Source organism: Sesamum indicum, linkage group LG5 (genome assembly GCF_000512975.1).
Source record: "Sesamum indicum cultivar Zhongzhi No. 13 linkage group LG5, S_indicum_v1.0, whole genome shotgun sequence".
Classification (NCBI taxonomy): Eukaryota; Viridiplantae; Streptophyta; class Magnoliopsida; order Lamiales; family Pedaliaceae; genus Sesamum; species Sesamum indicum.
The window spans coordinates 10,589,345-10,661,433 of record NC_026149.1 but is presented as its reverse complement, the minus strand read 5'-3'; the positions used below and the strand labels follow the sequence as shown (position 1 = coordinate 10,661,433).

The window sequence follows — 72,089 nt, the reverse complement described above, 5'->3', positions numbered from 1 at the left end:
TAGTTGCATTTCCACCAGATTACCAGTAAGTTCCATAGGTATAGAAAACTCATCTGAACTTACTTTTGTAGATTATGTGATGCTTCCTTTGGTTCAATTCTATCTTTTTCAGGATTTTTTCAATTCCTCCAGTCCTAAATCCATCGTATTGGCTGAGGTTGGAATCTTGTCGCATGATTCTTTCTATGATTTTGTTTGACACCATTATTCTGGAAAAGAATCCTGATAGGCTTTCGAAAGTTTGAATCCTATCTCCCTCGTTGTAATTATTCTGACTCGGTTGAAGATCCATCCGAATTAGTCTCTATTTGGTCCTCATAGACGCTTTCGTCCGAAGGAAGATCTTCGAATTGGTAGATGGGTACCAAATCGCCATAGTAAACTGCATTTAGAATATCATCCGTGGCTTCAAATTTTCACAATTCACCACGTTTCTGTAGGCAATCGGGAGATATATGTCCTTTTGCTCCGCACGTCCAGCAATTGCAGTTTTTGAAACTTTCATTGGCTCGGGTATGGGCCCGTCTGAAAGTTCTTCTTGTAGGGGTTCTTCCAGTGGATCTTGCATCTGTTCATCTAGATCCTTGGGATGAAACCTTTGTTGGTCCTGTTCTCTGTCCAGATATATATCTTCCAGCTATGGACTTGGACCACCATGATCTTTGTCGGGAAAAGGTTCTCCTTGAACTCCTGGGGTAGGAGTCACTATTCTGTTTCCTCCTTTTTCTTGGTTCACTTGATTCTCTTATAATAGTTGGAAAATCATTGTTATCACAACAAAGATGAGTTTGTTTGATTTTACTCCTCAGTCTTTCATATTCTTCTAGATGGATGCTTGATAACACTAATCATTCAGTTTGTCCTTAAGGAAAGACATTCTTCGCGGCACTGAATCTAGCTAACCTTCAGGTACTTTGTATGACTGGATCAACATTTCCCTCCATGGGCTGCATATCTTTGCGATGAACATTGGAGCTGCTACTTCTGTTGCTACTCCACTCTGGAAGAAATATTTTCGGAACCAATAGATATATTCATCTACTGCGCAAACACTCCTTAATTCAAGGCTGAAGAGAGCTTGTGCACATTCTCTAGGCTTTTCTGCTCTACTTCTTTCAAAGTATCCATCTCCGATGAAGTGTATCTTAATAAACCTTCCTAGTCGGTCTACTATCGCGTCTTTCAAGTGTCTGGCCAGGATGCTGGCTTTGGTATCTTCTAGGGTATTATCTCATCCGATCTTTACAGATCCCTCCAAGCTTAACTCAACAAGTTTTATGAAATTTTCCTTGTCGAGCTCTAGGGTGGTTGCCATGATCTTGATGGCTGCACCCATTCGTCTATCAACTTCTCGGTATTTCAGAAATCCATAACATCCAGGTTTAGTATAGTGCCATATGGATGTAAGGGCTGGAGCATGGTCCTCGCCCAAGGTGTATTTTCAGGCACTCTTTTTGGATTTCTTCTTAAATGTTGGAGTCGCATTATTGTGGAAATTTGCACTTTCTCTCATCGGTTGATCCTGTGGAGGATCATTAGAACATGTACTTCCCTTCGGCGGTGGTAGTGCTGGAGTGATTTCATTTGTTTGGATATTGACCATATCCACAATCCTGAGTTGGGAAAAGGATTCCGTCAATTCTTGTAGATCTGATAGATCCACTGTTGTTACCTCCATTATTTTATAGATATGATGAATGCGATAATCAGATCTTCTCTGGACTTTGGCTTTGGAATCTCCGTGGCCTTCCCGTTCTGGTGGAGAAGAGGTACTGTTCCAAGGGGGTTCCTGATTCACTCTTGTCTAGATCTTGATGTCTCAGGGTTCTCCCTTTGGTTTATTTTCATATCTGTAATTTCTGCCCTTAGATCTGTAAGGCTATTGTGTAGATCGGGAAGGATCTTAAGGACCTCGTCCACCTTTTGGCTTAAAGATTCTTTTTTCATAGTATATGGACTAACCTATGTTCATAGTCTTGAACTGTCTTTTGTATCTTCCTCAGATCTTGGGAGATCTTTGATGTATCCGGCTCGAGTTCTTTCCAATCAGTCATATAGAACTGAAATTATGTAGGAATTTACCATTCCGTTTCTCCTGGCTAGGATTCTACCATGGACTTCAGTGGAGTGTAGACGTCTCACTGCATTTCCTGGTAGTACTTGTCGAACCTCAAAATTTCTGAGCCACTCTTGTTCTTCTTCCTGTGTGAGAAGTTTTCGATCAATCCTCTTGGGACCGTTGTCAAACTTGTCAAGAATTTTCAAGAGAAATTCTCTTCTTTGTATTTACAGAATATGGAAATATTCCCTGTTTTCAGAGTAACTCGAACTTTCATTTGGTTCCATTTTCTCTTGAAGAGTCTCCTCCATTAGCTGATAAATAATATCAAAATATAATATAATTATATATTTCTTCAACAAACCTAGGCTCTGATACCATTTTAGTCGAGCATTAACAAAAATCTACAAAAATCTGTGAAGTGAGTGCATATGGACTAAAACTGCCTTTCAAAAGTTACATAAGGGTAAAATTGTCCAGAAATCTGCCAGAGGACTGAAAGTAAGCAATTTCGTAAGTTACTGGGCCTAAACAAATATGGACATAGTTATCAAACTAAAATTAAAATTAGGCATACTTAGAGGATTAAAATGATACTTTTCGCAAATTAGACCAATATAGGATCCCAATAGTAAAGTTATTTAAATAATAATGTAAATAATTAAACATATTCGACCAATATTTTCCATAAAATAATTTTTACATCATAATGTAAACAATCACAAAAGTTAGACCAATAGTTAATCCCAATAATAACATTATTTAAATAATAATGTAAATAATAAAAAAAATTAGATCAATATTTCGAATAATAACATTTTTAAATAGTAATGTAAATAATCACAAAAATTACACCGATATTCCTAATAATAACAGATTTACGTAATAATGTCAATAATAACAAAATTAGACCAATTTTTCCAGTAATAACATTTTTGCGTAATAATGTCAATAATCATAAAAAATAGACTAATATTCCCAGTAATAACATTATTTACATAACAATGTCAATTATCGCAAAATCAGAAAATATTCTCAACAATAATATTTTTGCATAATAATGTCAATAATCATAAAATTAGACCAATAATCCCAATAATAATATTATTTACAAAATAATGTCAACAATAACAATATTAAGGTAATATTTCAAATTAAAATACAATTACATAATCATTAGAAATAGAAAATAAATTGAGGACAACATTTTCAATAATTAATAATTATTGAAAAACGTATTCTTCTTTGGTAACAGCATGCAAACACATCACGCACCATCAGCGCGCCCAATATATAAGCCTCGATGACGTGAGGTAAATTATTTTATCAAATGTTTTTAGGTCTGACCGTCGCTTTCATGAGCGCATCAATGCAGTCGTGACGGGGACACTTTCCCCACCCGTAGCCATGTCTGAGGCAGATGCTGCTAGAGTACCAGCAATTCTGGTTTGAGAGCATTAAGGTAGTCAATTTTAAATTAATTTGATTTTATCTAATAATCTAATTATTTAATGAATTTTACTAAGTATTTTATTTAATTTTATTATTGTAGATGACCTACTGGTTGGACTATGACGATGAGTCCATATTTTGTGTCTTCCACATGTTGGCCAATAAGTAAATCCGGAAGATACTTTTCGTCGCCCTGTCCAACCTGGTTAGGCCACTCTGGATGGCCCACAAGATCTGGGTCCAGCTCCAGACGTACTGGGCCAGCGTGGACTTCCAGCGGGAGTCCTCAAAGAATAAGGCAAACCGGGCGGCAAACTCTACGGCGTCCTCAATTGTGTATCGGGGGTGGGGGCACAAGAGAAAGTTGGTAAGTAAACAATAGTATTTTAAATACTTTACCGTTATTTTATAAATAAGATGCTAAATATTTTTTCTTCTACAGGAGACAAAGCTCGGTTGGCCCCTCAAGTAGATGGAGTGATTGGAGAGGTGCTACAAGAAAAAAGTGGATGGCCGCTGGAGTGGGCCGACGACGTTGGAGGTGGCGATAAGTAGGTACAATATTAATATTATATTTTTTAAAAAATTAATTCTTGCTTAAAAGTGTTAATAATTTTGTTTGTTTTGCAGGAGACGTTCCAGAAGCTGCTAGAGGATAGTCAACCTTAGAGGGTTGGATATTCCAGAAATTGCTTTATTTTTTGTAATATCCAACCCTCTAGTCTCTATTATTCTTTTTGCTTTTTTTAAGTGTCTATTATATATGTATATATATATATTTATTGGGAGTAATGAATTCAAAAGTATCAATTGATTTTTCTTTTCAAAATATTTCAAAGTGATATGTTCTGTGGTGGCAAAGAACCAAATAAATTGGTGCAAAAAATTCTTACACACATTAGTATATCTATATAACTTTAATATAATTGCAATTCAATTTCAAACTTAAATTACTACACACATTAGTTCATCAATGAAATCCAATCCTCAAAGTGTATTAATCACTAAAATTATGAATCAAGCAAGTGACATTAGTCTATACCTATCTTTATATACCAAACCATTAAATACATTTTTCAGATTAAAACACACCAACCACATTTACTTCTTTCAAAATATCCAGCCTTTGAAACCGAATTTCAATAAATACTTAGTTAAAAGTATTATCAAATTTCAATAAACGCAAAATGATTAATTTTTTATTTTTGAGTATCAAGTTTAACTTCATCACTACTTTAAGTTTTTCAATTTTACTCAAAAACTGGAGTTGTATGTAAAGAATTTTGTAAAGACAAATGGTTGATTACAATGCAACAATACAGATTAATGAACTCTTTAATCAATTTTCGCAAATATTATCTCTTTTTTTTTTTGCCTTTTCTAGAGGAATCTAATGTAGAAAATAATTTATTGTATTGTATTCATATATAGCATCAATATATATATTTCTTTCTAAAAATATTTTTTGTCTAATTATTACAATAATTTTAAGTAAAGACAAACCAAAAAAGAAGAAATTAACAGGCAAAAATTATGAGAAAAAGATAAAACATAACTTCCGAGGCTTCTGCTATCCCCTGTCGAGCACCGTTGTTTGAAACACTCACACATACACACACAACATTTACTCACACTCTCTCACTCAACGACTCACACTTCACATTTGCTCACGCCATTCCTCCCTCAACGCACTCACTGCAAACGCTGTTCAAGTCTGTAAAGTACTACGCTCAGAGAGCTTTAGGAACGTTAGATCTGATTCCTTCGATAGCTAATAGATGGCGGAAAACTCCAAAAATGTAAGATGAATTCTATGCAGGCAACTCCATTGTTCCTTTTATCAAACATTTGATTATTTCTTTTCTTTCTTTAATTCTTTTTTCTGAATCGATTTGTCAATTCGTCATCGTCGTATAATTTGCCAACAACATTTGATTTCTATATCCTCAAGAATGGGTTGCACAAAAATTTATTTTAAAACATTTATGAAATAAGTGAAGTTAAATTTTTTGTTGAACCCTAATTATGGAAAAAATGTTCTTAATATAGTAAAAAATTAAATATTTATTTTTTTAAACTTTGATAGGAAAGGAAACTAATTAAAAACAAATTGGAGAAACAAAAAGAAAAATAATTAAATATGTACCTGAGGCTCCATTAATCTTGCCGGCAGAGCACAAGAGATGCAATCCGGCGATAGCACATCACAGGAATCTTCACAAGATGAATTTGAATTTGGGTTGGATGAAATAATTTGGCCAAAATCTTTAGTGTATGTTCTTGAAGAAGTCTGTTGGCAAATTATACGACGATGATGAATTAACAAATCGATTCAGTAAAAAGAATTAAAGAAGGAAAAAGAAAGAATCAAATGCTTGAGAAAAGGAATAATGGAGTTGCCTGCATAGAATTGATCTTACATTTTTGGAGTTTTCCGCCATTTCTTGGCTACCGAAGGAATCAGATGTAACATTCCTAGGGCTCTCTAAGCGTAGTACTTTATGGACGTGAACAGTGTTTTGTAGTGAGTGTGTTAAGGGAGAAAAGGCGTGAGCAAATATGAAGTGTGAGTGGTTGAGTGAGAGAGTGTGAGTAAATGTTGTGTGTGCATGTGTGAGTAAATCAAGTTTCAAAGGATGGATATTTGAAAAAAATAATGTTGTAGGTGTGTTTTAATCTGAAAAATGTAATTGAATGTTTTCTAGCATATTTATATGCAGTAAAATTTAATTAGTGACAACCAATTGACATGAATACCATTTAATTGCTATTTGTAACATTTTAAGATTTAAGCCAAACTTAAATATATTTAAATCCATGTATGTATGTCATAGTAATTCAATTTAATTACATGGTAACGTATATGTTCCTTATTGCTAGTAATACTTTTATGTCATTTTTACTTTATATTCATGTGTAATACATTTGATTCTACTTAAAAATGTATATGTTGAATGTTGTGGTAAAAGTGCATATTAACTTGTTGTAGATTAATGACCAATCTCGCAAAATGGATTTCAGTACACTTGATGTTTCTGAAACAAACTATCTATTGTTAGTCCTTGATGCCGAACTGCATTTGACAAGTAGCAAACTGGGGGAAATAATAAAAGAAAATACTAATGCTTTTGAGCAAGACTGTGGTAAAGAGATAATTTTGCTTTGTTATCATCTCCACGAAGATTGAAGTCTCGATATTTAACCGTAAAAAGTCCTTTTTAACTCTAGAAGAGTTTAAAGGATCGATTTAACCATAAGAAAACTATAATATTACCATGTGCGAGATATGAGTGGATACAATTGCGTTTGAAAGATTTCAAGTCAATCGTTGAATATAATTCTGAGATGTTTCAAATTGTATCAAAACTAAGATTACGTGGAGATGATATGACAATGAACAAATGTTAGAAAAAATATTTCTACTTTTGACAATAAAGAAAACGTGGATTCAAAACCTATTTACAGTTGATTTCATACGTACATGTTGAGAAAAAAAATAATCAGCTTTTGTTGAATAATAATCACACTTGACCCATTGGTTCCAAACTACTTCCTGAAAATTCAGTAGCATTTCTTGAAATTGCTACTTCTTCACAAAAGGGGCATGGTCGATACCATGGCTCACCACGAGGCCATTCTTATAGATGTGGTCTTGGTCATGGAGGTCGTGGTCGTGATAGTGATAATAGTCGTGGACATCATCATAATATATGGATTAATTCCAACATTCAGAAGAACAATGGGAACAGGGCAAAGAATCAACAAGAGAAAACAATAAATGTAGAGCTTTGCCATAGATGTGGAATGTCTGGAGATTGGTCCTGTACCTGTAATATGGAAAATCATTAAATCAAATTGTACCAAGCTTATATGAAAGCAAAGGGTAAAGAAGTTGAGACTAATTTTGTTGAGGCTGGAATCTCAGATTTTTTCAATCCATTGAAAATGATGAAAAAGGTCTCCCTAAGATTCGCTTAACGTTTGGTAACATTCCTGAGGATTTCAAGCAAGGTTGTTGATTAGATATTATCTCATATATTATTAGAATGTTTTCATTATTAAGGTATGTTTACTTTAATCAGTAGGGTATTTTTTCTTTAATATTGTAATGTCTTTTATATTTTTATGAATGAAGTTTTCCCTTTCCTTATTATGTGTCTATTTCATTTATATAGAATGGATCAAGCCATGACAATTCTCAATGGCAAGGAGCATTTTCTTGTTGATGTGCCACTACACAAACCATTCTAAGAAACAAGAGTTTTTTCTCAAACTTGTTAACGAGCAGAAAAATTGTGAATACTATTTCAGAAGTTAGTAATCTTATTGAATGCTCTGTAACATAGTTACACATAATATTCTAGTAAATCACTGAGCGTGGTAGAACACTTGGCTAAAGAAGCAAATCCTGAAAGAGAAAGGAGCATGTCGTCTCAATTAATTTCAATGCTAATGTGACCACTAGTAATATCTCTAAGGATAAAATTCTTGAACTGATTTATCTAAAGACTCTAAATGTAATGATCAAGATCTCGAGGACAGTTAAGAGATGTCTGCTAATTATGCTCACAAATGTTTCGGTTGGTATGGAAAGAGGGTATATTGCATTTTTTATCTCATGAATGGACCTTTTCTTAATTTTGGTCCTATACTGTAGATGATTTGCACACTGCAGCCCTTATATGCATTTGTTTTTCCGATTTCACGACACAAGATGGGCAACCATTAAGTAGCTAACGGCTTTTGATTTTTCTATTAAGTGGGTGCAAATTTGGAGGAAAAATGTATCGATAAAGGAAAATTTGGTGGGAAAGGTTTATTTATTCTTCTTCCTCATATAAATAGCTATCTTGTTTTCTTCTCTCTTCTATTTAGTAGGAAATAAGTTTAAAACACGACTGCAAATGGAGAAGTTCTTTGTCACTTTGGAAGGATTGCAAGTTTAAGAACCTTATGGACAGACGACAACACAGGTAGGAGGTTTCTTTGGTGTTCGAAAAAAATAACTTGGTGTGCTTTTTTTGTCACACATCATCAGTCCATAAGATTCTCAAACTCAACCCGACTATAGTGACAAAAAACATCTCCATTTGTAGTAATGTTTTACACTTTTTTCTACTAGAAATGGAAGAGAGAAGAAAACAAATCAACTATTTATATGAGAAAGAAGAAGAAATAAACCTTTCCCGCCATATTTTCATTTATTGGTTCATTTTCCCTCCAAATTTGCACCCACCTAATGAAAAATTCAACTAACGTTAGCCACTTAACAATTGCCCCTTTTGTGTTTTGAAATTGGAAAAAAGACACATATAGGATGCAATGTATGAATCATCTACACTATGGGACCAAAATTGAAAACAAGTCCACTTATGGAGCTAAAAATGCAATTTATCCTCGAATTTCTATTGAAATGAATGAAATTTTTGTCTATTTTGTAGCCATCGAAATGATGGATGAAAATGATAATGATCCTCAAACTATTGAGGAATGTTAACACTTAAATGATTGAAAAAAATTTGAAAATAAGCGAGAAGTATTTGGACCTATAACTCCAGCACGAAAAGGTGTTCAAGCCAGTTGGCCATAAGTGGGTGTTTGTACGAAAGATAAATGAACGAAATGAAGTTGTAAGGTACAAAGATAGACTTGTGGCCGAAGGCTTTACTCGAAAGATAATAATTAATTATATTGAAACATATTCACCTGTAGTGGATGCAGCCACACTTAAATTTTAATCAATTTATTAGTAATTGAACAATTGCAAATGTAGCTCATGGATGTGCTGATTACATATTTGTGTGGGTCATTGGGTGTAGATATCTACATGAAAATCCTGGAAGGATTGAAAATGTCCGAAGCATTCAAGTCAAAGCCCTATCATATGTAGCAATTTGTGTAAAAAATATTAATTAAGTGTCAAAGTGATTTTAATGCTGAAACTCCGGTACCGATTCGCATTTAGGTATAAAAACCACATTAATAGCAAAACTCGGGTAAACGAATTTTACTCATTAAATATTAGACCCCTCCAAATATGAAAATGCATGCTAAACTTTTTTGACTCATAAAATGAATAAATCTGAATTAGGATTGAAGATGATACTGCTACATATCAATACGTTGAGATCATATAAGTATGATTATACAAAAGTTATGCTTTCCTCATAGTACAAGAGAAAGGACACATAATTTTACTCATTAAATATTAGACTTCTCCAATATGAAAATGCTGTTTGACTCCTGAAATGAATAAATCTGAATTAGCGGGATGAAGAGAAAGTGCAATAGCAGCGGTGATGACAAACCAAACCTGATTGTGCCTATTTTCTTTTTTTTTTCTTTTTTTAATGAAGATAGAGGTACTTTTTTGAACAAAGTTAAATAATTTATGTTTTTATTTTAAATAAATAAATCATAAATTAAATCAAACAAAAAATCAAAACTACAAAAAAAAGGTAGCTAAGACCACATAAAGAACTTAATAACAATTTAACCAACTAGCTACGAATAATAAACTTAAATAATGGCAAGGCCAAAAAAGATTTAAAATACATTTTTAAAAAAATAACATTGAGTTTTAGTGAATTGTTGTACTAATATAGAATTAAAAGAATAAAGGTAAAACTTTTTAGAATTTCAAAGGTATAAAAAATATAGAATAGTTAAGCTACAAGAATAAAATAAAACTTTTATGTCATGTATTACTAAAAAAAAAGAAGTGGACTTGACCCAGGGTTAGCAGGTTCTAGTCATTGGGCTGGGCCTATCCCAAGTACTGATACTTGAAATTAGACTAGGATTGGCCTAGATTGGACCAACCAACTTTTTTTTATTGGGTCAATTAGATCCTAGGTTGAGTCCCTCTTAAGCCCGACTCTTTAGGCATCTTGATTAGCGACTAGCAACCATGTGTTTCGTCCATGACCATTGAATTAACATTAGTTTGGTGGAAGTTTCTGAATTACAAGATATAATGTGAGATCCCTATGACCAATAAAACTAAAATAATAGTAATTCTTTATTTTTCGGGCGCAACAATATGAATTCTTTATTCACAATGAACAAAAATAGAGGAAAAAAATAGTTGAACATGTTTCAATACATCAATATCTATTATAATTTATTGTTGAATGATGATAATATGATTAAGAAACCAAATGATTATTGAATCTCTTTGACTGAAAACTTGAATATTTTATTAACTAAATAATTCCTATTTAAGACTTGGGGAGGACATCCCATATTTGGATATCTACTTGGCCAACTTGTCTTTTTGGGAAAATATAAACGTTTGAGGATATTTTGGAGAAAATAGAATATCACAACGTGGTAATATTTTGTGGTAATGATAAGAGTATGAAAGAAGGAAAAAGAATAGTAAATAAATTAATAAAATAAAATCTTTAAAAAAATCACAAGAAAAGATTGCGACCTCAACTTAGAGTACTAACTACCATGGCTCACCATATAATAACCTTAATTACATTAATGGAGAAGAGGCAACATTAATTAGGGTATCTTCCATAATTATATATAGTTTTTCTTATTTACTACGATTTGTTGATAAAAGAGTTTCTCATTCTTGCATGTTTGGAAGCCCATAAAATATTAATTGTTGCAACTATTATATATTCTCTCTTCATCAGCATACATATATTATTTTTTTTTGTAATAAGTCTTTTAGTTCACAACATTGGTTTGCCATGCAATGATTTTGAAGGCGCTAATTCCCTTACATTATCCTACTTGCAACAAAATTGGATCTCTTGGCATGTTGTTTTTCATACTTAGGACAATAAATGTTACTTTTAGTATTTCTGGTCTCGGCTCTTTGATCCATCTGTCTATTTAGTGTTCTATACATCTTTCTCAATTGCCAACTTTTTTCATATCCAAAGTACATTTTCTTCAAAAACTCCCAATCAGGATTATCTTACTTATGACTGCATTTTTCAACCTTTCAACCTATCCAATTTTTGTTGATATATAGGTCCAAATTACTCTATACAAATAATATAGTCCTACAACAGAAATTTGAACAATGTAACTTATTTTCCTTTCAAATTTGCTCACGCAGATAAGCTAGTAACACTTTACACTAAGCATGAGTTAAAGTAGCATCTCAATACGCTTGATTTTTAATCTCTTCGTAAGAAGTTGAAGAGAAATTCAAACTTTTACAAAGGTTTAGTTAGCACTGATGTCTGTCAACAAAGAAATCACCCATGACCAAGATTGGAGCTGGTGCAAGTTGAAAGAGCCATTTATAATACTAGCTAGACGACCGTTGTCATGAAGTATTTCATACCGATTTGGAATGAAAGATATCGGGTAAGAAAGGCGGCAATGCATCGATCACTACCTGCAGATACAAATGGTGGTGCAACATGTCATTATGCGTCATGAACAATGCTATATCCATGTAGCATGGTGATGATGCAATTTGTGATGAAGGTTTTAGTGACCAAAATCTAAAATGGCCAAATTAGAGAGTGACAATGTTCAAATAACTAAATTTGGGCATGCACATAGGGTGGCAAAGATACTACAAAAGTGGTTGTGGGGAAGCTAAGACGATTAAATGACCACCAAAAAAATTCATATTGATGGTGGTGGGTTCCATGATATACCACATACAGGAAGATTTTGCATAGGGCTATGCAATAATGTGGTTTTTGAATTAGGGTGATGTCATCTATGTCAATTTTAATAGTTATAACCATTGGTGAGATGATGGTACACATGCAAAAATGACATACTGGTAACCCATGTAAACTCTTTTCTAAAAAACAAACATTTTATGTCTCTATAATTAATGCTAAATGAGAAGTCTATAAACAAGTGGTTTAGTGGCCCTCATATGCTAAGAATCTTTTGATTAATGTCACTTGGCATTTAGTTTGTGAACCAATGGTTCTTCAACATTTATTATGGTTTCCAACAGCCTACTATTATACCTTCAATATCAACATTTTCATGGCAATTGTTGAATGACTGGTTGCAGGTCAATAAACGATTGCAGTGGCATTTAAATGCTAGTGTTGTTCCAATGTTAAGACTATTGCACATGTGTTCTTTCGGAGTTTTAAGGTGGGAAAGTGTTGGAATTCTTTGCTATTATTTTCCAATTGTAGCTTGCAATAGCGCATTTGGTGATAATAATAGTTCATCTTTAACGGAAGCTGACAACAACCTCCTTGACTGAGGGACATATACGTATCCTGGTATTGTAGCTTGTTCTGTGGTTTGCTGGGACGACATGAAACAGTCCAAACACCTCTGTCATTGTTCTTGAGCTTGAACGATCATCTTGAAGGTGCATCACCAGTTATAGTTGTTACCAAAGCAAGTGTATTTAAAAGACAACAAAGAATAGGTGTGATTTAAATGTTGATAACACATGGATTCACTTCCCATAATAACTTCATGCCATAGTGCATCTTAAGAGAACCCTCAGAGGTGGGAGCATGCAATGTTGTGCATAATAACCAAGGAGATGTAGTATTTGTGGTTTTAAGTATTTACATTATCAAATGATCATTTTATTAAGGTTTTAAATCGGTTGAAGAATATACGTTGCAAAGAATCTAGATAGAAATTGATTCTAAAAATATTTGTGCACTGACAAAGTCACAACATAGAGGCAACTAGTGGTTGCGGCATATTTTGGCGTAAATTCATGCTATTAAAAGAAGGTTGAAATGTAATTTTGTGTACACTTTCAGAGCAGGGGATAGTGTGGTGGACCTCCTAACAAATGAAGCGTGTGACAGAAAGATAAATTACATATTTCATGGGAGTGAGATATCCATGCCACTCAAAACGATCTATCCACTCAACAGTTTAGATATCTTTTTCCCGATCATCAATAAATGGGTAGGGATCTTGCCTAATCCCCTGCCTAGATAGAAGTGCTTAGGCACTAATAATTATTGTTGAGCGTTCAATCATTTCTCAGTAAATAAAGCTTGTCACTATTACCTTATAAATACAATAAAATATTAGAGTCTTTAGAATCTTTACTCACAAAAACCTTCACAGATCTTCCAACAGTATCACCAATTTGTATTGATTTTTTCCTCTGTAATGATTCTTCTCCTGGTGATTTATATTTCAATTACCATTGAGATTAAGGAAATGACTCTGACAATGAAAATAAGTTACATACAATATATTTGGCAAGCTTTAGAATTCTAAACTTCATGAGGCCAAAATAGTGTTTGCATCATTCCCAACAAAATCAATTTCTTATCTACTTGAATACATTTTTCCTTTATGCGATCTCTTATGGTAAAATGAATAATGAAAAGTTTCAACATCTTGTGTTCATGTATTTTTTGTATTATGACCTCTGCAAAACATCTTTCGTATTTTTGAAAACATCATTTCCAATTTGTTAAACACAATGTTCAAAGATTTCTATGGAACATGTCACGCCCTGGGCCCGTGAGCCCATTGGATGCAAGAATTGCCTCCAAGCTCACCATGTGCATTCTAAAATTCAGTTATGACAATATGCTGAAGAGGGATCGCAAATGGATACACCAAAATTATTTGCTCAATGCTTATATGTTGCTTATCTTATTAGTTTCTAATCTATATGGAATGCGATATCACAATCATTGTTCATAAAAATGCGACATCCTCAACGTGGAGGGACTTATCCCATGATTGGTCATTATGTCTCAAGATTCTAGAAGTGATTCCCATGTATGTAGCATTTTGTCCTGCATGTTCAAGAGGTGGCTCCCCACGCACATTCCACTTTGTCTCCCATATACTTAGCTTTGGACTCAGCTTGGTGATTGACTTTCATACTATTTGGTCATGCCTTGGCCCACAAGCCCGTCGGGCCCTAGAATTGCCTCAAACCCATAAAATGCATTTTGGAATTTGGTTATGACAGCAAACCGAAACGGGCTATCAAATGGATGCTTATATGTTGCTTATCGATTTAATTCATAGTCCATGTGGGACGGGTAGCATAAAACAGATGTGCTTTTTTCAACTTTACGCATTGTTGTCCTGTAAATTCTCAGTGTTAAGACAACATATTTTCTACATATTTTCATTCCTATTATTTATTATTATACTTATCTTATTTAATTTTCACATGCACAAATAATGTTGGATATGTAACTATCGTTGAACCAAATGATAAGTCTTCTTATTTTGCATATTTTTAGTGATCTTGTTTCCAAATTGGTTTTCCCTTGAATGTTTTGAATAATATATAAGTACATTCAATTATAGAGCAATGTTTTGGTAGTTACTTGATCTCATTTATTCTACATGACAAAAGGGAGTTGTTCACTAATTTTGGTATTCTAATGTTTCGAATAATATTTGAGATAATATCTAAGTTGAAAATATTGAACTTTTTTCAATAATAATTTTGTTCCAGGAGCGCATATTACTTCTTAGTTCATGCAGAAACTATGTTGTTTAATAATTTAATAACTATTACCAATATATATACATCTTTTATGTAAGGAAGTTTAAGATTTCCTTCTTAGATTAGTTAGTTAGCAAGGCAATACTGAAGAAGCTCTTTAATAAAATTGATAACTTTCTATTATGGATAGATTTTATTTCAAGTTTGAACTAAAGTATTACTTCAATACCAATAGATTGTGAACTTATCGATTGAACAAATAGCTTCCCTTTATTATATAGTAACAGGAAATTGAATTGTAATGGAAAATAAAAACGCTAAAATAAAATGAGAGTTGAAAATGTTGAAAAATCTTTTCTTATACTTGAAGCTATGACAAATAATTGTCCCATGTGGGTACTTAGAAATTTAATGATGTAAACATAAATTTTAAAAAAATATTAAACTGTAAATAACTTAACTAAGAAATGGACGTTCTTCCCTATTGTTTTTTATGGGTTTACAACATACCTTCTCGATCCTATCAAAAGGTGATCAGTTTGGTTCACCACTTCGAGTCTAATTCTTTGACCTCATCAAACGGAACTAGACTTGTGAGCCCCATACTGATTTTGTATGTTTTAGTGACTTACAAATATCACACTAGATCCAATCCAATGTGCAAATGATAAGCTCATTTTGACCTACAAAATAATTATGGTCTTTCTCCTTCTCACAAAAGGTTTTCAAAGCTAATGGATCCAAATCGCCTATTTCTAATGCTCTATGATTCCATCACTCTTTCTCATCATCAACTAGAAGAGATTGTCCAACCAGAATGGTAAGTTTCATTCTTGATTATCATTTTGTTCTTTATTTGAGTATTCATAATCCAATTATGAGATAATATAAATTTTATGTTTCACCCAATAGACATGGATCCCATTTAATGTCACATAAAAGATTTTATTGATCAAAATACGTAATCAAAATTGTCCAACAATAATTGAAATCACTATTTCGATCATGCTAGGTTACATAAACCCTATTACTAACATGATCACCACTAAGCCTAACTCAGTCCCTAGTGTTTACAACAACCGCCCCTCCATGAGTTTCACCTTTCGAGGCATTTAGTTGTGATATTGAAAACCCCATTCAATTTCAGTGGAAAACACAATAAAATACACTGCCAACTTGATGAACTCTTACCGTGTTCATCAATATAATGTTATTCGATAAATATTGGAGAATGCCTAACAACCAATCTAACTGGCTTTTTGTCATTCATTCCAACAATGTCATGGCTCGTTTGGATTGTACATGTGCAAACCCAAGGTGGTCTACCGGATCAAATCAAAAGTAGATGTCATCCCGATTCTCATGTCCGACCATGCTCCTTTAATATAAGTATGACTCTAAATCAAAAATTTTCACGACAACTGCTATAAGGTGCGGTACTCTGGGGCAATGTGGTTGAAGGCAGACGAGTGTGTGAAAATCATTTCTGATAGTGGGAAGGTTGTTTGTACCTCTTTTAACATTAAACATCGACTTAGTGAGTCTAAAATTGTAGGATGTAACTGGCTAGATAGAGCAAGTGGTCATTTGGACACTTGAAATGTATGATTAAAGAGCTTGAAGAAAGGATTAAATTTCTAGAGTCTTGACCGTTGACTGAAAATGCTGAAAAAATGTTGAGAGGAAATTGAGAGATGTCTTATGGAAGATGAGATCATCTAGAAATAAAGAGGCAAAGAAGATTGGTTGAAAGAGGATGATTGAGACACAAGGCTATTTCATTTGAAAGCATCTCATAGGCATCAACTGAACAAGATTGATTGACTGCAAAATGATGAGTCTACGTGGTGTAAAGAAAAAGAGCAGATTGAGAGCATCATTATCAATTTTTTCAATGAATTATTTACGTTGGCACACCCCTCTCGAACGATCATTGACGAGGTAGTAAACACTGGCGAACGTAAGGTATCAATGGAGATGAAATGACCGTTCAAAGAACCCTACAAAGAGAAGGAGATTATAGAAGCTATCTCACAAAAGTCTTCATTGAAATCACCCAGACCCAATGGTATGCCCCAGATCTTTTGTCACTTATAGTACACTGAACTATGTGTCTTAACGTACACATTTTTCAGGCAAATCTAGGCATTGTCACTTATAACTCATCGAATTATTTTAGCCCCTTATCTAAACTGTGCCAACTAGTACCAAGTTCCGCTATATCACTTCGGCATTTAGAAGCTGATTCATTTGTTACTATTTGTTGGAATAACTAAATCACCACAACAAGTGTTTGATGGAGTCATCAAGCTCTCATCCTATGGAGATAATACATCAGTCAACAATCCATCTTCCCTGATGTAGGTCGCGTGAAATCAAGATCGGATCGCAGGGTCGGATCGCTAAGTCGGGTTGCTGAATCCTTCTTTCAAACTACCTGTTAGTAGATCCTGAGAACAAAGCAAACATGAGGCTAGCCGAGTAGCCCTCGGCGATGGCCCTCCGATGCTTATGTTAGAAAAGAGGGGTCGAAAAGATAAAAATGAGATCGAACGAGATCACGAAATGGCGGTAAAATGATGAGATAAAAAACATATTTGAATAATCATAAATGAGGCTATTTATAGCTGTACGGTACCCACTGTGTATACGACACGTGGCTCCAATGGAATTGAGCCACGTCACCTCCTGAAAGGCCTGCTGCCGCTGCTGCTTTTCCTGACATGTTGTGCCCCACGTAATTAGCCATAGAAACATAAACAAAATGCTTGAAAGTATGAGGGTATTTTAGTAATTATGCAATTTCCCTCATCATTACTCCCCCACTTCTCTTAGTGTCATTAATGACACTAAGGAAAGTGAACAGGCGTCTGTCAGGTGCGAGAATCGGAGCCTTTCATCAGAGTACACGTGTCTCCTTCCCGTAAGGTGTGAAGAAGCGCGCTGCTTCAGATATTCCCCTATATATGGTCCTTCATTTGAACATCATTGACCGCACCTTACAGTTAATTGCTTTCGATCTCCCCCTACGAGCTCCCTTCCTTTCCTTCAGGTACTACTAAAACCCTTTTATTTCCGCTTTTATAGTAGCATGTCTTCTAGGACTAAGTCTAGGATCCTTTCTGATTCCTAGTCCGCATCTTCATCGGGCTCAGATTCGAGTTCCATGTCGGGGTCGTCCGCGACCTCCCCAAGGGAGTTCACTGGTACATCTCACGACCCTACTTCCTCCCTTCCTGCTTCCCCATCTGACACTCCTGAAGAAACTGCTGACTCAGACGATGTTCCAATACTTCAAAAATATTCTGAAATGATGCAACATAAGCCATGGTTAGCAATAGCTAGCACAATCAAAATGCCTGTTGTACAAATAAAAAGAAAGCATTTCATCCCTGATAGATATGAGATTATCCTTTCTCGATCCTTTAATCGGATGCATCAACCTCCCGAGGATTGTTATGCCATATCCCTTCCCCACTTAGACGCAGGGTTGCGTTTTCCTCTACCTCGTGAAGTAAACGATATTCTCACGAGGTTAGATGTTTGTCCAATGCAGCTGTCCCCAAATTCCATAAGCCATATCCTTCTATTCAATACCGTGATGAAATACCTTGATCTTCCTCCCACTTTTGACAACTTCTGGTCCCTTTATAATATTACTGCCTCCAAAAGGTCAGGCGAAACCGGATCGTTCTATCTGACCACCCACAAGGATTGCCGTTATTTAGATGATTTGACATCAAACGTGGGTCCTTGGCGAGATAGGTTTTTCTTCATATGTCCTCCTCTTGGCCATTCCTGGAATTTTCACCTTGATTGGCGTAAATAAAAAACCTAAACCAAAAACATATGGGGAGGGGCTCGACAGCGACCTCATCAACTATACCACCATATTCTGGTATCTTCCAAAGGTCTTGCTGCAAGAGAAAGTGTTAAAGCTCGAGGGCCTCTCCCCAGCCCCTATTCCTATCAAGGGCTCCTTAGGTGATTTTAACTTCCATTATTTTTTCCCCTGCCTCCCCCTCCCCCATTTTTTTTAAGAAAAAATATCCTGTTAACCTGTTCTTAAACAGAATCCACAATCATGCTTGCTAGGTTCGCAAACAAATCCCGGGCCAAAAAGGGAACATTGCCTCCCTTTGTTGATCGTGAATTAGCTCGCGCTGCTGCCATTCGGAAGGGCAAAGGCAAAGAGGACGAAACTACTGTGCCCTCGTCTGCTATTCCCGACACTTCTGAACAACCTTCCGCCCCTACCGAACAGCTTTCCCCGGATATGGAGATAGTAGAGGTCTCTGAGGAACAAGGTTTGAAGAGAAAAAGAAGCAACGGAAAAGGACGTGCAACAACCCCCGAGCCTACAGAGAGCCGGAGTAAAAGTGGTAGCGAGCTCTCTTCCAAATCCGACCGACAAAGCCGATTAGAGGCCAAACTTGCTGCCGACCGAGCTGCCGAGCCCGTCAGCCGTCAGAAGTTTTTAACCTCATAGGAGGTGTGGCAGCGCACAAGGGACGAGCGATCTCCTCCAATTCGGATCGCTGAAATGTCAGGTGAAAAGTGGGTGCCCGACTGGAAAATATCAAAAAATAGGAGCGTCTTGCGAACACTAGCTGGCCAGGACTCCTGGGAGATATACAAGGCGGCTTGCCTCGAACGCGACCAAATCATCGTAGCCCAGGCCTCCCATACTTCCATTGAAGAGCACTTGGCACACAACATTGCCCAGGTAAACAATGATTTCAATATTTCATAAACTCGGTAAGTTTCTTGTGAGATAATCCCCTCTTTCCTTGACAGGTGATGGCTTTTTCTCACAATCTCTCTCTCCAATGCTCTGTGTAGCGCCATGAAAAGATTGCTGCTAATTCTAGGACGCTAGACCATGACAAGAAAATCCTCGAGCAGCAAACTTTGATCGAGTCCCTACAATCGGAGGTAAGGAGTATGGCAGAACTCACTTTAGAGCTGGAAACCACCAAAAGAACTTTAGAAGAATTAAGATCTGCTGCCCACAACGATCGCAAAGCTGCGTTTGAATCTGGCAGAGAACAGGGACTACACGAAGGTCAGTCCTAGTACCTTCAAAGTTTTGAGCATCAAGCCCTCCTAGGGCAAACACGGTATGAAGGGGCTCGTGACTTACTCAAATCCAAGACCTTCAAAGAAGCCGTGGAGAACCAAGCCTCCGAGTTCATGATTGAGGGGTTTGAAAAATGTCAAGGCCAGATCCAAAAGCTTGGCGGACTCAATCCAGATTTCGACCTGGAGCAATTGGATGTGGGTTTGGATAGGAACATGGAGCCATATCCTAGCGAACCACCACCCAGTGATGAATTTCCAGAATTTGCTCCTCTAATGGACGAGCTGCCATCTCCCAAACTTGTCTGAATGTTATTTGTGGACATTGTTTTTGTAAACTGTTCAGTTGTGTATTTCTTTTTGAACTCTTTGGATGTAATAGTAAGAATCCTCCTTCTTGTATAGTAACAATTGAACTATTAATCAAAATGACCTTTTTTGCTTCATTTGCTATCTCCTAGTTCCTCTAATCGCGTATGTTCGACGCAACTTTCTGGGTCGTTTGGCAGACCCCCCTTTTTAACTATCAAATCCAGCAATATTCTCCAAATCACTACTTAACAAACCTTTTATAGGTTAGAAATACTGCAATCTTTCTCAGATCGCTTATGAACCTTTTTCAGGTTAGAAGTCCTGTAATCTTTCTCAGATCGCTTATGAACCTTTTTCAGGTTAGAAATCCTGCAATCTTTTTCAGATCGCTTATGAACCTTTTTCAGGTTAGAAATCCTGCAATCTTTCGCAGATCGCTTATGAACCTTTTTCAGGTTAGAAGTCCTGCAATCTTTCTCAGATCGCTTATGAAACTTTTTCAGGTTAGAAATCCTGCAATCTTTCGTAGATCACTTATGAACCTTTTTCAGGTTAGAAGTCCTGCAATCTTTTTCAGATCGCTTATAAACCTTTTTCAGGTTAGAAATCCTGCAATCTTTTTTAGATTGCTTGTGAACCTTTTCCTTTTAAGGTTAGCTTTGAAAGAACAAAACAGAACTTATAGATGCAAAATGACCTTTTTCAGGTCGTCTTCTTCAGACTTTATTGCGTTGTCTTTTTAAGACGTCTCTTTCAGACAATTACAAGCCTTTTTCAGGTAAGACCTTACTAGGTAGCTTACATACATCTAAGCATAAAATTTCTTCAGATTATGCACATTCCAAGGTCGCGGCAAATTCTTCCCTTCTAAATCTTGCAGAATGTAGGTTCCTTTCCGTCTGATCTCCACTACCTTGTATGGACCTTCCCATGTTGGATTGAGCTTTCCAACATGTTTTGACACTTCCGCTTTCTTCAATACCAAGTCGCCAACTTGAAAACTCCTGGGTCGCATTCTTCGATTATAATTCCTGGTCATCATACTCTTGTATCTCAAGATCTTTGGATACGCGCGATCTCTACTTTCTTCAATCACTGTAAGGTCAAATAATCGTTCTTGAGAATTTCTTTCTGCTTCATAATGGGCAACTCGAGCAGTCTCTTCCCCTATTTCCGTAGGTATAACAGCCTTATTGCCATAAACCAAACAAAAGGGTGTCTCACCAGTGGCTGTTCGTGGGGTCGTTCGATATGCCCAGAGCACTCCAGGCAATTCTTCGACCCATGCTCCTTTTGCTCCTTCTAGCCTGGTCTTCAAATACTGCAATAATGTTCGGTTCGTGACTGCCCATTCGCTTGAGGATTCCCAACCGCTGTGAAGTTCTGTTGAATTTTCAGCTCCCTACCACGATCTTCTTGCCTTGGAACTGAGTTCCGTTATCTGATACCAAAATTCGTGGGATCCCTAACCTGCAAATAATATTTTTCCAAATGAAATTGATTACCTCTTTTTCAGAGATTTTTGCGAAAGCTTCAGCTTCGACCCACTTGGAAAAGTATTCGGCCGCAACAATTAAGAATTTTTTTTGGGCCACTACCTGAGGAAACAGACCAACAATATCTATCCCCCATTGATCAAAAGGGCATGCGACCCTCAATGGATCTAATGGGGTCACAGGCTAATGCAATAATCCCACATACTTCTGGCAACTTTCACATTTTTTGGCAAACTCCTTCGCATCTTCCACCATAGTAGGCCAAAAGTAGCCTTGCCTGAGGATCTTCTAGGCCAACGATCTTCCCCCTGAATGGTTTCCGCAGCTGCCTTCATGTATTTCTTTCATAACATACTACGACCTCTCACCATCCAATCAATAAGATACCCTCCGGAGTTCTCTTGTATAGATCGTCTCCAAGCATCTGGAAACAATTAGCCTTGAATTGTAGCCTCTTTGCAGCGATCGCATCGCTAGGACGTTCCCCCTGTTTCAGGTATCGAACGAAAGGTGTTTTCCACGAATCTGTTACTTCGACTGCGTGGACCACCTTCTCATCTATTACTAGTTGTGATTTTACCATCACAGTGATCTTTCTCTCCTTAACTCCTTCTACCAAGGATCCGAATTTTGATAGCGCATCTTCTCGTGCGTTTTAATCCTTCTGGATCTGGTTGATCGTACATCTATCAAATGTTTTCATCATTTCCTTCACCTTCACCAAAATATTGAGTCATGGACCACTCTCGCGTCTCATAAGTACCCTTTACCTGCATCGCGACCAGTTGTGAGTCCGTATAAACATCTCCTTGTCTTATACCTTCGTCCCATGCTGTTTGCAATCCTTGAATTAAGGCTTCATATTCAGCTTCATTGTTGGTCGCCAGAAAATTAAGCCTGATAGCGATCTCGATCTCAACACCATCCGGGCCCTGCAAGTAAATTCTGGCTCCCCCATTCTTTGAATTCGACGACCCATCCACATGTAGCAGCCATCTCTCATCTTTTTCTTACTGCTCGCCCACGAGCTCGATCAGGAAATCAGCAAACACTTGCGCTTTGACTGCACTCCTTGTCTGGAATTCTATGTCAAATTCTCCCAGCTCAACTGCCCACTTGACCATCCTGCCGGACGTATCCGGTCTCGACATAACCTGCTTTAGTGGATGGTTAGTTAACACAACAATAGGATGAGACTGGAAGTAAGGTCGCAACTTCCTCGCCGTTGTAACCAAAGCTAACGCCAATTTCTCGATCTGGATATACTTCTTCTTTGCCCCTTGCAACATTTTGCTCACGTAGTAAACTGGGCTTTGCTTTCCATCTTCTTCACGAACCAGCACCGAGCTAAGCGCGTTATCTGAGACAGCTAAATATACATACAATTTTTCCCCAATCATGGGATTAGAGAGTAGTGGGGGGTAGTCAAATACAATTTTAGCTTTTGAAGAGCTTTTTTGCACTCGTCATTCCACTCGAAATTATTTACTTTTCGCAGAACCTTAAAGAAAGGTAAATTGCGTTCAGCTGACTTGGCTATAAAGCGATTTAGTGAGGCGACCTTCTCCGTCAACTGCTGCACCTCCTTTATCGATTTTGGCGATCCCAACTGCATGATCACCTTATCTTTTTAGGATTGGCCTCTATGCCCCGCTCGCTAACCATATAGCGCCAAAACTTACCCCCTCGCACCCCAAAGGTACATTTAGATGGATTCAACTTCATGCCATAGGATCGCATGATGCTAAAAGCTGTTCGCAGGTGCATCACATGATCACATTCTTGCTTGTTTTTTACCAACATTTCATCTACATACACCTCCATCAAGCTTCCAATGTGGTCCTTAAACATTCGATTCACCAGCCTCTGGTAGGTCGCACCCGTGTTCTTCAATCCGAAGGGCATCAGATTGTAGCAGTAGACTCCTTTTTCAGTCACGAATGCGGTTTTTTCTGCATCTTCCTTCGCCATAAAAATTTGGTGGTAACCCTGGTACGCGTCCATCATACTAAACAACATGCACCCTGCAGTTGAGTCAACTAGCAGATCGATCCTTGGAAGCGGGTACGGGTCCTTCGGGCACGCTTTGTTAAGATCGATAAAGTCCGTGCACATTCTCCATTTTCCAGCGGCTTTTGGAACAATGACCATGTTTGAGAGCTAGGTCGTGTATTGAATCTCCCTTACGAACCTGGCTTGCAACAACTTGTTCACTTCCTCTTCGATGATCTTGTTCCTCTCGACCCCGAACATCCTCTTATTCTGTTTCACTGGTTTGACCTGCGGATCAATATTCAGTCTGTGTACAATTACCTCAGGATCTATACCTTGAAAATTAGAGGGGCTCCATGCAAATAGGTCGTTATTGCTCCTCAAGAAGACGATCATCAACGTTTCCATCTCCGCCGTCATCTGCGACCCAATGCAGGTCGTCTTTTGGAAATCTCCTGAAATTAATTCCACTTTCTTGTACTCCTCTGATGGTTCAATTCTTTCCATTTTTCCCCGCTTTACCTTCTCACTCTGGCTCATCTCCTCCTTCCTCTTCTCTTTTTTTGCTGTCTCTCCCTGTTTAATGGCCAAGTTATAATACTGTCTGGCACCTCTCCTATTCCTTGTATTTTGGGGAACTTCATCTTCAAATGGTACGTAGATACCATAGCCATAAACTTATTCAATCCCAGTCGCCCTAATACCACGTTATATGAAAATGGGCTGTCGACCACCAAAAATTGAACCATGCACGTCTTCCTTCTGGGTTCTTCTCCCAATGAAACTGGTAGATTGATCACACCTTTAGGCATGACCTCACTCCCTCCAAACCCGACCAAAGGTGTTCGAACTGGTTTCAGCTTTACATTCCCCAAGTCCATTTTTCTGAGAACATCACTGAAAATAATGTCAATAGAACTGCCATTATTTATCAACACTTTATGTACCTGATAGTTGGCAATGTCCATCTTAATGACCATGGGGTCATTCTGATCGAGAACATCCGGACTCAAGTCTTCATCTCCAAAGACGATATGTTCCTGCTTCTCTACATGCATCATTTGTTCCCCATACTTGATCCTGCTCTCCCTTGCATACTTCTTTCTTGCTCTCATCGAGTCTCCCTTTGTCGGTCCACCCGAGATAGTATGAATAACACCCTTCGTGGGTGCATTATCCCGAGCTATACTCTTTCCTGCCTCGTCCTTTGGGTGCCGCTCACAGCTCCGCGACCTACTACCGTCACCTGCTTCAGTCCTCTTATCGATCAAATGCTTCAAATAGCCCTGTCTTATCAATCGTTCAATCTCGTCCCTCAACTGGTAGCAGTCCTCCGTGTTATAGCCTTTGTCTTTATGGAACCTGCAATACTTGTGAAATTTTTCTTCGCAGGTGTATCATGTATCTTACCTGGCCACTGCAGGAGGCCTTCCTTCTCCACCATCGTCATCACTCTTTCTCTGGTCGTAGTTAAGGTAGTGTACCTATGATATCGAGGTGGTATGGTCCTTTTCGCTCTCGATCTTTTTCAGATTGCTGCTTCCCATCTCTTGATCGCTCTCCCTTCGATCGCCCCAGATCCCTTGTCCATTCATTGTCCTTCATGGCATTCATCTCCTCCTCATCAATGTATTTTTGTGCCATTTCCATTAATTGCTCTATTCCCGTTGGTGGATCTTGAGCCAGCGCCGATGCGAACAGGCCTTTCTTCAAACCATGTATTAAAATGCTCACCATCATGTCAATTCATAAGTCCTGGACCTCCAACACTTCGTCATTAAATCTCCCCATCAAAGACTTCAGCGTCTCGTCCTCCCTTTGTCTGATCGTGAAGAGGTGAGTGGCTGACCTCTTCGCTTTTCTTTTGCTGGAAAAATGAAAAGAAAATTTATGAATTAATTGCTCATAAGAATCAATTATTCCACTACCCAGGCTCGTGAACCATTCCTGAGCCTTGCCCTTCAGAGGAGTCACGAATAGCTTCGCTTTGATCGGATCAGTCTGACCGTATAGGTTCATGACCAGATCAAATGCAGCCACATGTTCCCTAGGATCCTTGCTCCCATCGTACTTGGGAAGATCCGGGAACCGAAAGCTACTATCCACCACCTCCAGCAGGATCCGATTAGTAAAAGGTGAGTTCCTATTTTGCGACACGATCTCTCCCCTTTTTTTCAGCTCCTCTATCTGCTTTCCCATCTTCTCGATATGCTTGCTAACGTTGTCCACATCCGCTCGTGATATGCCCGGTTGTCTGGTGACCGTTCTTTTGCTAGTCACCTCATTTGATAAGGTTCTTTCAGGGCCTTTTTCAGGCACCCTCGAGACCTCTCTCCTTTGCTCCATTTCTATTTCCTGGAATAATTGTCTCCTGACCCCTTCTCTAGCTGGGGTTACCGTTCTACGCTCGTATTCCACAATGGCCTTTCTGCTTGCCTCTTCGATCATTCGCTGCAATTCTTCTTTCGTCATCTGTATCATCCGCCCCTCCTCTCTCCCTTGGGTTTCTTCCATCTATTGATCTCATCGAGATGACCCTTCCATTTCTAGTTCGTTCTCAGTTTCCCACAAACGGCGCCAAATGCTGTAGGTCGCGCGAAATCAGGATCGGATCGCTAAGTCGGGTCGCTGAATCCTTCTTTTGATGTACCTGTTAGTAGATCCTGAGAACAAAGCGAACGTGAGGCTAGTCGAGTAACCCTCGGCAATGGCCCTCCAATGTTAAGTTAGGAAAGAGGGGTCGAAAAGATAAAAATGAGATCGAACGAGATCACGAAATGGCGGTAAAATGATGAGATAAAAAACGTATTTGAATAATCATAAATGAGGCTATACGGTACCCACTGTGTATACGACACGTGGCTCCAATAGAATTGAGCCACGTCACCTCCTGAAAAGCCTGTTGCCGCCTGCTGCCGCCGCTGCTTTTCGTGACATGTTGGGCCCCACGTAATTAGGCATAGAAACATAAAAAAATGCTTGAAAGTATGAGGGTATTTTAGTAATTATGCAACTTCCCTCATCATTCCCAACTTCATGAATTGTTACCAGAGTCTTAGTACAATATGGGATCAACCTCAAACAAATCAGTGGTATCCTCCACCTACTGATTCAGTAAAAGTTCATTTTGATGGTGTAAATTCTCAAGAACTATCATTTATGGGTATAGGGGTTATTGTAAAAAACTCTGAAGACATCTGCTTAGTAGGGTGGATGAAAAATTTCTCTTTTCCTACTACACAAGACCATCTTGGAAGCAAAGGAAGCAGTGGAAACGCTGCAGGAGTGTTCTTATTGAAGGTGATTGCTTATCCATCATCGATAAGCTTAAGGTTGTTGAATTGGTCTCCTTATCACTAGGACCAATTTCTGAAGATATCAAGACATTAGCAGTGGTTTTTCATTCCACCAACAAGCAAACAGTCTTACACATCAATTGGCAAGAAATGATCGCTACAACACTGAGGGGGTTGAATTATTACTTACATGTATTATATGATTTTCATATCCAAGAATAAAAAAAGAAAAGAAAAAGAATGCATATTAATCAATTATCTTGTCCTAGCAATAGCTAATATCATGAAGTTAGATTTAACCAAATGGTGGATCCTAGGGGTTACCTATATTGTTTGTGATAATATCTAATAAGACTGAATGGGTCAAAGTTGAAATAGTGAGGCTTTTGGAATAATAATTTTGTTCCAAAAACTTGTTTATATAACTTATCAGTTTCTGGATAAACTTATATCCCAATAGTGTGATTCTGCCTAGTGTATTTAATAACTATAACTAATATTTATCTTTTATGGTAAACTAAAGGTCCTTTAAGATTGGTTTACAAGTAGTGTCTCTATTGTACTAAATTGGGCGGCACACAAAGTAACGTAACTCTACAGAAAAAATTGCACCTTTTGTCCCGTAAGGGCCCTTTTCAATTTAGTTCCATTTATTGCAATTTTCTCACATTGCATCTCGTGAGTTGATAAGTTTCTCAACTGTAGTCTCAAGTGCAGTTTTGGCTAATAATTGACAAAATATAAATGAAAATGCACGTGAGATTGCTAAAGGCTAAATTCATCATGGGATGGCAAATAGATGTGAGGACAAAAATTAAATAATATTTTCATCTAATGAGATACAATATGAGAAAACCGTATCAAATGGGAAAAAATAGCCGTATATAATCTGAATCTCGATGGACCGACATTGCGCTTCAGGAGGTTGAGACAATACTTACTCCACAAATTGCGACGGACAATCATAATTATGACTTGCATGACCCAAATGGTATACAATTACGTGTTGAGCTTTCTATGGCTAATTAACAAGGAGCAGGTACATCCCGATTGAGGATCTTTAAATTTGATGATGAGTCTAATGATAGCTTTGATGAGGATTACAATGTCCTATAAAAAAGAGGAAAAATTAAAATATAGGAACGATTAATTCATTTTGACCGTTCCAAAATAAGTTCCAACAAATTTAATTTTGCGTCAAAAGAAAACTGGAGGAAAAATCAAACATAGGAACAGTTATTTAATATTTGACCGTTGCAAAATATGAAATTTAAATAAAACTGTTCCTAAATGTATAAAATATCTTTTTATGAAATTATTAAATAAACTTTCTAAATGTGTTCCAAAAATCGTCCCTAAATATGCCCATAGATTGCTCGTTCACTTCCCGATTGCAATGTCTCAATATCGGGGACCCTGATTAATACCAAATTTGAACTCATAACAATACTTTTCATATGTGAACATATCTATTGGTCTGATCCAAAATCAAATTGTCTGATTGACAGTTCCATCATTTTTTTAACCTCATTGATTGTGTATCAAATACGATATCTTAGTATCCGTATAACAAAAATGTCACAAAAACTTCATAGAATGCAGTATTTTATCGATTTAATACTATCCAATGGTTTGATAAAAATTTTAACGGTCTGATTAGACGATCCAATACAACAGTATAAGATGTTACTTACATCTACTAAGACTAACAATGTTATATATATATTTGATCTTTTGAACATGTATCAATTTAATTCGTACCATTATCTATTCCCAATGACCTTAATTAATTTATAGTCTACTTTTTCTGATCATTAACATATTTGGGACGATTTTTCCTATATTTTTTATCTACTTAATTTATTGGTGTAAAATAAAACATTTTAAAAAACTTTCGGCAATTTAAAAAAAAAACATTTTAGTTTTCCTGTAATCTTTAAAAAATTTTATAGATTCTGAAATTTTAAAAAATTTCATAATTTTTGGTAATTTTAATAATTTTCTATAAATTTTTAACAATCTTAAAAAAAACTTATAAATTTTATGTAATTCTCCAAATTTTTGTATATTTTTGGTTATTTTAATAATTTTCTCTTAATTTTGGGTGATTTTTAAAAATTCTCTGTCAATTTTTTGTTATTTTTAAAAAAATTCTGTAAAAAAAATTATTTTATGTAAGTTTTGCAATTATAGAAATATTTAGCTGTATAAGAATTTCTGCAATTATAGAAATTTATTTTATGTAATCTGCGATTATAGAAATTTTGTATAACTTTTCAAAATTAATCGTACAGTTGTGTAATTTATGTAATTATTGTGTAATTTAGTAATTGTATAGTGTAATTATTTGTAAAATTTACTGTAATATTCTATATGAAGATATGCACTAACTAATTTCAATAAATAGAAATTTTCGTTCAATAAATACTTCAAATATTCAAATCAAGAAGTTACAATTGGTCAAATCATATGAAAGAAAGAGATTAATTATTAGTCTCCTTCGAATTTGAAAATTGAAGCCAAATGAGGCCTATTTTTCCCTTTATGCAATTCTTATGTGTATTACATTATATTGCTTAATTTTTTTGCGGAATTTATTGTATACATGTGCAATTTTTTTTATAAATAGGCTAATTTTTTACATCATAATGTAAATAACCAAAAAAATTTAGACCAATATATAATCCCAATAGTAAAGTTATTCAAATAATAATGTAAATAATAAAAAATATTGGACCAATACTTCCAATAAAATAATTTTTACATCATAATGTAAACAATCACAAAAATTAGACCAATAATTAATCCCAATAATAATATTATTTAAATAATAATGTAAAATATCATAAAAATTAGATCAATATTTCCAATAATAATATTTTTAAATAGTAATGTAAATAATCACAAATGTTACACCAATATTCCTAATAATAATAACATTTTTTTACATAGTTTACCGGAAAAAAAATAACATTTTTACATAATGATGTCAATAATAAAAAAATTAGACCAATTTTTCCAAGAATAATATTTTTACAGAATAATGTCAATAATCACAAAAGATAAGCTAATATTCCCAATAATAACATTATTTACATAACAATGTGAATTATCGCAACATTAGAAAATATCCCCAACAATAACATTTTTACATAAGAAAGTGAATAATCACAAAATTAGACCAATAATCCCAATAATAATATTATTTACAAAATAATGTCAAAAATAATAATATTAAGGTAATATTTCAAATTAAGATACAATTACATAATCATTAGAAATAGAATAAATTGAGAACAATATTTCAAATACTTAATAATTATTTAAAAATGTATATTTTTTAGTAACAGCTTACAAACAGATCACGCAATCCTTCAAACAGAACGTAACTTTCGAGGCTTCTGCTACCCCCTGTCGAGTTTGTTGTTTGAAACACTGACACTTAAGCACACAACATTTACTCACACTCTCTCACTCAACCACTCACATTTCACATTTGCTCATGCCTTTTCTCCCTTAACAAGCTCACTACAGAACATTGTTCAAGTCCATAAAGTACTACGCTGAGAGAGCACTAGGAACTTTACGTCTGATTCCTTCGGTAGCCAAAAAATGGCGGAAAACTCTATAAATGTAAGATGAATTTTATGCAGGCAACTCTATTATTCCTTTTCTCAAGCATTTGATTCTTTCTTTTTCCTTCTTTAATTTTTTTTACTGAATTGATTTGTTAATTCGTCATTGTCGTATAATTTGCCAATAGAATTCTTCAAGAACATACACTAAATATTTTGGCCAGATTATTTCATCTGACCCAAATTCATACACAAAATGGGGGATGAAGAGAAAGTGGAATAGCAGTGGTGATGACCTGGCCTAGGCTCAAACCAAACCTGATTGTGCCTATTTTCTTTTTTCTTTTTTTAAATGAAGATGAGATACTTGTTGAACAAACTTAAATAATTTATGCTTTTATTTTAAATAAATAAATTATAAATTAAACCAAACAATCAAAACTACAAAAAGAAGTAGCTAAGACCACATAAAGAACTTATTAACAATTTAACGAACTAGCTATGAATAATAAACTTAAATAATGCCAAGCCCAAGAAAGATTTAAAAAACTAAAAATGAATTTTAGTGAATTGTTGTACTAATATAGAAGTAGAGGAATAAAGGTAAAACTTTTTAGAGTTTCAAAAGTATAAAAAATATAGAATAGTTAAGCTACAAAAATAAAATAAAACTTATATGTCATGTATTATTAAAAAAAAAAAAAAAGAAGTGGCTCTATTAGATCGGCCCACTAACTCGACCCAGGGTTAGGAGGTCCTAGGTCATTGGACTGGGCCTATCCCAAGTATTGATACTTGAAATTAGCCGAGGATTGGCCTAGATTGAACCAACCAATTTTTCTTTATTGGGTCAATCAAATCCTAGGTTGAGTCCCTCTTGAGGCTGACTCTTTAGGCATCTTGATCAGCGACTAGCCACCATGTGTTTAGTCCATGACCATTGAATTAACATTAGTTTGGTGAAACTTTTTCAATTACAAGATATAATGTAAGATTCCTATGATCAATAAAACAAAAATAATAGTAATTCTTTATTTTTGGGCTGCAAGAATATGAATTCTCTATGCACAATGAACAAAAAAATAGAGGAAAAAAATCGTTGAACACATTTCATACCTCAATATCCATTATAATTGATTGTTGAATGATGATAATATGATTAAGAAACCAAATGCTTATAGCATCTCTTTGACTCCAAACTGAACATTTGATTAATTATAATTTTGTCAACTTTCTCCTTATAATTTGAAACTTGGGGAGAACATCCCAGATTTTGATATCTACTTGGCCAACTTTCTTTTCGAGAAAATATAAACGTTTGAGGGTATTGTGGAGAAAATAAAATATCGCAAATGTGAAAATATTTTGTGGTAATGAAAAGAGTACGACAGAAGGAAAAAGAATAGTAAATAAATAAATAAAATTAAAATTGAAAAAAAATAAAACCACAAGAAAAGATTGCGACCTCAACTTAGAGTACTAACTACCATGGCTCATGGTATAATATCTTTAATTATATTAATGGAGAAGAGAAGACATTAATTAGGGTATCTTTCATAATTATATACAATTTTTCTTATTTACTGTGATTTTTTGATAAAAAAGTTTCTAATTCTTTCATGTTTGGAAGCCCGATAAGGTATTAATTGTTGCAACTATTATATATTCTCTCTTCATCACCATACATATTATTTTTTTTGTAATAAGTCTTTTAGTTCACAACATTGGTTTTCCATGCAATGATTTAGAAGGCGTTAATCCCCTTACATTATCCTACTTGGCACAAAATTGGATCTCTTGGTATGTCGTTTTTCATACATAGGACAATAAATGTTACTTTTAGTATTTCTGGTCTCGGCTCTCTGATCCATCTGTCTATTTAGTGTTCTATACATCTTTTCTCAATTTGCCAACTTTTTTCATATCCAAACTATATTTTCTTTAAAAACTCCCAATCAGGATATCTTACTTATAATTACATTTTTTAAACTTTAAACGTAACCAATTTTTGTTGATATATAGATCCAAATTACACTATACAAATAATATAATCCAACAAAGGAAATTTGATCAATGTAACTTATTTTCCTTTCAAATTTGCTCATGTAGATAAGCTAGTAATACTTTACACTAAGCATGAGATAAAGTAGCATCTCAGTATGCTTGATTTTTAATCACTTCATAACAAGTTGAAGAGAAATTCAAACTTTTACAAAGGTTTAGTTAGCACTGAAGTCTGTCAATAAAGAAATAACCCATGACCAAGATTGGAGCTGTTGCAAGTTGAAAGAGCAATTTATAATACTAGGTAGAGGACCGCTATCATGAAGTATTTCAAGTGGATTTGGAATGAAAGATATCATGTAAGAAAGGCGGCAATGCATCGATCACTACCTGCAGATATAAATGGTGGTGCAACATGTCATTATGCGTCAAGAACAATACTATATCCATGTAGCATGGTGATGATGCAATTTGTGATGAAGGTGTTAGTGACCAAAATCTAAAGTGGCCAACTTAGAGAGTGACAATATTGAAACAACTCTATTTGGGCATGCACATAGGGTGGTAAAGATACTATAAAAGTGGTTGTCGGGAAGCTAAGACGATTCAATGACCACAAAAAAAATTCATATAGACGGTGGTGGGTTCCATGATATACCAAATACGGGCTGATTTTGGATAAGGCTATGCAGTACAGTGGTTTTTGAATCAGGGTGATGTCATATATGTCAATTCTAATAGTTATAACCATTGGTGAGATGATGGTATAAATGCAAAAATGACATACTAGTAAACCCATGTAAACTCTTTTCTAAAACAAACATTTTATGTCGCGGTAATGCTAAATGGGAATTCTACAGACAAGTGGTTTAGCGGCCCTCATATGATAGGGATCTTTTAATTTATGTCCCTTTGCATTTAGTTTGTGATGCAACGGTTCTTCAACATTTATTATAGTTTCCAACAACCTACTATTATACATTCAATATCAACATTTTCATGGCAATTGCTGAATGACTGATTGCAGGTCAACAAACGATAGCAGTGGCATTTAATTGCTAGTGTTGTTCCCATATTAAGACCATTGCACATATGTTCTTTTGAAGTTTTAAAGTGCGAAGGTGTTGGAATTCCTTGTTAGTTTTTTCCAGTTGTAGCTTCTAATAGTGGATTTGGCGATAATGATAGTTCATCATTAACGGAAGCCGACAACAACATCCTTGACTGAGGGACATATAGATATCCTTGTATCGTAGCTTGTTCTATAATTTGCTGGGACGACATGAAACAATCCAAACACCTCGGTCATTGTTTTTGAGCTTAAACGATCATCTTGAGGGTGCATCACCAGTTATAGTTGTTGCCAAAGCAAGTGTATTTAAAAGACAACAAAGGATAAGTGATTCAAATGTTGATGACACATGGATTCACTTACCACACGAACTTCCTGCCATAGGGCGGCTTAAGAGAATCCTAAGAGGTGGGAGCATGCAAAGTTGTGCATAATAACCAAGGAGATGTAGTATTTGTAGTTTTGAGTATTTACATTATCAAATGACCATTTTATTAATGTTTTAAATAGGTTGAAGAATATGCTTTCAAAAGAATCTAGATAGAAATCGATGCTAAAAATATTTCTTTACTGACAAAGTCACAACATAGAGGCAACTAGTGGTTGCGGCATATTTTAGCTTAAATTCATGCTATATAAAGAAGTTTGAAATGTAATTTTTTGTACACTTACAGAGAAAGGGATAATGTGGTGGACCTCCTAACAAATGAAGCGTGTGACAGAAAGATAAATTACATATTTCATGGGAGTGAGATATCCATGCCACTCAAATGATCTATCCACTCAAAAGTTTTGATATCTTTTTCCCTATCATCAATAAATGGGAACTGATCTTGCCTAATCCCCTGCCTAGATAGAAGTGGCCTAGGCACTAATAATTAATGATGAGTGTTCAATCACGTCTCAGTAAATAAAGCTTATTACTATTACCTTATAAATACAATAAAATATTAGAGTCTTTAGAATCTTTACTCACAAAAATCTTCACAGATCTTCCAACAGTATCACCAATTTGCATGCACAATCTAAGAGATATCAAGAAAATTAAGATTTTTTCCTCTATAATGATTCTTCTCCTGGTGATTTATATTTCAATTACCATTGAGATTACGGAAATGACTCACAATGAAAATAAGCTACATACAATATATTTGGTTGGCTTTAGAATTATAAACTAAGTGTTTGCATCATTCACAAAAAAATCAATTTATTTTCCACTTGAATACATTTTTCTTTTATGCAACGTCTTATGGTCAAATGAATAATGAAAAGTTTCAATATCTTCTGTTCATGTATTTGTTGTATTATTTCCTCTACAAAACATCTTTCGTATTTTTTAAAGCATCATTTCCAATTTGTTAAACACAATGATCAAATATTTCTATGGAACATGTCACGCCCTGGGCCCGTGAGCCCGTTGGATATAATAATTGCCTCCATAGTCACCATGTGCATTCTAAAATTCAGTTATGGCATTATGCCGAAAAGGGATTGCAAATGAATACATTATAGTTTTTCTTTGCCCAATGCTTATATGTTGCTTATCTTATTAGTTTCTAATGTATATGGAATGTGATATTACAATCACCATTCATAAAAATGTGACATCCTCAATGTGGAGTGACTTATCCCATGATTGGTCGTTATGTATCAAGATTCTAGAGGTGATTCCCATGCATGTAGCATTTTGTCCTGCATGTTCAAGAGGTGGCTCCCCACATGCATTCCAGTTTGTCTCCCATATACTTAGCTTTCGACTCAACTTGGTAATTTGTTTTCATACTATTTGGTCATGCCCTGGGCCCTGGGCCCACAAGCCCGTTGGGCCCTAGAATTGCCTCGAACCCACCGAGTGTATTTTGGAATTTGATTATGAAAGCAAACCGAAAAGGGATATCGAATGGATTCAATCAAGTTCTTTCGCCAATGTTTATATGTTGCTTATCTTTTTAATTCATAGTCCATGTGTGACGGGCTAGCATAAAACACATCTACTCTTTTCAACTATACGCATTGTTGTCCTGTAAATTCTAAGTATTAAGACAACATATTTTCTACATATTTTCATGCCTTTTATTTTGCATATTATACTTATCTTAATTTTCACATGCACATATAAAAGTGGACATGTAAGTATCGTTGAACTAAATGATAAGGCTTCTTACTTTGCATATTTTTAGTGATCTTGTTTCCAAATTGGTTTTTCCTTGAATGTTTTGAAAAATATACAAGTACATTCAATTACAAAACAACGTTTTGGTAGTTACTTGATCTCATTAATTCTACTTGAGAAAAGGGAGTTGTTCATTAATTTTTGTATTCTAATATATATCCACATAAATTTTGGTCAAAGATAAAATGAATTTATGGACTTTGAATTAACCTGTTCCTGCACTAGATCATTCCTCCGACAACTATAGAGTATAAAAGTTGCAACCTCCTTAAAGAGCGAAAGTTTTGAGAGACTCTATCATAAATATAGTATTATTACATGAAAATTTGGTTGAAGAATGTTAGTTATATTACATTAGTTTTGCATAACTCATAAATTTAGAGATTATTTCGGTAAAGTATTGAACAATTATTACTTTATCACTTGCATTTGAGGCCTTGCGCTTTCTCTTTTGTAATATCCAACCCTCTAGTCCTTCCTGTAGGGATAACTTGTATCTTGGTTGGATTTTTATTGTCTCAATAATTTTCGGTAGAGGGTCCACGTCTTGTTGGAGAGGAACTTTCTTCACCCTTACGGCCAACTTGTCTTCATTTTCTTGTACAATTGTGTGATACATGTCCCTTTCCCCTACTTCAACCTACCATACATATGTATGTTAGTACAATAGATGAGTTTATTTTATAAAGAAAAAGATCATTTTTGGTCCCACTAGATAGGGTCATTCTCACTGGCAGTCCCACGCTTTACGCGTTCAACACCTTTAGTCCCAAAACTCTATTTTATAACAGAAATGGTCCTATTCCGTTAGCAACTGACAAGTCACGTGCCGTTAGTCAACTGGGCAAAATATCACTTTTGTTCCCACTAGATAGGGCCCTTCTCTCGCAGTCCCACGCTTTACATGTTCAACACCTTTAGTCCCAAAATCCTATTTTTTTAGTAGAAATAGTCCTGTTTCATTAACAACTAACGAAAACGGCATGTCAGTTGTCACGTGCTGTTAGTCAACTGACAGCTGGCGAAAAAAATAAAGACCAGGCTTGTGTTCACTTTTTGGAGGGAAAAAAAGGCGCCAAAAAAATATTTTTTTGCTTTTATATATGTAAATAATCCACAAACACCACACAACATTTTCATCTTTTTTTCATGACTTAATCTTGAGAGCAATAGGCCAAAATTGATGTTCTCAAAATACTCCAAATAATTAATGCTATTGTAATGGTGAATTATTTGTAAAAGGATGTTCTTATATATTACTAGATCACCTTTTAGTAATGGTGAATTATGTGTAAAAGGACTAATGGAGATGCCCTTTCAAGTAATTATAGTTTATGTTGTGTTTAAATGTGTAAGCATAAATTCTGAAAGCAATAATAACGGAAACTAAAATTGCACAAAAGCACTAAATTGCAAAAAAATAGAAAATATAATGAAATCCACTGATTTTGATCATTAATGAAATGTGCTATAAAGTGCAACTTTGCATGTTTAAAATCTGTCAAATACTACCACTTTAAAAATCCAAAATGTGCCAAAACATTCCCCCCAAAAGTCTTACAGTACAATGCAACATTTTGTTCCTTAAAACATCACATAATATTTGAGGTATTTTGAGATGTTTGTGATATCTTTTAGCCTATTGCTCTCAAGATTAAGTGATGAAAAAAAAGATAAAAATATTGTGTGGTATTTGTGGGTTATTCACATATATAAATAGGAAAAAAATATTTTTTTTGCGTCTTTTTTTCCCTCCAAAAACTAAATACAAGCATGGTCTTCTGTTTTTTTCGCTAGTTGTTAACAGAACATGACCATTTCTATTAAAAGAATAAAGTTTTGGGACTAAAGGTGTTGAACACTTAAAGCGTGGGACTGCAAGTGAGAAGGGCCCTATCTTGTGGGACCAAAAGTGATATTTTGCCCAGTTGACTAATGTCACGTGCCATTTATGTTAGTTGTTAACGGAATGGGACCATTTCTGTTAAAAAAATAGGATTTTGGGACTAAAGGTGTTTAACACGTAAAGCGTGGGACTACAAGTGAGAACGTCCCTATCTAGTAGGACCAAAAGTGATATTTTGCCTTTTATAAATTTTAATATCATAATTTTTAGATAAAGAAACGTAAAAGTGCATAATAGCAAAAATGCACGTGATTGCACACTAATATCTAATCTTGTTTCCTTTTTTTAGTGCGTGGGGCTAGAGATAAATAAAATGACTCCATAAGCTTTCTACAAACAAAGTGTTATACATAGATTAAAGAACAAATCAAAAATTACCAAGAAAATAATTAAATTTTAGAATAAAAATTAATAAGATGGGATAAAGATTGCTTCAGTACTTGAAATCTTTAAATCATAATAGCAAACGGATTTCTAATCTTCAAATGATTTGGATATGTAAACCTAGCTTGCGTCCCAAAAATAAAGAATTATTATTATTTTAGTTTTATTGGTCATAGGAATTTCACATTATATCTTGTAATTGAGAAACTTCCAACAAACTAATGCTGATTCAATGGTCAAGGACTAAACACATGGTTTCAAGTCGCTGATCAGGATGCCTAAAGAGTCGAGCTCAAAAGGGACTCAACCTAGGATGTGATTGACCCAATCAGAAAAGTTGGTTGGTCCAATGCAGGCCAATCTTGCGCTGATTTGAAGTATCAATATTTGGGATAGGCTCAGCCCAATGACCTAGGACCTCCTAACCCTGGGTCGAGTTAGCGGGCGGACCTAATCGAGCCACTTCTTTTTTTTTTAAATAATATATGACATAGAAGTTTTATTTTATTTTTGTAGCTTAACTATTCAATATTTTTTATACTTTTGAAACTCTAAAAAGTTTACAACAATTCACTAAAACTCATTGTTAATTTTTAATACTGTATTTTAAATATTTTTTGGGCTTGCCATTATTTAAGTTTATTATTTGTAGCTGGTTGGTTAAATTGTTATTAAATTCTTAATGCGGTCTTAGCTACTTTTTTTTTTTTTTTGAAGTTTTGATTTTTTGTTTGGTTTAATTTATGATTTATTTATTTAAAATAAAAGCATAAATTATTTAAGTTTGTTCAAAAGAGTATCTCATCTTCATTAAAAAAGAAAGAAAAGAAAACAGGTACAATCAAGTTTGGTTGGAGCATAGGCCAGGTCATCACCACTGCTATTGCACTTTCTCTTCATCCCATTTTGTGCTTAATTTAAGGTATCATAATTAGTGTTTTCAAATATGAGTTTAGTCACTACAGCTACTGGTCATGGTAAGAAAATATATCAAAAAATAAGGTAAAAGAAAAAGATAAGCTTTCTTGAGCATGATTTCTATAGCCTCAAGAATGGGTTCCACATGAATTTAGTTTAAAACATTTATCAAATAACAAAGTTGAATTTCTTTTTGAATCCTAATTATGGAAAAAAATTTCCTACTATATTCAAAAATTAAATATTTATTTTTTTAACCTTTGACAGGAAAAGAAATTAATTAAAAATAAATTAGAGAAACAAAAAGAAAAATAATCAAATCTGTACATGAGGCTCCATTAATCTTGCCGGCAGAGCACAAGAGGTGGGATCTGGCGATAGCACATCACTGGAATCTTCACAAGTCGGATGAAATAATCTGGCCAAAATCTTTAGTGTATGTTCTTGAAGAATTTTGTTGGCAAATTGTACAATGATGACGAATTAACAAATCATTAAAAGAAAAAAGAATTAAAGAAGGAAAAAGAAAGAATCAAATGCTTGAGAAAAGGAATAATGGAGTTGCCTGGATAGAATTCATTTTACATTTATGGAGTTTTCCGCCATTTCTTGGCTAACGAAGGAATCAGATGTAACGTTCCTAGGGCTCTCTGAGCAGAGTACTTTAGGGACTTGAACAGTGTTTTGCAGTCAGTGTGTTGAGGGAGAAAAGGCGTGAGCAAATCTGAAGTGTGAGCGATTGAGTGACAGAGTATGAGTAAATGTTGTGTGTGGATGTATGAGTGTTTCAAACAACAAAGCTCGACAGGGTGTAGCAGAAGCCTCGAATGTTACGTTCTGTCTTTTTCTCATAATATTTTCTTGTTAATTTCTTATTTGTTGGTCTGTCTTTACTTCATATTATTGTAATAATTAGACAGAAAACATTTTTAGAAAGAAATGTATATATTGATGCTAGCTATGAATACAACAAAACAATAAATTATTTTCTAAAAAAAAAAAGAGACCGTATTTATGAAAATTAATTAAAGAGTTTATCAATCTGTACATATTTTTGTATTGTAATCAATCATCTTTACAAAATTCTTTATATACAACTCCAGTTTTTGATTGAAATTGAAAAACTTAAAGTAGTGATGAAATTAAAATTGATACTCAAAACTGAAAAATTAATCATGTATACCTTTCTTGCAAGTTCAATCATTTTGCGTTTATTGAAATTTGACAATACTTTTTACTAAGGATGTTAAAATACATCAAGAAGAACACAACATTGCTGCAGAGTATGAACTTCTTCTTCTTCTGTCAAACGAGCAACAAACTTGCAAATTAGATGAAGAAACGCAAAAAGGGGTTCGCGCCTGTATTAGTAGTATATGCGACTTTATTAAGTTGTAGCAGTAAAATACAAGTCGCGAGTGTTATTTCATTGCTGTAATGTTTTTATTAGTGGCAAGTATGACAGTTATGGAAGTTACATCTTGAAATTATATATAAACGTTTATATAACAGCTACCTACAGAAGAAGCAAGAAACAAAGCTGAAATATCTTCTGCATGTTATACAGTTTTCTTCAAGAATTCAATCTCCAACTTTCAATAATGATTTCTACACCTTTCTTTATCCTTTTCATTCAAGTTTTTACATGGTACTAGAGCCAATTTTAATGGTCTCTGATTAGTTCAAACAAAGAAAATCTACTGCGCTTCCATCTTGACCACAAGATTCGTAAAGAAAATCAAGAATGGTAGAAGATCTTGATACCCTCAAACTGCATCCCAGTGACAATCCTGGATTGAGTTTAGTCACTACCCTCTTGGACGGCTCAAATTTCTTATCATGGAGGAGATCAATAAAATTGGCTTTGACAGCCAAAATGAAGATGAGTTTCATAAGTAAAGATGACGAAATACCAGAAAGAAATACAAAGGAATTCGAGCAGTGGATTAAGGTAGACAGCATGGTTACCTCATGGATCTTGAATTCAATTTCAAGAGATATAGTGGAGAGCTTCATATACACAAAAACATCAAAAGAACTATGGACTGAACTTGAAAACAGATATGGACAAAGCAATGGTCCAATGGAGTATAGGCTAAAGAGGGAACTTGCATCATTGTCACAAGGTTCTTCGAATCTCTCTACATATTTTTCAAAATTAAAAAGGTTATGGGACAAATTAGCCTGCGTTACACCTACTCCAAATTGCACATGTACTTGCACATGTACTGCAGCAAGGGAAAATACGGATATCAAGATCTCAGATCAACTTATGCAGTTCCTAATGGGGCTGAATGACTCCTACGGAGTCAAATTCTTATGATGGAGCCCTATCCTAATGTGAGCAAAGCCTTTTCCATGGTACTTAGAATTGAAAAACAGAAAGAAGCAAATATAGACCTCAGTATGCATCTCAAAATATGGAAATGCAAGCTTTCAAGAAACAAGAATTTCCAAGAACCTTTCAAAAGAAAAGAAACTTTTTTGACAAGAGGTCTCAAGTATGCAAGGAGTGTGGTAAGACAGGGCACCTCAAGGAAGTATGTTTCGAGATCCATAGGTATCTGACTGGTACAAGAACTTAATGGAACAAAGAAAGAAGAATGCTACTGGAATCAACAAAGTTGTTGCTGTTATAGAGATAAAGGAAGAAACCAACAAGATGATTGATGAGAAAGCAATAGCTCAAGTCTTGAAGTCTGAATTGCATAAGATTCTAGGAGGATTCAAACCTCAAACACTAGCACTCACTAATGGAAACTATGTTGTTTACTCAGGTAAAATTACTGAACACTTTACCATCAGTTCTAAAATTTCTTGGATAATAGATAGTGGCACCACCACTCACATGTGCATAATGATCTGCTACTAACCAATAAAAGGACTAAAATAGGTAATAAATATATCCATCTTGCTGATGGAACAGAACATAAAGTGATATGTATGGGGGACATGAAGCTTAGTGATAAACTGATCTTGAAAACCATCTTATATGTCCCAAGTTTACATTTCAATCTGTTGTCTGTTAGTAGTTTATGTGCATCACCAAACATCAAATTTGAACTTCTTGACTCTTATTGTCTGATGCAGGACCAAAGACTAAGGATACTATTGCAGTGGCCCTTCTTATAGGGAAACTTTATATTTTGAATAAACAATCCTTTGACAGCAAAATTATAAAGGATATTATGTGTAACTTTAGTACTTTTGGACTTAATGCCTCACATATTTCTGTAGAAACATGGCATAAGAGGCTAGGCCACTTATCTCACAATGTATTGATCCACACTGGTCTAGTAAAAAATGTCAAAGAACATGCTACATCTTGTGAAATTTGACTACAGGCAAAACTGCAGAGGCTGCCTTTTTCTTCAAGCACTTCTTTTTCAAATGAATATTTTGATCTTTTACATATTGATTTATGGGGCCCCTATGATGAATATTCAATATCTAGATGCACTCATGTGTTAACTATTGTGGATGACTGTAGTAGATCTACATGGACATACCTTATGCATTATAAGACACAAGCTCTAGAATTGCTAAAGAACTTCCATAAGATGATTCTTACCCAATTTAATAAAAGAATCAAAACAATTAGAAGTGATAATGGACCTGAATTCTTAAGTGAACAATGTCAAAATTTTATCAAGGAAGAAGGAATAATCCACCAAACTACTTGCACTTACACTCCACAACAAAATGGTGTAGTTGAAAGAAAACATAAACACCTGTTACAAGTAGCAACATGTCTAATGTTTCAAGCTAATTTACCTAAGATGTTCTAGACAGAAGAATCTAACATCTACCTTCTTAATAAACAGAACACCTACCCCTATATTAAAATGGAAAACCCCTTATGAAGTCTTGTTCAACAAACCTGTAGATTATTCATTGTTCAGAACCTTTGGATGTATGTGTTTTGCTGCTAATAATCAACCACACAAGTCTATGTTCAGAACCTTTGGATGTATGTGTTTTGCTGCTAATAATCAACCACACAAGTCTAAGTTTGATTTGAGAAGTATAAAATGTGTTTCCTTGGATATGCTCCTAATCAAAAGGGTTATAAAGTCTATGATCTTAATAAGAAGATTATGATAGTATCTAGAGATGTTATTTTTAATGAGAATGTTTTTTCTTTTTCTAATCAACCTACTGATCCCATCAGCTACTCTTTGCGTAACATACTGTCTAATAATAACTTAGACTATCAACAAGAAACAGACATTGATATTAATACTAATGAAATACAAAAAAATGCCTGACCATTTACGTGTTCCTAGAAGATCAAATAGACACACTAACAGACCTATTAGGTTCAATGATTATGTATGCACTCATGCACAAACAGAAACTGATATACCTGTTGTTTTGCATTCTCCTTACCTGCATAATGACTTCTTACTGCCGCTAAGAACCCTGCAGAGCCTAAGAATTTCAATGAAGCCATTAAAACAAAAGAATGGGTTGATGTAATGAATAATGAGATTAAGGCCTTAGAAGATAATCAAACATGGGAAATTAATGTACTTCCAAAAGAAAAAAGAGCTATAGGATGTAAACGGGTATACAAGTTAAAACTTAAACAAGATGGAACTATAGATAAATATAAGGCTAGGCTTGTAGCCAAGGGATACAACCAAATAGAAGGGGTAGATTATCTAGATAGTTTTTCTGCTGTGGCTAAGGCAGTCACAATTAGAACCCTGCTTGCCGTAGTTGCAAAACATCATTGGCATCTACAGCAACTAGATATCAATAACGCATTCTTACATGGATTTTTCGATGAAGAAATTTACATGTTACCCCCTAAGGGTTATTCTATTCCTAAAGATCATGTTTGTAAGTTAAAGAAATCTTTGTATGGTCTTAAGCAAGCCTCTAGGAAATGGAATCAAGAATTCACTTTACAATTAGAAAAATATGGCTTCAATCAATCTAAGCTTGACATTGTCTATTTACTAAACAAACTGAAAAAGGTTTCTTTTGTCTACTAGTATATGTAGATGATGTTTTATTAGCAGGACCATGTAAAGATACTATCTCTGAAATAAAAAATTACTTGCATAATCTATTCATTATAAAAGATCTGGGAGAAGCCAAATTTTTCCTTGGTGTCGAAATCTGCAGGTCAAAAACGGGCATTGTCATATCTCAAACAAAGTATATCAAGGATATAATTGATGATGTTGGGCTATCAGAAGCAAAGGCAACAAGTACACCTTTACCTATGGGAATAAAACTCAACAGCTCACAAGAAGAACAACTGGAAAATCCTGAAAGTTTCAGGAGATTACTAGGAAGATTGCTATACTTTAGGATTTACCAGCCGGATATTTGTCATGGGACACAACAACTAAGTCAATACATGCAATTCCCATGTAAGGCACACTGGAACCAGCACTTCACCTGGTTAGATATCTCGAAGGAACCATGAACAGAGGACTGCAACTAAACACAGATGACAGCTTTAAACTTAAGTCATTCTGCGATGCAGATTGAGCAAGTTGCAAGGACTCAAGGAAATCACTCACTGGGTATTGTGTATTTCTGGGAGGATCATTCATTTCTTTGAAAAAACTAAAAAGCAAACAACCATGTCAAGATCATCAGCTGAAGCAGAATATAGGAGTATGGGGACAACCACATGTGAACTCATATGGATTTTCAACTTGCTGCAGGATTTCAAAATCATCCATCCTACACCTATCAAGTTTTATTGTGACAACCAGGCTGCATTATACATCACGGCTATTCCGGTTTTCCATGAAAGAACCAAACACATTGAGATTGATTGCCACTTGGTAAGAGAAAAATACAAACAGGGATTTACTACTCCTATGCATATTTCCTCCAAAGTTTAGCCGGCAGATGTGTTTACTAAAACCTTACCAGGGCCAAGGTTCATGTTTCTTATCTCCAAGTTGAATCTTGTTAATATCTCAACAAGCTTCACTTGAGGAGGGCATGTTAAAATACATCAAGAAGAACACAACATTGCTGCAGAGCATGAACTTCTTCTTCTTCTGTCAAACGAGCAACAAACCTGCAAATGAGATGAAGAAACGTAAAAAGGGGTTTGCGCCTTTATTAGTAGTATATGCGACTTTATTAAGTTGTAGCAGTAAAATAGAAGTCGCAAGTGTTATTTCACTGCTGTAACGTTTTTATTAGTGGCAAGTATGACAGTTATCGAAGTTACAACTTTAAATTCTATATAAACGTTTGTATAACAGCTACCTACAGAAGAAGCAAGAAACAAAGCTGAAATATCTTCTGCAAGTTATACAGTTTTCTTCAAGAATTCGATCTCCAACTTTCGATAATGATTTCTACACCTTTCTTTATCCTTTCCATTCAAGTTTTTACAAAGGATCTATTGAAATTCGGTTTCAAAGGCTGGATATTTGAAAGAAATATATAAAGATAGGTATAAACTAATGTCACTTACTTATCATAATTTTAGTGATTATTACACTTTGAGGATTTGATTTCATTTAGGAACTGTAGTCTAGTAATTTAAGTTTGGAATTGAATTGCAATTATATTAAAGTTATACGGATAAACTAATGTGTGTAAGAATTTTTTGCTCCAATTTATTTGGTTGTTTGCCACCACAGAACATATCACTTTCAAATATTTTGAAAAGAAAAATCAATTGACACTTTTGAATCCATTAATCCCTATATATATATATACATACATATGTATAATAGACCCTTAAAAAAGCTAAAAGAATAACAAAGACTAGAGGGTTGGATATTACAAAAATAAAGCAGCTTCTCGAATATCCAACCCTCTAAGCCTGACTATCCTCTAGCAGCTTCTACAACGTCTCCTGCAAAACAAACAAAATTATAAACACTTTTAAGCAAGAATTAAGTTTTTTAAGAAAATAATATTAATACTGTGCCTACTTATCGCCACCTCCAACGCCCTCTTCCCGCCCCAGTCGCCGTCCACTCTTTTTTTGTAGCACACCTCCAATAATTCCATCTGCTTGGGGGGCAACTGACTTTTGCCTCCTGTAGAAGAAAAACCATTTTGCATCTTATTTATAAAATAATGGTAAAGCATTTAAAATACTATTATTTACTTACCAACTTCCTCTTGTGCATGTCGATAGAGGAAGACCCCCACCCCCTGATACACAATTGAAGGCACCGTAGAGTTCGCCGCACGATTCGCCTTATTGGCCATGGTGGCCCAGTACGTCTAAAGCTGGAGCCAGACCTTGTTGGCCAGCCAGAGTGGCCTGACCAGGCTGGACAGGGCGACAAATAGTATTTTTCGGATATACTTAACGGCCAACATGTGGAAGACCAAGAACATTGACTCATTGTCACAGTGCCACCAGTAGGTCATCTATAATAATAAAATTAAATCAAATATTAGTAAAATTCATTAAATAATTAGATTATTAGATAAAACCAAATTAATTTGAAATTGATTACCTTCATGCCCTCAAACCAGAAATGTTGGTACTGTGGCGGCACCTACCTCAGACATGGCAACAGGTGGGGAAAATGTCCCCGTCATGACTGCATTGATGCGCTCGTGAAAGCGGCGGTCAAATTAAAATTACATATTAGACATTTTCAATATAAAATAATACTAAAAAAAATTGATAAACAAATTTACCTCGCATCATCAAGGCTGATGTACTGAGCGCGCTGATGGTGGGGGGACTGATGGTAGTGGTGGAGCAGCCGCCGGGGTGGCAGACTGATATATCGTGTCATCAGCTGCCGGTATAGCTCCAGATGCTCCAGCATCATCTGAGTCTGCGGGGCGGGGGACAGTGCGGTCGTGTCAGGTGGTGTGGGTGGTCGAAGAACTGCTTCCCGTGTGGTGCGAGCCACAACCACGACCACGTCTTCAATCACGTGGTACAGGAGGCGTCCCACTAAACATGATCTAAACAAATTATTGAGAAGTATTAGTCTAAATTTTACGACTATTAACATTAATATGTATAAATAAAAAAGAATATACTAATTCTTATATATCGAATATATTATCATGAAATTATGATTATTGTACTCATTAATTATTTAAAAATGTATATTCTCTTGTGCACATATACCAACAAGCCAAGTATTTCTTTATGCTTGCTTAGCCTATCACATAAACTTTTTATTGTAGTATTCGTTACATTTATCCATTTTAATCTATCAACATTATCTTTTATTGACAGATGATAATCTATCAACATTATCTTTTATTGACAGATGAAGATGGATAAACATAACAAGTTCTACTGGCAAAATTCGATTAATGGGCTAAACAAGAAAGGCATGCGTGATCTGTTTGTACGCAGTTACCAAAGAACTATACATTTTTAAATAATTATTAATTATTGGAAATATCGTCCTCAATTTGTTTTGTATTTCTATTGATTATGTAATTGTATTTCAATTTGAAATATTACCTTGATATTGTTATTGTTGACATTATTTTGTTAATAACATTATTATTGGTATTATTAGTCTAATTTTTGGATTATCGACATTATTATGTAAAAATGTTATTGTTGGGAATATTTTCTATTTTACGATAATTGACATGTTTATGTAAATAATGTTATTACTAGGAATATTAGCCTATTTTTCGTGATTATTGACATTATTATGTAAAAATGTTAATATTGAAAAAATTGGTCTAATTTTTTTATTATTGAAATTATTATGCAAAAATGTTATTATTAGGAATATTGGTGTAATTTTTGTGATTATTTACATTACTATTTAAAATTGTTATTATTGGAAATATTGATCTAATTTTTTTATTATTTACATTATTATTTAAATAATGTTATTATTGGGATTAACTATTGGTCTAATTTTTGTGATTGTTTACATTATGATGTAAAACTTATTTTATTTGAAAATATTGGTCCAATACTTTTTATAATTTACATTATTATTTAAATAATGTTACTATTGAGATTATATATTCGTCTAATTGTTTTTGGTTATTTTACATTATCATGTAAAAATTAGCCTATTTATAACATAAGTTGCACATGTATACAATAAATTTCACGAAATAATTAAGCAATATGGTATAATACGCATAAGATTTGCATTAATTATAGAATGTTACATGAGTAAATTGCATAAATATACACTATACAATTACTAAATTTCACAATAATTGCATTAATTACACAACTATACAATTAATTCTGAAAACTTACACAAACTTTCTACAATTGCATAAATTACATAAAATAAATTTCTATAATTGCAGAAATTCTTATACAACACAATTGGCCTTTACCTCCAGGTCGATTAATATCTGTTAATAGTTTTCTTACTTATGACGCTAATCACTTGTTGAAATCTGAGACAGGAGGAAGAAAGGCTATTTAAAAATGAAGCTTGACATAAGCAGCATCTACAACTGGATTGAGTGGCTCTTCTTGGAGTCTATCTTATTAGACGAGGGTTTGAGTACTGTTTTGTCCATCTCCTTTTGATGTTTGTTTTGTACTGTTAGTTATTCTTTTGTTCTTAATGGTGACAATTTTGGACTAGTAAAGCTGTCTAGGGGAATCGAACAAGGGGACCCCCTATCGCCTTACCTATTCTTATTTTGAGGAGAAGCTCTCAGTGTCATTTTAAAAGCGGCTAAATCATTGGGTTTGAGTGGCAACCATGGCACCCCGAATATCTCACCTATTCTTGGTTGAAGATACCGTTGTGTTTTTTGCAAAGCCACATCGTCATCTTTCCATGGAACCATACTATACCGATACACATAAGCATCGGGGCAAATTATTAATCTCCAAAACTCAAGCACGAGGTTTAGTAGAAACATATGCAATGAACACCAAAGCATCTGATAGATATCTTGGTCGTAGCGAAAATCAACACTTGGGGTAACCGGCGGTGGGTGGATGTTTGAATTAAGGATAAGATTTGAGAATGTGTACAAGGGTGGAAGAAGAAGATGCTCTCCCAAGCAGGTAAGGAGATTCTCCTAAAGGCAATTATTCAGTCTATCCCAATGTATGCTATGTCATGCTAAAATTTTCGCTCATCACTTATTCATGAGATTGAGGGCATGATGTCTATCTTCTGGTGGGACAAGAAAGGCGACAGGAGAGAGCATTGGATATCGTAGATCACTTTGTGCAAGAAAGAGAAGGACTGTGGTATGAGTTTTAAACACCTTGAGGCCTTCAATGATGCCCTTTTTACGACATCTTTGGTTGGACGCATGTTTAAAGCATAATAATTTCCGAAATATGAATTTGTTTAGTGATAAACTAGGTGGCCAATCATGACACTGCCGAGTGGAAGGAGCTTAACCTCCAAGTCATATTTTCTCTTTCCAAAATAGTTGCAAATAGGCCATTTTGTTGGGTAAACACTCCATAGATCGTATAATCTGACTTTTCAACATGAAATGCTAATTTTTTATTAGAAGTGCAAATCACTCAATAAAAATTCGTGATATGCAATCCCGTCATCATCCTGCAATCTAATTAAAGGAATTCTGAATACTGAGGATTGGAAGTATGTTTGGAATGTAATAGTACCTCAGAACACTATGGTTTTTAGCTGGTAAATTTTGCAATAATGCATTACCCACATTGAGCAATTGGGTAAAGCATAAGGTTGAATTCTGTAACATTTGACCTTTGTAAAGCAGAGGACGAAACACTCAACTATGTTCTTTTAAAGTACACATTTTTCAAGAAAATCTGGGCCTTATCTAAACTGTGCCGATAGTACCAAATTCTTGTATGTCACTTCGGCGCTTAGAAGTTGATTTATTTGCTACTATCTGTTGGAATATCTAAATCACCGCAACAAGTGTTTGATGGAGTCATCAAGTTCTCACCCTATGGAGATAATAGATCAGTCAACAATCCATCTTCCCTACTTCTTGAATTGTTATCAGAGTCTTAGTACAATACAGAATCAAGCTCAAACAAATCAGTGGCATTCTCCACTACTAATTCAGTAAAAGTTCATTTTGATGGTGCAAATTATCAAGAATAGTCATATGGGTATAGGGGTTATTGCAAGAAACTCAAAAGACATATGCTTAGCAGGGTGGATGGAACATTTCTCTTTTCCTACTACATAAGACCATCTTGGAAGCAGGGGAAGCGCTGCAGGAGTGTTTTTATTGAAGGTGATTGCTTATCCATCATCAATAAGCTTAAGGTTGTTGAATTGGTCCCCTTACCAATCTTGCACATCAATTGGCAAGAAACGCTCACTACAGCGCTGAGGGGGTTGAATTATTACTTAAATGTATTATATAGCTTTTGGTGGCAAATTTATGAAATGATTTTTGTATCCAAGAAAAAAAAAAGAAAAGAAAAAAAATGTATATTAATCAAATATTGTGTCCTAACAATTGCTAATATCATGAAGTTAGTTCCATTTATTACAATTTTCTCACATTGCATCTCGTCAGTTGATAAGTTTCTCAACTATAGTCCTCAAGTGCATTTTTTGTCTAATAAATGACAAAAAATAAATAAAAATACACGTGAGATTGCTAAAGGCTAAATTCATTATTGGATGGCAAATAGATGTGAGGATAAAAATTAAATAATATTTTCGTCTAATGGGATATAATATGAGAAAACCGTAACAAATGGGAAGAAATTGGAAAAGACTCTATATACACTACAAAAAAAGGCGGGATTTGGCACGGGTAAGGGAACCGTTCCAAAACCCATTCTATATTAGAATGGGGCTTTGGAACACATGACGAACGGATATTGATAAATGACGTCATTATCCACTTTTTTTTTGTTATAATTTTGGAATAGCAAAACCGTTCGAATATGTGTTCCAAACTAACCGTTACAAAATCATTTCAAAGACCGCTCAAAAATAGTAATGGTTAATATTTGGAACTCTGTTTGAAATAGATTATTAAAATTAGGAACGGTCTTGCATTGACCGTTCCTATACGTGTGATAATGGATATCCAAAAGATGATAGTTAACAAACATATACCCAAATATGGTACAATTTGGAACGATTTTAGTACACACTTAAAGAAATATGCCAAAAACCATTTCAAATTATGATTTTTACCTAAAAAGTAATGTGTTTTAAAAGCTGTTCCAAAACCCACTACAAATTGGAACGGTTTTTGGAGCGGATTTTGTGGACAATTTGGAAAACAATGTTCCCACACAAATACAATTATTTTTGAAAATAAAAAACAAATTTTCCTGTTTAGGTACGGTCCAGATTCCAACAAACCGTTCCAATTTTGAATGGACTTTAAGAAAATTATTTCTAAATACATTACAATATCCTAAATAAAATAGGAGAAAAAATCAAAATTTAGGAACGGTCAATTTATTTCAATTTCACGCCAAATGAGTTCAAAAATTTTAATTTCGTGCCAAATGAAAAGTGGTGGGAAAATCAAACTTAGGAACAGTTTTTAAATATTTAACCGTTCCTAAAATGAATTTAAATAAAACCGTGCCTAAATTGATAAACTATCCGTTCCTAAATATGTCCACAGATTCCTGGTTCACTTCCCGGTTACAATATTTCAATCCGGGACCCTGATTAATTCTAAATTTAAATGCATACCAATACTTTCCATACGTGAACCTATCTAGCAGTCTTATCTAAAAATTACATGGTCTGATGGATAGTTGCGCCGTTTTTAACATCATTCATTGTGTATCAGATACGATATCTCAGTATCCGTATAACAAAAATGTCCAAAACTTCATCGAATGTAATATTTTGTCGATTTAATAATATCAAACGGTCTGATTAATATTTTAACAGTCTGATTAGGCGATTCAAAACAACAGTATAAGATTCTACTTACATTTATGTAAGAGTAACAATCCTATCTATACAAATACACTTGATCTTCCAACATATATCAATTTAGTTCAATGCATTATATATTTCCAATGGCCTTAATTAATTTATGGTCTATTTTTTTCTAATCATTAACATGTTTGGGACGGTTATTTTGAGAAAATAATTTTGAGATACAATTAGGAACTATTTGTAATCATTAGGAATGATCGTATTAATATTATACTAAAATGACGTCATTTCGAAACAAAACGACATTGTTTTGTTTTTCTTGGAACGGTTATTTGGAACTGTTAAACAATAGGAAATTTTTTAAATAATGCTCGACAATAGAAACAACATCTTGTTTTTGCTAGGAATAGTCTTAGGATTGGTTTTTTAAAAATTGCCCACTCCAAAAATTAGTATATATACAACACTTAGAAGATTTTTTCATTTTTCCTTCTCTCTTCCTCCTTCACTCTCCCTCCCTCACTCTCCTCGACCGACTGCCTCCCTCACCTGGTACTCAGCTCCACCGCCGCCATATAGAGCCCCCCTTTTTTTTTGCCCCCCCCCCCCCCCCCAACCATTTTTCTTCTTCTTTTTTTTTTACCACACTTTTCTTCCATTTTCCCCCCACTTTGGTATAAAATAAACACCAATTTCTTTAAAAACATTTTGGCCAGTTTTTGAAAAAACAATTCGCCCATTTTTTGATATAAAATTTCGGTTTTTTTGAAAAAAAATTCTGAAATTATTTTCAAAAAACTAATTTCGGTTTTCTGAAAATTTTCTGATTTTTTTGTAATTTTCTTTAAGTTTCCTAATTTTCAGCAATGTTTTTGTAATTTTTCTAATTTTTTTGTAAATTTTAGGTAATTTTAAAAATTTTCTGTAAATTTTTGGTATTTTTTTAATTTTTTTAATTTTTAAAAATTGACAGAAAAGTTTTGTTAGTTTTAAAATTTTTTTGTGATTTTTTTCTTGTTATTGGTCATTTCTACAATTTATGTGTAATTTATGCAATTTATTTGTAATTTATTGTGCAACTTATGCAATTTATGTATAATTTATTGAGTAATTTATGCAACTTATGTTCATTTCATTGTGTAATTTATGCAATTTATGTTTATTCAAAAAACTTGACCAATTTCACCAATATTAAAAGAATTGGAAATTTATTCCAATAAATAAATTTTTACATAATAATCACATTAATAAAAAAAATTTGACCAATTTCTTCAATATTAATATTTTTACATAATAAAATGTAAATAATCACAAAAATTGGAACAATATTCCCATTAATAAATTTTTTTACATAATAATCACATTAAGAAAAATTAGGCTAATATTCCCAATAATAACATTATTTACATAACAATTTCAATAATCACAAAATTAGAAAATATTCTTAATAATAATATTTTTACATAATAATGTCAATAATAAAAAAATTAGATCAACAATCCCAATAATATTATTATTTAGAAAATAATATCAACAATAACAATATTGATGTAATATTTTAAATTAAAATACAATTAACAATTAATAATTATTTAAAAATATACAGTTCCTTTATAACCACGTACAAATAGATCACACATGTCTTTAAGCTTGTTTAGTCCATCAAGTAAGTTTTGTCAGTAGAACTAGTTAAGTTTATCCATCTTCATCTGTCAACAAAAGACAATGTTGATAAATAAATTGCTAACTGTTTTTTTCTTGTACAAGAGGCAGAGCACGGTCAACCGCCCAACCGGATGGAGTTATTTGAAAGGTGCTAGAAGAGAATGGAGACGGCGGCTGCAGTGAGTTAAGGGCGGCTGAGGTGGTGGTAAGTAGATTATTATATTATTTTTTTTAGAAAAAATAATTATTGGTTAAAAGTACTAATAATTTTTGTTTGTTTTGCAGGAGATGTTCCAGAACTGACTTCGACAGACCCTCGGGCCTCAAACCAGGACGATATTGATGTCGCTGAAGAGGAGGGATTAGATTAGGTTTTACTTTTTTTTTATTTTTGTAATGAGATAATTTTTCATATTAATATAATATTTTTTTCTTAATTATTCATGTTCCATAATGTTTATTACATTCCATTATTTCATATTTAGTTAATTAATTAAATTTATAAATAGAATTAATTAAATAATTATTAAATTAATTTAATTATATATTAAAATACATAAATTAATTTATTTATTACAATTTATTAAATATATGAATAAATTATAAAATATAAATAAATTATAAAACTAGAAAATTAGGAACGGTTTTAGTAATGGTAAAGTAATGTTATAAATGTAAATTAATGACCGTTCCAAATACCATTACTAAAATAGTTCTGAACGCGTGTTCCTAAACTGAATTGACTGTTTGAAGTACCATTGTTAAAATCATTTCAAATAAGTGCTCCTAAATAGTGGCTGACCATTCCTAATACCATTACTATTTCAGTTTTAAGTACGTGTTCCAAATTTTGAAAAACCGTTGCTAATACCATTACTAAAACAGTTTTATGTATGTGTTCCTAAATAAGACTAACTGTTTCATTTAAAAAAATAAATTTTTCTTGACAAATTTAATATTAGGAACGGTTTTCATAGTGTGTTACAGTTCCCATCCCAAATAGGAATGGTCTTGCCTGAACCATTTCTAAAATTTTGTAACGCCATTTGTAAGGATGAATTTCCAACTGTTCCAAAAATAGTCCCAAATAAGTTCAGTATCTTGCAAACCATTCCAAACCCAAAAAAAATCGTTCCTAAACCCGCTCCAAATCACCCCTTTTTTTATAGTGATTGTACCTTAAGCTAGCTTGTAAAACTAAAAATCTAGCGGATCCCATCTCCTGTGCTATGATCGGATCCTAGATCTTGTGCTTCGTCAACCACCTTTATGGATGGAATTTGGCTAGAGCACGTCACCACACTAATAAAAAAGGCGGGATTTGCTACGGTCAGGGCAATTGTCCCTATACCTGTTCTATCTTGGGACGGTCCTTGGAACACATAACGAACGGATATTGAAAGATGATGTCGTGATCTACATTTTTTTTTGGGTTATAATTTTGAAACGGGCAAACCGTTGCAACATGAGTTCCAAACAAACAATTACAAAATCCGATCCAAATACCATTACAAAATAGTAGCGGTAAATGGTTGGAACTCTTTATGTAACCTAATATTAGAATTAGGGACGGTCTTGAGTTGACCATTCCTATATGTGTGGCAAAGGATGTCCAAAAGATGACAGTTAGAAAATGTATTAAAAAATAAGGTGCAATTTGGAATGATTTGGAACACCCTTAATCAATTATGCGAAAAACCGTTCCAAATTATTAGTTTTATTTAACAAGTAATGTGTTTCAAAAATCATTCCAAAATTCAAAGCAAATTGGAACCTGTTTTTTTGTATTATTTATTTAGTATTACTGAAACTGTTCCAAATGAAATACAACGACTATATTTCAATGGTAAAAAAAAACGTTCCTAAACTCGTCGAAAGGACCGTTTTAAAATCTAAATCAACGGCTATTTTTTTACAGCTAAATATGTGTGCTCTTTCTATTTAATGTCACTATCTTCTTCCATTCTTATTTTCTCTCTATTTCCTGAATCTCCCTCGAATTTTTTTGATCTTTCACTATCCCACAAACATTTTTCTACTCTTGTTTCTCAACCTGTCTCGATTTTTTGTTGATATTTGAAGTTATTCTGATCAGGTAACAACTTTAACACTTTATTTGTGAATTGATTATATTTGTTGTAATTTTGTCGATTGTATTTACTGTTATAATAATATACATATATATATGTGTGTGTGTTTGTGTAGGAGTCATCGTCATGTTAAGACAGTTGAGGAGATGGATGTATGAGAAGAACCTTGCAAGTATGGCGGGTCTTACTCCGTTGAGGATGGTTTTGCTACATGTATAGAATGACCCAAGTCTCAACATGCATATATAGAGGGTAAGAAAATTAAGTGTCCTTATCGGAAGTGCAAAAATGAAGTTTTCAAAACAATACACGAGGTAAATTTTGACTTATTTATGAAAGGTTTTATGCCGCAGTATTATAATTGGACGTCTCATGGTGAGGAGAAGGTGTAGGAGTAATCAAACCTAGGAACGATTATTTAATATTGATCGTTGCAAAATACAAAATTAAATAAAATCGTCCCTAAATGTATAAAATATTTGCTTCTAAAATGATTAAAGAAAACAATTTCCAAATGAGTTCCAAAAACCGTCCCTAAATATTCCCATAGATTGCTCGTTCACTACCCAATTACAATGTCCCAGCATCCGGGCCCCTGATTAATTCCAAACTTAAACTCATAACAATAATTTCCATATGTGAATATATCTAGTGGTCTAATCTAAAATTAAATTGTCTGATGGACAGTTCATCGTTTTTAACCTCGTTGATTGTGTATCAGATATGATATCTTATTATCCGTACAACAAAAATTTCAAAAACTTCATCGAATGTAGTATTTTTTTGATTTAATACTATTCAATGGTCTGATAAAAATTTTAACGGTCTGATTAGACGATCTCAACAGTATAAGATGCCACTTACATCTACATAAGACTAACAATCTTATATATCCAAATTATAAGATGCCACTTACTTGATCTTCTGAACATGTATCAATTTAACTCGTAGCATTATATGTTTCCAATGACCTTAATTAATTTATGATCTACTTTTTTCTGATCATTAACATGTTTGGGACGGTTTTTGCTACATTTTTTATTTTCTTGACTTTTTAGTGTAAAATAAAACATTTTAAAAAACTTTCGCAAATTTAAAAAAAAAATTCTTAATTATAGTTTTTAAAAAAATTTATTCATTTCTGAAGTTTTAAAAAATTTCATAATTTTTGGTTATTTCAATAATTTTCTGTTAATTTTTTAAAATTTTAAATTTTTTTTTTGTAAATTTTATGTAATTCTCAAAATTTTTGTAAATTTTTTAAAAATTTTCTGTCAATTTTTAGTTATTTTTAAAATTCTGTTAAAAAAGTTATTATGCACTTTTTTCAATTATAGAAATATATAGTTGTATAAGAAGTTATGACATTATAGAAATTTATTTTATGTAATTTATGTAATTACAGAAATTTTCTGTAATTTTTCAAAATTAATTGTATAGTTGTGTAATTCAATTATTGTGTAATTTAGCAATTGTATAGTGTAATTATTTGTGCAATTTACTTGAATATTCTATAATTTATGCAAGTCTTATGTGTATTATATCGTATTTGCTTAAAATATTTGTGAAATTTATTGTATACATGTGCAATTTATTTTATAAATAGGTTAATTTTTACATCATAATGTAAATAACAAAAAAAAAATTACACCAATATAACGTTATTTAAATAATAATGTAAATAATAAAAAATATTAGACCAATATTTTCAATAAAATAATTTTCACATTATAATGTAAACAAAAATTAGACCAATAGTTAATCCCAATAATAATATTATTTAAATAATAATGTAAATAATCAAAAAAATTAGATCAATATTTCCAATAATAACATTTTTAAATAATAATGTAAATAATCACAAAAATTACACTAATATTCCTAATACTAACATGTTTACATAATAATGTCAATAATAAACAATTAGACCAATTTTTCCAGTAATAATATTTTTACATAATAATGTCAATAATCACAAAAAATAGGCTAATATTCCCAGTAATTACATTATTTACATAACAATATCAATTATCGCAAAATTAGAAAATATTCCCAACAGTAACATTTTTATTAGACCTATAATCCCAATAATAATATTATTTACAAAATAATATCAACAATAACAATATTAAGATAATATTTCAAATTAAAAATACAATTACGTAATCATTACAAATAGAAAATAAATTGAGGACAATATTTCCAATAATTAATAATTATTTAAAAATGTATAGTTCTTTGGTAACAGCATACAAATAGATCACGCATGCATTTAATCTTGTTTAGCCCATTAATTGAATTTTGGCAATAGAACTTGTTATGTTTATCCATCTTCATCTGTCAACAACAGACAATGTTGATAGATTAAAATGGATAAATGTAAAGAATACTACAATAAAAAATTCAAGTGATAGGCTAAACAAGCTTAAAGCAATACTTGGCCCTTTTGTATATGTGCACAAGAGAATTATACATTTTTAAATAATTAATGAGTACAATAATCATAACTTCATGATAATATTTTCGTTGTGTAAGAATTAGTGTATCCTTTTTTATTTACATATTAATGTCAATAACCGTAAAATTTAGACTAATACTTCTCAATAATTTGTTCAGATCATGCTTAGTGGTACACCTCCTGTAACATATGGTCGAGGACGTGGTCATGGTCATGGCCTGCCACTTCTACCAATTTCGTCGGATGCTTCCCAAGTTGGGGAATCAGTTCTTCGACCACCCACACCACCTGACACGACCGCACCGTCCCCCACCCTGTAGACTACAGATGATGCTGGAGCATCTGGAGCTGCACCGGCAGTTGATGAGATGATACAACAATCTGCCACCCCGATGGCTGCTCCACCACTACCATCACCCCCCCACCATCAGGTTGCCCAGTACATCAGCCTCGATGACGTGGGTAAATTTGTTTCTGAAACTTTTTTAGTATCATTTTATCTTGAAAACATCTAATATAGCATGTCGATTTAGGTTTGACTGTCGCTTTCATGAGAGCATTAATGCAGTCGTGACGGGGACACATTCCCCACCCGTCGCCATGTTTGAGGCAGGTGCCGCAAGTGTACCAGCATTTCTGGTTTCAGAGCATGAGAATAATCAATTTTAAATTAATTTGATTTATCTTATAATCTAATTATTTAATGAATTTTACTAATGTATTATTTAATTTTATTATTGTAGATGACCCACTGGTGGGACTGTGACGATGAGTCTATGTTCTAGGTCTTCCACATGTTAGCCGATAAGTAAATCCAAAAGATACTTTCCGTCGCCCTGTCCATCCTGGTCAGGCACTCTGGCTGGCCAACAAGGCCTGGCTCCAGCTCCAGACGTACTAGGCCAGCGTGGTCTTCCAGCGGGAGTCCTCAAAGAATAAGGTGAAATGGGCGGCGAACTCTATGTCGTCCTCAATGGTATATCGGGGGGGGGGGAAGGTCTTCCTTTATCAGCATACACAAGAGAAAGTTGGTAAGTAAATAATAGTATTTTAAATTCTTTACCATTATTTTATAAATAAGATGCTAAATGTTTGCTACAAGAAAAATGTGGACGGCAGGCGCGGGCCGAGGGCATTAGAGATGGCGATAAGTAGGTACAGTATTAATATTATTTTTTTTAAAAAAATAATTCTTGCTTAAAGTATTAATAATTTTGTTTGTTTTCCAGGAGACGTTGCAGAAGCCGCTAGAAGATTGTCATCCTTAGATGGTTGGATATTCCAGAAGCTACTTTATTTTTTGTAATATCCAACCCTCTAGTCTTTGTTATTCTTGTAGCTTTTTTGAAGTGTCTATTATATACATGTATATATATATATTGGGATTAATGGATTCAAAGTTTCAATTGATTTTTCTTTTCAAAATATTTGAAAGTGATATGTTATGTGGTGGCAAAGAACCAAATAAATTGGTGCAAAAAATTCTTACACACATCAGTTTATCTGTATAAGTTTAATATAATTGCAATTCAATTTCAAACTTAAATTACTTGACTAAAATTATGAAAAGAAATCCAATCCTCAAAGTGTAATAATCACTAAAATTATGAATCCAATAAGTGACATTAGTCTATACCTATCTTCATATACCAAACCATTAATTTCATTTTTCATATTAAAACACACCTACCACATATATTTCTTTCAAAATATCCAGCCTTTGATACCGAATTTCAATGGATCCTTAGTTAAAAGTATTGTCAAATTTCAATAAACGCAAAATGATTGAACTTGCAAGAAAGGAATACATGATTAATTTTTCATTTTTGAGTGTCAATTTTAATTTCATCACTACTTTAAGTTTTTTAATTTTACTCAAAAACTGGAGTTGTATATAAAGAATTTTGTAAAGACAAATAGTTGATTACAATACAACAATATGCACAGATTGATGAACTCTTTAATTAATTTTCATAAATATTATCTCCCCTTCGTTTTTTTTGCCTTTTTCGGAGGAATCTAATGTAGAAAATAATTATTGTATTGTATTCATAGATAGATCACTATACACATTTCTTTCTAAAAGTGCTTTCTGTATAATTATTACAATAATATTAAGTAAAGACAAACCAAAAGAAGAAATTAAAAGAAAAATATTATGAGAAAAAGACAGAAAGTAACTTCCGAGGCTTCTGCTACCCCTTTTCGAGCTTTGTTGTTTGGATCACTCACACATACACACACAATATTTACTCACACTTCACATTTGCTCACGCCTTTTCTCCCTCAACAGACTCACTGCAGAACACTGTTCAAGTCCCTAAAGTACTACGCTTAGAGAGCCCTAGGTACTTTACATCTGATTCCTTCGGCAGCCAAGAAATGGCGGATAACACCAGAAATGTAAGATGAATTCTATGCAGGCAACTCCATTATTCCTTTTCTCAAGAATTTGATTCTTTCTTTTTCCTTCTTTAATTCTTTTTTCTGAATCGATTTGTTAATTGGTCATTGTTGTATAATTCGTTAACAGAATTCTTCAAGAACATACACTAAAGATTTTGGCCGAATTATTTCATCCGACCCAAATTCAAATTCATCTTGTGAAGATTCCGGTGAAGTTCTATCGCAGGATCCCATCTCTTGTGCTTTGCCTGCAAGATTAATGGAGCCTCAGTTACATATTTAATTATTTTTCTTTTTGTTTCTTCAATTTATTTTTAATTAATTTCCTTTCCTATCAAAGTTTAAAAAAATAAATATTTAATTTTTGACTATATTAAGAATTTTTTTTTCCATAATTATGGTTAAACAAGAAATTCAATTTTAGTTATTTGATAAATATTTTAAAATAAATTCATGTGGAACCCATTCTTCAGGCTATAGAAATCAAGCTCAATAAAGCTTGTCTTTTTTTTTAACCTTATTTTTTATATATTTTCTTACCATGACCAGTAGCTGTAGTGACTAAACTCATATTTGAAAACACGAATTTTTATACCTTAAATTAAGCACAAAACGAGGGATGAAGAGAAAGTGCAATAACAGTTGTGATGACCTGATCTAGGCTCAAACCAAACCTGATTGTGCCTGTTTTCTTTTCTTTCTTTTTTAATGAAGATGATATACTTTTTTTAACAAACTTAAATAATTTTAGGCTTTTATTTTAAATAAATAAATGATAAATTAAACCAAACAAAAAATCAAAACTACAAAAAAGAAGTAGCTAAGAATGCATAAAGAACTTAATAACAATTTAACCAACTAGCTACAAATAATATACTTAAATAATGGCAAGAAACATATTTAAAATACATTTTAAAAAAAATAACAATTAGTTTTAGTGAATTGTTGTACTAATATAGAAGTAGAAGAATAAAGGTAAAACTTTTTAGAATAAAAAATCTAGAATAGTGAAGCTACAAGAATAAAATAAAATGTATATGTCATCTATTATTAGAAAAAAAAAAGAAGGAGCTCGATTAGGTCAGCCCGCTAACTCGACCCAGGGTTAGGAGGTCCTAGGTCATTGGGCTGGGCTATCCCAAGTATTGATACTTGGCATCAGCCCAAGTTGGTCTGGATTGGACCAACCAACTTTTCTTGATTGGGTTAATCAGATCTTAGGTTGAGTCCCTCTTGAGCTCGACTCTTTAGGCATCTTGATTAGCGACTAGCCACCATGTGTTTAGTCCATGACCATTGAATTAACATTAGTTTGGTGAAATTTCTCAATTACAAGATATAATGTGGATCCCTATGACCAATAAAACTAAAATAATAGTAATTCTTTATTTTTGAGACGAAATCTAGGTTTATATATCCAAATCATTTGAAGATTACAAATCCGTTTGCTATTATGATTTACTGATTTCGAGTACTGAAGTAATCTCTATCTCATCTTATTGTTTTTTGTTCTAAATTTTTATTATTTTCTTGGTAATTTTTTATTTGTTCTTTAATCTACATATAACACTTTGTTTGTAGACAAGTTGGACGTAAGAGTGAAGAAAGTCCCTCTCCAACAAGATGTGGACCCTCTACCGAAAATTATTGAAATCCAACCAAGATACAAGTTATCCCTAGAGGAACGACTAGAGTGTTGGATATTACAAAAAAGAAAGCGCAATGCCTCAAATGCAAGTGATAAGGTAATGACTGTTTCATACTTTACCTAAATAATCTGTAAATTTTTTAGTTATGCAAAACCAATGTAATATAACTAACATTCTTCAACTAAATTTTCATATATTAATACTATATTCATGATAGAGTCTCTCAAAACTTCCGCTCTTTAAAGGAGGTTGCAACTTTTATAGTCTATAGTTGTCGAAGGAATGATCTAGTGCTGGAACAGGTAAACTCAAAACCCATAAATCCATTTGATCTTTGACCAAAATTTATGTGGATATATTTTATTTTTTAACTTTTCAACTATAGAAGGTTTTCGAAAATGAATGAACTATTATGTCATTTTGTCATGACGCATATTAAAACTTTCGCAACATTCAGGTTGGGGATGCAATACAAGAAATGTTAACGTTGTCACTGAGATAGAAAAGAAAATAGAAGGTATGTAGAATGTTCTATTTTAAATCATATTCATTTCTTACCAACATAATTGGTTTTGGTTTGGTTGAATTTTAACTCTTATCTTTATTATATGCTCTTATCTTAATAGGCATTCCATCAAATCCGGGCAATGAAATCCAAATAAAATGGAAGATGAAGCGCTTGAGATCTTTGCTTGCGCTTTAAACAACCCAATAATTGATTTATAGCCAGTCGAATATCTTCTTCCATTTCAAAAGCTTTCAATATGGTTGTCCGATGAAAGATTTGATTAGGCTCATACAAATCAATAAAACTAATTTTTAATATCAATCAAATGATTAAAAAAGTATTAGGTTAAATCAATGAAAAGTTTAATTGACTTAAATTAATTCCATTAAACAAATTCATTGGATCGATTAAATACTTTTTTAATTACTTTAACTATAGATCAAATTATGCCTCAATCTAAGTGATCTCGTTAATTAAATTTTTAATTGAATCTTCATTTTTAATTATCATAAACCAAAATAAATTTATTCATGTGAATCGTTATAATCATTGTAAGGTAGTAATGATCAACTTTTTTTCTTTTGTTCTATTAAGGGGCATTTCTTATTTTACTATATTAAAAGTATGATTCAATATTCTAAAATGCATTCATTAATTATTAAATAATTGTGATTCATGAAAACAAAAAATAAGTGATTTGTTTTTATTGAAAACATTGTATTAAATTATCGATATCATTGTTGTCAAAAATTATGTTGGAAATTTAGTACCCACACGTATTCAAAATGGGTGATGAGTTTGTATTGACTATAGAAAGCTTAATGTCGCCACTAGGAAATATCATTTTTCACTCCTATTTATAGATCAAATGTTAGAGAGGTTAGCCGGTCGATCTCATTATTGTTGTTTTGATGGATATTCAGGCTTCCATAAAATTCTAGTGGTACCGGGGGATCAAGAGAAAACAACATTCACATGCCCATTTTGAACTTTCGCCTATAGAAGAATGTCCTTTGGTCTATGCAATGCACCCGTTACCTTCCAAAGATGTATGGTTAGTATTTTTTCCGACTTTGTTGAACAATTCATTGAAGTTTCCATCGATGATTTTACTGTCTACGGCAACTCATTTGAAGATTGCTTGGAAAAATTGACTAAAGTACTTGAAAGGTGCATAGAAAAAAAACTCGTTCTAAATTATGAAAAATGTGATTTCATGGTAGATCAAGATTTAATTAGGGCATAATGTGTCTTCTAGGGGGATAGAAGTAGATAGGTCTAAAATAGACGTCATAAAAGCCTTGCCTTACCCCGCCAGTGTGGGGGAGATTCATTCTTTTCTTGGACATGCAGGATTCTATCAACTTCTCGAAAATCGCCCAACCATTGTGTGCGCTGTTGCAGAAAGACGTAACTTTTGAGTTTGATGAAGCTTGTATGAAAGCCTTTGACAGGTTAAAGGACTCCCTGACATCAGCACCAGTGATTAGTCACCCTGACTGGAACCATCCTTTTGAGATAATGTGTGACGCCAGTAATCACGCCATCGGGACTGTCCTAGGCCAAAAGATTGGAAAAGATCCCCACGTGAAATACTATGTCTCACGGTTGTTGGACACCGCTCAAAGCAATTACACAATGGAAAAGAACTTTTGGTTGTTGTTTCTGCTTTAGAAAAATTTCGCCATTATTTACTTGGAACTAAAGTTGTTGTGTATTTTGATCATGCAGCATTGAGATACCTGTTGTCAAAGAAAGAGGCAAAACCATGACTGATAAGATGGATACTACCGCTGCAAGAATTTGATCTGACGATTAAAGACATGAAAGAAGCGAAAAATCTCATAGCTGACCATCTTAGCCGATTGGTCACTGACGAAAACCCACCACCTCTAAATGATGAGTTCCCGGACGAACATCTTCACACCATTCAAGGAGTCACCCCATGGTACGCTGATATAGTCAATTTCTTAGTTATCGGCATTCTTCCATGAGATTTGACTAGAGCAAGAAAAGATAAAATCAAAAGCGATGCCAAACACTATGTGTGGGATGAGCCTTACTTGTGGAAATTTTGTTCGGATCAAATCATTCGGAGGTGCGTTCCTGAAACTGAAATCCCCTCAATTCTTGAGTTTTGTCATTTATATGCATGTGGAGGTCATTTTGGACCAGAAAGGACAGCATGAAAAGTACTAGAATGCGGTTTGTTTTGGCCAAGTATGTTTACATATGCATATCTATTTTTTAAATCTTGTGAAAATTGCCAAAAAGTAGGAAACCTTGGCCATCGAGATCAAATGCCCTTTCCCCGATACTTGTGTGTGAAGTATTTGATGTGTGGGGAATCGACTTTATGGGCCCCTTCTCATCTTCTTTTGGCAAGACTTACATCATTTTAGGAGTAGATTATGTGTTTAAATGGGTACAAGCAAAGGCCACTCGAGCCGATGATGCTAAAACTGTTGTGGAATTTGTCAAGGCTAATATTTTTTCTAGGTTTGGTATCCCAAGAGCAATCATAAGCGACCGAGGGACACATTTTTGCAAGAAGGTGGTCGAGGCATTGTTCAAGAAATACAATATCACTCATCAAATCTTAACCACCTATCACCCCCAAACGAATGGCCAACCGGAGATCTCCAACCGAGAGATCAAATTCATACTCGAGAAAATGGTGAATCCTAACCGAAAGGATAGGAGTACACGCTTGGATGACACACTTTGGGCTTATCGTACGACATACAAGACCCTCATAGGTATGTCTCCATATCGTTTGGTTTATGGTAAATCTTGTCACCTCCCTGTCGAACTTGAGCATAGGGTATATTGGGTGATCAAGCAATTTAATTTGGCAATGGATGAAGCGGGAAGGCAAAGAAAGTTGCAAATACAAGAACTCGAGGAATTAAGGAATGATGCTTATGAGAATTCAAAAGTCTACAAGGAAAAAGCCAAAGCATTCCATGATCGCACCATTTCTCGAAAAGAATTCATTGTTGGGCAAAAAGTTCTCCTCTTTCATTCTAAGCTCAAGTTGTTCCAGGATAAGTTACATTCTCGATGGATAGGACCTTTTGTTGTTAGTAATGTTTTTCCTCATGGCGCAGTCGAAATCAAGAGTCCCACAACTCATAAGGTGTTCAAGGTAAATGGACATCGGCTCAAGCCTTTCTACGAGGATTTTCAATCACTAACAATTAAGAAAATTCAACTTATGGAGCCCACCTTCGCCTAAATACACCTCTCTCTGTCCAGCCAAAGACGTTAAAGAAAGGCGCTGCATGGGAGGCAACCCATGAAATTTCTATCCTTTTCTTTTCTCTTTTGTTTGATTTTAGTTTTAGTGTTTTTTTTTTCTTAAATTTTTGCGAAGCGTGCCCACGCTTAATGGAGCATCCAAATCTGTTTGGCTTGCTTCACCAAAATAGATTTGAAGTTTTCATTAAGCGTGCCCACGCTTAGTCAAACTTCGCACGTTGTTATTCATTTCACCAATTTTCATTTACTTTCCTTTTTATTTATTTATATTTACATAAATAAAAAATCAAAAAATCGAAAAATCATTTAAAAAGGAAAATAGGTCAAAATCTTTCAATTATTTTGACCAAGATTTTCTCACTTTTTCTCTCATAGCACTTCATCTCTTTCCCAAAGTTTTGACTCTCTCCCTCTCAACTTTCCCTCCCACAAAAAAGCCGTCGCAGCACCACCTACCACCAAGATCTCTCTCTCTCAATCTCGCAGCCGAAACCGACGACCCACATCGTCGCCTTCTATCCAGTTTCGCCGACATTCAGTTCCGTCACCACATCAAGAAGTCGTTGTTTGCCGTTGCTGTTACTGTTTGTCTCCACAACCATCGTTGTTGTCCCAACTCCGACTAGCCGCCATTCGCCGTCGACTCCGTCGTTGCTCACGTAGTCCAGCTGCTGTTTCGCCGTCTGTCTCCGCACTGCCGTCATCTCCGACACCAAAAACCGACGACCCACGTCGTCGTCTTCTATCTCAGTTCCGCCACCGTTTTCGTTCATCGTTCCAACCACACTGTCACTTTTTCTCTCGTCCACAACTGCAGCTGCCGTTGCTGTTTCCTCACCGATCCACCACCACGACGCTGCCGTTCTTTCTCTCTCCCGATGCTAAAGACTAAAACCCAGATCCATCGTTGTTGTTTCTCCTTTAACCATTGCCACAGTCTCAGTTTCCCCTTCAACCCACCATTGTTGTTTTCCTCCACAACCACCGTCGCCATTCTCTCTTCTTTTTCCGACAGTCACACAACCACTGGATTTCTCCCTCTCGGCCGCTGATCCACTGCTATTTCTCATCTCCTTCATGACGCCGCAGAAACCCTTCTCCGCCGTTGCTGCTACTCGCACCTCCGAGGCCATCAGTGCATGGTTTTCTCTATCTCTTTTATCTCATTCTTCTTCTATTTTATTTAATCTGCCTTATTTTCTCTTCAGTTGACTGAGAATGAGTAGCCGAGAAAGGAGTCGAGAAGAAGAAACATCCTCACGATCGGGACACCGTTCTCATAGCACGTGCTGTGTAAACACACTTCCACCATCATCTGAGGCTCTTAGCGGGTTCAGATTCACAACCCGCGCGGAAAAGGATCGGTAGACACTACTCAACACTCGAACTATTCTTCCCATGCAAAATATTGAACACTGACACTTTACGCACTTTGCATGCTGTTGATAGTAGTAACTTACTGATTGAGAATACTGGTTGGAAATGTTTCTTTGATTGCACTGAGCATGCCTATGATGAACTCACGAGAGAATTTTACACCACTTATGAGTTCACTACTCCATCATCACTCATGTTAGACACGCCAGGAGTAGTTAAATTTCATTTGATGGGACAACACTTCTCTACGTCCGGAATTTTATCTAAAGCTGAATTATTTTTCTTGTGGTGTATGTTACACGGAATTAAAGTTAATCTTGGATTTTGGTTGGCTACGCAATTTCAATCATCTATTAACCGAAATCGTGCTTTAATTCTTAGTTCATACATTACTTTAATTGCAGTTACTCTTGGTGTTTTTCGCCCTTCTTTCCATAACCTCCACATTGCTTGTGAATCGGAACCATTGGACATGGCTACTTTAACACGAATGGGTCTTGTTAATAGAAATGGTAGTCTTTTTGAGTTTGTGGATGCAGGACGATCGCCCACCGGAGATACGCCCTCCACTTCAGGACCACCTCATAACAATGAGCCAAACAAGGACGTAAACACCGAGAATGAAGAAAGCGATGATGGAGACGATGAGGATGAGAATGAAGGAAGTGATGAGGATGAGGATGAAGAAAATGATGAGGAAGAAGAAACCAACAAAGAAGCAATAGAGCAAAGAGAGGATACCAACACAGCTAGACCACAACCACCGCCACCGAATCCACAACAAACAACCTTGGACGACATAGCTCGAAAAACCGCTTGCATAGAAGCCAATTTGATGGGCTTGTTTGAACACATCGGGCTGACACCAAAGCAACCACCCACAGCATGAGCTCTTCGCGACATGCACTCAGGGACGCTTCCTTAAACCCTCTAATTTTAATTTTTCCTTGAGATGCATGTCATGGTCCACATTGAGGGCAATGTGGATTTTAAGTGTGGGGGTATTGTTGTTGAGCATGCTTGTTGAATTGGGTGTTGTTGGTTGCTTGTTGAAAATGGTTGTTGTTCTTGTTGGTCGTTGAATGTAATTGTTGAAATTGCTTGAAAAGATATTTTTGTGCTTGATTTTTGATGGAATTGTGCTTGACCAAAACTTTTGTGGAAATTTTTCCTTCCCCTTTTTGATGTGAAATTTTTTTGATGTTTGGCAAATTTGTGGAAAACTTTGGCATGATAAAACCCTTTCAATCTTGGACAACTCTTGGCTTGATGGTGTTATGTGCAAAAAGAATACATGTTTTATGTTTGAGGATAATTCACAAGTTGAAAGCTTGTTTTTACAAAAAATGACTTGAGTTAAAATCTTTTGATATAGGATTAATGGTCTAAAACATACCTTGTGAGATTTTGAACTTGATATATCCAAAATAAAAATTTCATTCTTTCTTGAGAGAATAACACTTCTATGGCTTTGATTTCCTAGAACTTGCCTCGAACCACATCGAGGCCATACAAATGTGCATTTATTTGGATAAGATAAAGGCATTAGAAACCACTTTCGGCCTTTTTTAACCACCCAACACATTTTAATTATAGAGAACACCTTTGAGCCTTTTTTGACCAATTTTGTTGAATAACCCGTCATATACGAAGCTATCTCGTTGTTTGTTTGAAATCTTAATTTTGATCCCTCCAAGAACTATTAGAGCATCAAGAGAAATGGGTTTATGTTCAAAAGAACAAGTTCTCAAAATGGGGGATCGACCTTTGTGATTTATGTGCTTAAAAGATATATCTCGCAATGAGTGTGGGGTTTTAAATTGTGTTCTTCTTTACTTTGTGGGAGCCGACATCAATTTTCTTGTTCTATGCCTATCACAAAAAAAAATGGAGAGGAGAAAAAGAAAAAGAAAAAGAGAAAAATCCAAGTGGCAAAAAGAGAAAAAAAAAAGAAAAAGCAATTTTCTTGCCACCAAAAAAAATAAAAAGAAAAGAAAAAGAGAAAAAAAAATGTATGAACTCTCCAAAAGAAAGAAGAAATGAATAGTTCGAGAAATTGTCGAAAAGAAAAATCTTGAAGGTAGGTGAGTAAACTTAGAGAGCTTCGCATTATTGTTCACTCAAATTTTTTGGTGCTCTAATTAGTTTCTTGAAATTTAACCTCGTTATCCTTTTATCCTACTCCAAACCAAAGCCCCATTACAACCAAAATCAAAAACCTTTTGATCCATGTATGTGCATATTTAAAAGTGGTGCAGATGTGGTGTATAGGCAAACCTATGGTGAAGCGTTGTCATAATAAGTGTCGAGAGATACACTTGAGCCATATATACACTTGAGAGAATGGAAAGCGGAGAGAAAAAATAGTCCACTAGTTTTGTACGATCGATTTTGATGATAGTCATTACGTCAAAACTTGTTTGATACATGTTGAATTATCTTTTGGAAAAAGTATTAGTTTAGTCCGCTAAGTATGCCTGATTTTAATTTTAGTCCGATAACTATATCCATTTTTGTTTAGGTCCAGTAACTTACGAAATTGCTTACTTTTAGTCCTCTGGCAGATTTTCGGACAATTTTACCCTTATGTAACTTTTGAAAGACAGTTTTAGTCCATATGCACTCATAGGGGTAAAATTGTCCGAAAACCTGCCAGAGAACTAAAAGTAAGCAATTTCTTAAGTTACTGGACCTAAACAAAAATGGATATAGTTATCGGACTAAAATTAAAATTAGGCATACTTAGCGGACTAAAATAATACTTTTTCCCTTATCTTTTTCATAAAGTATGTCATTTACTTTGCACATGATTACAATTTGCCTTGAGTATGCTCAAAATTTGGAGGGAGTTTTTGAATGCATGATTCATCTTGATTTTTGTTTGAGGACAAGCAAAAAGCTAAGTGTGGGGGTATTTGATAATTCTGCAATTGTCACGATTTTATAGCGATTTAATCTTCCTTTTTAAGCCAAAACATTCCTAATCATGTGATTTTATTGTATATTCAGTCAAAAGGAAAGATATGAGACAAAAATGGCAAAAATCAAGCTAAAATCGGAATTGAAGGCATCAAAAAGAAAAAAAAGGAGATTACAAGGCAATTTCTGCAGCATTGACTAAACGTGACCACGCTCAGTGGAGTGGTCAATTCGGGTGATGGAAGGAAAATGAGTGATTTCCGCAAGCGAAAAAGGAATGATGTGCTTGATTTGGAAATGATTCCTTAAAACATGTTATTGTGATTTATTTACCTTTTTAGAATTAATTATGTATTTATCCCCTCCCCCACGTCTAGATTTGTAGGAGACGTTTATTATAAATAAGGGGGTCTCTTCATTTGAAGGTTGTTCGTTATTCGTTGGAGCTCAATAGAATACTTTATTCTACCTTATTTCATCCTCTCTCTTTATTTTTAATTTATTACTAGAGTTAATGGAATTCCACTTCTTTGTATGTTCTTCCATTAACATGTCCGGCTAAATTCCTTATTTTCTGGTTAAGGTATGGTGATTGCTTGATTCGCAATATGTTGTGAGATCTAATCTGCTCTCTCTACACTTGTTAAATGAATATTCATGCTATTCTATGCTTTAATTACGAACGTCTAATTTTTGAATGATATGGCCAATTGTTCATTATCAAGAAGGTTTGCTTAACTAATTGGACTTTATAAATCTGTGTAATTGTTTATTTAGTTCATTGCTTACTAGCAACATAGCATGATTAATTATGTCATAGTAATTAGTTATGTTATGGGGAATGCATGATCTAGTTTAAACGAATTATCCTCGTAGGAGTTTGTTGATTAGAATCAGGCCTTTCTCATTTTTAATGCTTAAACAAATCAGTGGTATCCTCCACCCACTGATTCAGTAAAAGTTCATTCTGATGGTGCAAATTCTCAAGAACAATCATCTATGGGTATAGGGGTTATTGCAAGAAACTCTAAAGAAATCTGCTTAGCAGGGTGGATGAAACATTTCTATTTTCCTAGTACACCAGACTATCCTGGAAGCAAAGGAAGCAGTGGAAATGCTGCAGGAATGTTCTTATTGAAGGTGATTGCTTATCCATCATCAATAAGCTTAAAGTTGTTGAATTGGTCTCCTTATCACTAGGACCAATTTCTGATGTCAAGACATTAGCAGTGGCTTTTCATTCTATCACTTTTGTGCATGTTCATCAACAAGCTAACAGTCTTGCACATCAATTGGCAAGAAATGCTCACTACAGCGCTAAGGGGGTTGAATTATTACTTAAATGTATTATATAGCTCTTGGTGGAAAATTTACGATATGATTTTCGTATCCAAGAAAAAAAAGAAAAGAAAGAAATGCATATTAATCAAATATTGTGTCCTAGCAATAGCTAATATCATGAATTTAGATTTAACCAAATGGTGGGTCCTAGGGGTTACCTATATTATTTGTGATAATATAAATTAGACTGAAGGGGTCAAAGTTGAAATAGTGAAGCTTTTGGAATAATAATTTTGTTCAAAGAACTCGTTCATATAACTTATTAGTTTTTGGATAAACTTATATCCCAATAGTGTGATTCTACCTAGTATATTCAATAATTATAACTAATATTTATTTTTTATGGTAAACTAAAGGTACTTCAAAATTGGTTTACAAGTAGTGTCTCTATTGTATTGAATTGGGCGGCACACTATGTTGGATTAAAATGAACTAAAACAAAAAATGGTTGGATGTGTCCATCTAACAAGTAGACAAAGTAATGTAACTCTAAGCAAAAAATTGCACTTTTTGTCCCATA

At 34.3% G+C, this 72,089-nt stretch overlaps 3 protein-coding genes across 3 annotated transcripts; 2 read left to right on the top strand and 1 right to left on the bottom strand.

The window, feature by feature from the left end:
- Positions 23,957-26,260, bottom strand: LOC110012032. Its single transcript, XM_020694116.1, has 5 exons — positions 25,731-26,260; positions 25,550-25,655; positions 25,273-25,495; positions 24,454-25,172; positions 23,957-24,364 (listed from the first exon to the last, which is right to left on the bottom strand). The coding sequence occupies exons 1-5, from the start codon at positions 26,258-26,260 to the stop codon at positions 23,957-23,959; spliced, it is 1,986 nt and encodes a 661-aa protein (XP_020549775.1).
- Positions 40,861-41,439, top strand: LOC105162368. Its single transcript, XM_011080369.1, has 2 exons — positions 40,861-41,242; positions 41,351-41,439. Exons 1-2 carry the CDS (start codon positions 40,861-40,863, stop codon positions 41,437-41,439), a joined length of 471 nt encoding a protein of 156 aa, XP_011078671.1.
- Positions 41,701-65,909, top strand: LOC110012031. The gene is given in 11 exon segments (XM_020694115.1): positions 41,701-41,893; positions 43,545-44,098; positions 44,801-44,923; positions 58,267-58,424; positions 58,642-58,721; positions 62,621-62,680; positions 63,911-64,031; positions 64,033-64,332; positions 64,701-64,789; positions 64,925-64,975; positions 64,978-65,909. Coding segments are annotated over 11 exon segments (2,661 nt in total).

Coding starts and splice junctions, on each gene's coding strand:
- LOC105162368 (XM_011080369.1), top strand. CDS start 40,861: ATGGTAGAAGATCTTGATACCCTCAAACTGCATCCCAGTGACAATCCT. Junction 41,243..41,350: donor ACTTGCATCATTGTCACAAG/GTTCTTCGAATC, acceptor CATGTACTGCAG/CAAGGGAAAATACGGATATC.
- LOC110012032 (XM_020694116.1), bottom strand. CDS start 26,260: ATGACGAAAGAAGAATTGCAGCGAATGATCGAAGAGGCAAGCAGAAAG. Junction 25,496..25,549: donor TTAATGACGAAGTGTTGGAG/GTCCAGGACTTA, acceptor CATGGTTTGAAG/AAAGGCCTGTTCGCATCGGC. Junction 24,365..24,453: donor TGAATAAGTTTATGGCTATG/GTATCTACGTAC, acceptor GCCATTAAACAG/GGAGAGACAGCAAAAAAAGA.